At 44.3% G+C, this 72,089-nt stretch overlaps 3 protein-coding genes and 1 long non-coding RNA gene across 10 annotated transcripts in view; 2 read left to right on the top strand and 2 right to left on the bottom strand.

The window, feature by feature from the left end:
• The first annotated feature begins 4,412 nt into the window (after positions 1-4,412).
• Positions 4,413-6,109, top strand: LOC124309403 (mitochondrial intermembrane space import and assembly protein 40-B). Of its 3 annotated transcripts, none has more exons than XM_046773054.1 (2): positions 4,413-4,451; positions 4,812-6,109. In XM_046773054.1, the coding sequence occupies exon 2, from the start codon at positions 5,179-5,181 to the stop codon at positions 5,650-5,652; it is 474 nt and encodes a 157-aa protein (XP_046629010.1). In that variant the 5' UTR covers positions 4,413-4,451; positions 4,812-5,178; the 3' UTR covers positions 5,653-6,109. The 3 variants fall into 3 exon arrangements, with proteins under 3 accessions (XP_046629010.1, XP_046629009.1, XP_046629008.1); XM_046773053.1 differs by having other exon boundaries at positions 4,417-4,610; XM_046773052.1 differs by having other exon boundaries at positions 4,417-4,550.
• Positions 5,639-6,630, bottom strand: LOC124309410 (uncharacterized). The gene is made up of 2 exons (XR_006909239.1): positions 6,491-6,630; positions 5,639-6,410 (listed from the first exon to the last, which is right to left on the bottom strand). It is a non-coding gene; the product is annotated as an uncharacterized LOC124309410 (long non-coding RNA).
• LOC124309382 (hypoxia-inducible factor 1-alpha) lies at positions 6,507-58,019 on the top strand. Of its 5 annotated transcripts, none has more exons than XM_046773013.1 (14): positions 6,507-6,640; positions 19,220-19,407; positions 19,547-19,695; positions 19,995-20,183; positions 20,308-20,573; positions 20,658-20,764; positions 24,581-24,728; positions 47,666-48,182; positions 48,434-48,761; positions 49,346-49,668; positions 49,749-49,975; positions 50,073-50,218; positions 50,324-50,787; positions 54,775-58,019. In XM_046773013.1, the coding sequence occupies exons 1-14, from the start codon at positions 6,579-6,581 to the stop codon at positions 55,069-55,071; spliced, it is 3,411 nt and encodes a 1,136-aa protein (XP_046628969.1). In that variant the 5' UTR covers positions 6,507-6,578; the 3' UTR covers positions 55,072-58,019. The 5 variants fall into 5 exon arrangements, with proteins under 5 accessions (XP_046628969.1, XP_046628965.1, XP_046628966.1 ...); XM_046773009.1 differs by lacking the exon at positions 6,507-6,640 and adding an exon at positions 15,526-16,725; XM_046773010.1 differs by lacking the exon at positions 6,507-6,640 and adding an exon at positions 15,527-16,725 and having other exon boundaries at positions 48,434-48,698.
• A 6,243-nt stretch (positions 58,020-64,262) lies between these two features.
• LOC124308818 (ubiquitin carboxyl-terminal hydrolase 34) overlaps positions 64,263-72,089 on the bottom strand; it is a 13,189-nt gene continuing 5,362 nt past the window's right edge. Inside the window, exons 6-12 of the mRNA XM_046771937.1 lie at positions 68,485-72,089; positions 67,409-68,126; positions 67,083-67,273; positions 66,775-66,952; positions 66,502-66,668; positions 65,711-66,381; positions 64,263-65,538 (exon numbers count right to left, since the gene is read on the bottom strand). The exon at positions 68,485-72,089 is cut by the window's right edge and continues 2,417 nt beyond it. Coding sequence (XP_046627893.1) covers positions 64,670-65,538; positions 65,711-66,381; positions 66,502-66,668; positions 66,775-66,952; positions 67,083-67,273; positions 67,409-68,126; positions 68,485-72,089 — 6,399 coding nt within the window. The 3' untranslated portion in view covers positions 64,263-64,669. The remainder of the gene's footprint in view (positions 65,539-65,710; positions 66,382-66,501; positions 66,669-66,774; positions 66,953-67,082; positions 67,274-67,408; positions 68,127-68,484) is intronic.

Genomic DNA, 72,089 nt, shown 5'->3' on the forward strand with positions numbered 1-72,089 from the left:
GGTGAAATCTGAAAGGTTCTACGCGTCACCGCTGTTTGCAAATTCCGTGGCGGAATGGGTATTTCTTAAAAATTGGCCATAGTTGCAGCCGCGGTGATCATTTCCCGCTATCCGTCCCCTTCTGCCGTCCTTGAGCTGCGGGAAATAAAGAATTAAGATTGCCGAAAAATTCACCGTACCATGCGGCGTCGTTAGGCCGCACGCAGACCGAAGAGTTAGTACGGACCCTTATCTCCTCACCGGGTTGTTTAATCGTCGCGATGTCGTTTCTCGTTTCCCCTCCCGAGATTTCGGCGGGAGGTGGAGGGGCTGCAGAATTCTCTTCAAGTCTTCAGCGCCGCGCCGCTCGCAGGGGGGCGCGGATCACGTTACCCTGAGGCATAAGAAGATCCTTACTTTTTCCTCGCTGCAGCATCCGAGTCAATGCCGCAGTGCACCGCGATACACTAACCCGCATAAGCATGACGTGAATGCATCGCATCGTAACAGCTGATATCCATGCTCCTCGTCAGTCCGCATTTCTTTCGAGCTCATTGTCAGAGGAGATTAGGGCCGATCGTCCAACCTGCTGGTTCGGCACTGCCACGCACGCACGGTACGAGGCAGCCAGAGTCGGCGTCTATCGGCCGGTGGATTAGCCGAGGGCAGTCGAGGCCGTGCACTTACGAGGGCTCACCGCATGTAGGTATACGTACGTGCCTCTCGGCCGTCAAGTCTGGATGTCGTTGCAGCCCCGGGAAACGCACTTTATACAATATCGTCTTTGGGGTCTCGTTTCGCTGGCCGCATTCCCACGCGCCTTCTCGGCTCGCCCGGGAGAGATTACACGGATCCAGGCGTGCAACACGCGTGCGTCGCCAACTCAAAAATCACGGCTTACCACGGCCGGCGTGGATGCACCGCTCGTTCGCTACGGGACGATTCCAACGCGTAGGGCTTAAAGCGGCAGAAGTTCGTCGCAGGAGATTCCCGGCGAGCCGAGAGAGAGAGGGAGGGAGGGAGGGGGAGAGAGAGAGAGAGAGAGAGAGAGAGAGAGAGAGAGAGAGAGAGAGAGAGAGAGAGAGAGAGAGAGAGAGAGAGAGAGAGAGAGGAGCATAAGTAGGCACGGCACTGATCCTAAACCGGACACCGACCGTCACCGGCGGCTGCTCGCCTTATCTCCGTTCTCTGCAACCCGTATCCGCTTAACTCGGGTTCTCCGGGTCCTCCGGGTACTACGAGTCCTGCGGTGTAATTATGCAGGAATTCTTTCGATGCCGGGGACAGGGGAATGGGAGAATCGGGCTTACTACGTGATTCCCTGCATATGCATGCGGCGGAAGACCCGGGCTTTATATTTTACCATTAACAGCTGCGTCTGATGATACAACCGCGTGCCGAGCTGGCGTACGCGCATGAGCCTTGAGTATAGTACGCTCGACGGTCCTAGTCGCAGGACTCTGACAGTCCAATCGGGAACTTGAAGTACATCCGATATTCACGAGCCGCGTCGAGGAGATTTTTGCAGTCTCGTCTGTCGAGGTGTTGAAGAGCGACGAGTATTAGCGGAGAACCTTTCGGTTGCCGAATTGGAAACTGATTTTAATTCTCGACGTCACGTTGTACGAAAGAACCGTGCAGTCCATTATGCGTTGTATAATAGCGAGAACGAGGTCTGTGCCCCTTTCATGACTGAAAATCGAACGGCTTTTGGCACGTTCCGAAATTGGCAACTACATCTGTCACGGCTAGACGAGCTAGTACGGAGCGATTTTCCTGCGACGGCGATATCGGGCCAACTACCGTCGCTCGTATCCCTCCGTAATTGCACAAGCGATCGCGTACGCGCATATTAGGCAATCGCTTATTGAGCTCCGACTCCAGACGCAGCCCGCGGCGTTGACCACCGACTGATTTCTCTCTTCGCCACGCAGACTTGATGCACGCTGCAACGCTGACGGACGACTGACAGCCGGTGAGCCGCGCCGATGGCCTCCGACTTCCCCCTCCTCGGACCCTGACGAGTGGCAACAACGGCGAAGCGAGCTGAGAGACGGATGAAGGGAGGTGGTGAGTGTCTTTGGCGTAATTTAAATAACCCAGGTATTGCTCAGCTTTGAACTTTGTGATCCCCTGGTAAAGAACTGTCGCGTCGCCTACTCCGAGGAAGTTTCGCAGTCCTCGGTATGGACAATTGTTCCCCGATCCTCTCGAGGACGGCTATCTCCAGAGCTCGGCCGGGCACCCTCGAGTTGCGACGGTTAAAATAAATAAAATTAACTACCTTTTAGAAATGTTAAATGAAAATTAGTTGCGCCCAGGAATGAGATAAGCGGGCAGAGCGGCGCGGCGGACGGCCGGGTGTACGGGCACAGCCTCGGTTCATCCTGCATTTAAAATGCGATCCGTAGATCTCTCGGATATCTCGATCCCGCTCTCGCCCCGGGAGTAGAGACGACGGGATGCTGCGTCAGAGGAGAGTTCTCGGTATTACTCGACAGAAGATTACACTTTGTAACTCTGCCCTCGGCTGACGCCTGCTCTCCTGGCGCAAACTCACTCTCATCCTAGGAGCGCGCGGTGCACAACGCCAATGCCAGTCAAGTTCACCTAGTTATAACTGTCTACGCACCTAAATGGTACACGGGCAGGGTACGGGCCACCATTGTTGGCGACAAACACAAACGCGAAGTCGAGGAACGTGACTGCGGGGAATCGTTCTTATCATTTTAGTTGTTTCGTTTTTAGTGTCGAACCGTACAAAGACGACTGCGCGCAGCACCGGGGTATAACAACGCTCCATTCTTCTCGTAGCAGGTAGCCAAACGTGCGTGTTCCGCCGCCGCATTGTGACGTCACTCCCGTACGGACTTAGGTATATACTCACCCACCCACCCCACCTACTCAGCTTATCCGTTCCTCCGCCCGTCCGTCCGTCTGTCCGTTCGTTTCTCCTTGCGTTAATAAATCAGCCCGTCTCCCGTACGCCGCAGATAACTCGGCGGTATTTCCTCCATGCATGCAGAGATCCGCGTAGGCGGGAGCTTCGCCAAAACATAAAACGTGACCCCTTCTCTCTCTCTCTCTCTCCCTTTCTGTATCCCGCTAATACCAGTGCATTGGTCGAATTATTTTCGGGGGTCCTCTTGACCCAACCATCTACATCGGTTGGAGTAACCTCGTCAATTGTTGCGCGGACACATTTATCACAGATCCATTTACCACAAATACATGTATTTTAACGTTCTACGTATCCGGTAATTTCTGTCTAACCAAAGACTAAACTTATTCTAGACTGACTCGGAGATAATACAAGAAGGTAGAACTTACGCGAAACCGATGTGCGTTTTTTCCCCCATGGTCGGCTCCCTGGCTGTTCCGGGGCCCTTTCGAAAGTTCGGCAACTGTCACGGATATGAAAAGTGAAAAAAGTACAAAAGGAAAAAAATAAAAAATAACGGATGCCCAATGCGTATCTATCAACGTTGCCCTCCGATTTCACCCGGGCATGCAGGCGGACGCGGAGGCTGGCCGGCGTCGCCCCTCGAGACCGCTTTGTGGATCTGCTCATAATTTATTGGGAGCTGCCTGCCAGACCAAACCGTAACAACGCTGCGCTACGTTGCGTCGCGTTACGTCGCGTCGCGTTGCGCTGCGTCACCGAGCCGGCCCAACCTTCCTACCAGCTTCCTACCTACCTACCTACCGACCAAGTCGAGGGATTGTTCTGCAAACTTGTTCACCGATAAGCGCCGAGATATATGGACCTCGTTATGTCGCTCCGTCCGTTCTATTACTTACACTCATCCTTTCGCGGACCCTCAATCAGAGCGGCTTAAACTTACTATGCTTCAGCCCGCCCCGCCGTGTATACCACACACGTTATACATACCTATATAATCATACGCACCGTGCTAGTGTGTTAGTTACCACGTATCGTACGCGTACGTGCAATCGGTTCATTCTTGCGATGACCGTGTACGATCCTGCAGCAAAGATAACCATTGGAAATTCAGTCGCTAAAGGGCATTATTGCTATAACGAGTCTCCCAAATATAACGATATCGCATAGATAGGGTACCCGAAGTAGGCGTTATGCATGCACGGATGGATGACGTGGTTTGCATCTATTTATTTCAGGCTGACGATGACGCACACGATCCTTGCTTCTTGCGAGCAATTTCACTCGCGCATCTGGAATACAGTACCTATTCTCTACCATTAAAATCTAATATTTCCATTTCCATCGAGCCTGATCCGGCAGATTATGAAGTGAAATTCGTAGGTCGCTTTGCGCCTGTACGACCGCGCGATGCAACCGGGCATACACGAGGTCGTTTCATTTTCTGCCGGGTTGAAACGGCATCTGTAGGTGGCGAGTTGAACCACGCGGCGTTGTTATGCAACACCGAAGTTCTAGAATTCCAGCCTGCAGGCCATACCGGCGTGGCGAATGGTCGACGGTGATACGGGTGCGTCCGTAACTATTGCTAACTTCTCGTTCTGCCGTTTATTATCAAGGAATAGTAAATTTCCCTCGAAATCGTTGTACGATTTACGCTGCCGTCAATGTGAGTGAATTGTGGCCAACGATTATTACTGTGTATCATGCGTTACTTAGACGTCTCTTTGTTAGTATACCATTGATTTCTCGCACGTTATCGTAGTACTAACCTAACCCGGATCGGGATCTAACCTTGAATTAAGAAAAAAAAAAAAAAAGAAAGAAAGACACGGAATGCAGCTCCTCGGTCGCGAGGAGAAACTCCGTTCACCTCACTAGGGATCGTAAACGTTTTAACATCTATTTTTTTTATTCTCTTCGTTTACAGAGAACTTCCCAACGACTCGAACCGTGAGATAAGTGCGGTATTTTTGAAGAAGCATGTTATGCAGGCTGTGAAAAAATTATTCGGAACTGTTGGGGCCAAGTCGCAAGTAGATATACTCAAGTACAACGTCACCGACCGCAGATTCGTCCTTCGCTGTCAATCCGACAGCTACGTTAGACTGAGAGCCGCTTTAACGTTGGCCAGTGACTACGAAGGGGAGCCTTGCGTTTATACCGTTCATAAAGCGTCTGCGAATCTTCTGTCTCTAGCTGCCGATAGCAGGACTTTTATTCATTAAGTAAATTTGGTAGTATTGTTGGGTTTTTTCAAGTCATAGATTTAAGGTTAAATCAATCGTCGTTTAGTCATGTCGATTGTTAGAAAAGAGGGTAAGGACACAATAATATTTGCCTCCAAAGAGGATCACGCCTCTCCCAGTAAAGTGAATCTTCCCGAACCCGAGCCAAGTCCCGGTTTGATACTGGCCAACGGAGAAATAAACTGGAACTGTCCGTGCCTCGGTGGAATGGCGACCGGCCCTTGTGGTCTTGAATTCAGAGAAGCATTCTCTTGCTTTCACTACTCCGCCGCAGAGCCAAAGGGCTCGGATTGCTACGACGCTTTCAAAACCATGCAGACTTGCATGTCCGAGTATCCTGCGCTGTACGGAAACAAGGAAGCCGACCTCGACGATCTTGGTCAGGCTGAGAGTCAGGCGGTCGTTAGCAAAGACTCTGAAGATCCGATAAAGGACAGTAGAGAAAGCACGAGCGATGAGAATGGGATCGAAGCGAGCAGTGGTAGTAAAAACGAAATGCAACACTCGGTAGGGTCCAAATGAGAGATGTATTTACATATTATTGACAACGTTAGATATTTGTTACTTTATGTACTGCCAATTTAGTAATCCCTTCGTTAAACAATCGGCTGTTGGTCGATATATCTTCGAGGCATGTGGATCAAACAGCTGTACAAAATTTCATCTTGCCGTCGATAGATATCGAAGCTTAACCAATAGATTAGAATATCGGCAATGTTTTGTATCCCTGGTGTAGAAAGAGGTAGAATATTATCGTAGAGGAACAGTAAACTCTTTTCACTTACTACCAGTTGTAATCGTTCGAAAGCATATGATGTGCCGAATTTCAATAGTTGTATTTATCATTCTTACGTGCATTTTTGTAACACGCACAGTTGTCTGTTGCGTGAAATTGCGATCATTTCTTTTCTTCTATGGTACTGCTATGTCACGAATAAACGAAAAATGGAGCGCTGCATCTGTTACATTTCCCAACGAACGCTGCTATTCATGTGTAATTGTGTGATTCCTGTTTATGCATATACGAGTAAACCGCGAGAGTAACATTTTGTTTCAAATGTAGAATAAACGAAGAGCAGGGGGGCCGATTCGTTACGACGCTCCAAGTCCCGTCAACGCCGTTTGAATTTGGCGCCGGATTCGGTTAGGTAGAAAGTAGTTGACGGTTCTGCCGTCGTTGGCGTTGACGCAGCGTGTGGCGGCCATGTGACGTCAAATTATCCCCCTAACAAGTTTACCGAGCACGTCGGAATCAACGAAGTTCCCCGTCCCGTATTTTCCTACCAGGATCGTTGGTTAGTGAGAGCCGAAACAGTGACGTGGTTAAAGCGTGTTATTTATACCGCATCGGTGTGATTACCTGAGCACGTTGAGTAGGATACGCGTGTGCATTCCTTGGCAGTGTCTAAGAGTGTCGGGTATTCTACGTGGGCGCTCAGTTTTTTGGCATGCGCCAGGTCGATGAAATGGAGTCTAACAATAAGCGAACCAAGCCGAAGGAAAAGCGACGGTGAGTCCTTGCACAAGTTTCTGTTCAATCAATGCCCGTTTTTTCGACGAGTCGATCTTTTTCCATCTCACGGTTCTTCGCACCTGCGACACATGATGCAACAATGCGAACACCGTGTGCGTGGAGCAAGCACACACCTCACTCTCCATCCATCCATCCATCCATCTCTCTCTCTCTTTATCTCTCTATCTCTCTCTTGTTTCCCTTCTGTTGATCGTAATTCTTCGCGAGTGCGTACTGCGTGTAACCGAGAATTTCTCGGGCACGATTACACGTATAAACGTGATTGTGTACTATCCAACTCGCGTGATATCCCCGTCCCTTTAATTTTTTACGACTTTGGCCTGGGCACGGCGACCGTTGCGCGGGGCGATGTTTTCCGTCCGATTCGTACCCACCTTCGGTAACCTAAATAATAATTTCCCAGAAACTTTCATTTTAAAATCACGCATACGCGTTATCGTGACAGCACACCCGCGCCTGCCGCTCGACCGTGTAACGTTGACCTCCGCTCTGACTCTGCGAATTTTTGCAGTGGGTTTCGATTCTGAAAACTCATAAAAAATCCTATCTGTAAGGAGAAAAAATACGGATTCCATTGTTACCGATGCCGTCGGGCAGTGTGAAGGGAGGGCCGAGTTGTAATTTTATCTGTCCAACAAATCTAAGCCACTCGTTGGGTACTCGCGTATAATTTTATTGTTTTTTTTTTTTTTTTTGTTTTTTTCTAATCCGTAAATACATCCCTATTGTCACCTCCGTATAGTTGAGAAGTCCGAGAACAGAGATACTCGAGGCTAAAAATATCTGTCGTCCTTACCTCTTGCAGCTCAGACATAGAGATCGGTACGTAGAAAGTGCTTGTTGATTCTTAATAATATACCTGTATAACGGGGGATTCGTTGTTTGTCGAAATGGCGCTCACCGACGATCATCCAACATCGAGCACGTATGCATGTACGTATCTACCTGGGCGAAATTCTTTCGAAATCTCACGCTCACACATGCATCGCCGATGTTCCTGCGGGAAAGCGTGTAGATTAAGATAATGAAGCAAGTGAGCGAGCGAGCAGCTTGGTAACGATGACTCGATAATTACGTACCGCACGTGCAACGCGTGTACCTTGTGCGACGTATTAAAGAGGAGGGCGCTATCCGTTTCTCTACAATCGCTTTCGTCAATTAGTCGAACGAATTAACTATTTACCAGGGATCAACAACAGCGCATGGAAGTCGTTAAACAACGATTGCGGTCGGTCAACTATCGTCGCTATAAGTCAGGGAGCGCACTTTGTCACCGAAAGCGGCGGAGGCGCAGATCGACGTTCTTTCATACGCTAACGATCGGGATCGATTATTTTGGGTAATTCCTCGAACAACCACACCCTCCTTGACATCCTCAATGCCACGTTATTGAAATTAAATTATCCATTATCACCGAACTCCGTTTTCTTTTTTTTCTTCATTTCGTTACCTTTTCGATTATAATGCGGTAACGCGGTTGCGTTCGATTACGTTGCGTTGCGTCGCGTCGCCTTGCCTTTGCCTTGCCTTGCGGTTGCCGTTGCTTCCCCGGCGACTACTCGCCGATGTGGAATATTTCCACTGCCGTAGGTCGAGCAGCCGTTAGCTGCTGTTAGATTTGAGGAGGCCTCGAGTATTACGACTCGGTTATGCACGCCAAGCGACCAACCACCCTGCGTCACAAATACCTCCGCGTTGCGTTGCCCTTACTCGCTCGAGATACACGCCTCGGGAATAATAATCCCATATCGACGGCCCGAATCATTATCTATTTTCACCTGCATCACAAAATTCTCGCCTGTTTACTTCGAATACGTCTCAACGATGCGCGGGGTGCATGATTTAATGACCGGCTATTATTTAAACATTAGTCTGGCCGCATACTAGAACGACAAATTTTCCGCATTCCACTTCGATTTGAAAAATCACTGTCGTCCGCGGATCCTGAAACTCGTCATTTTCTTATTCCGCGCTAACAAAGCTTGGCGTCGCATTCGTATCCGCCTCTCGCGCTGCGTCCGCTTTTGCATAAAAATAATCCCAAATACATAATCCTGCAAATCGCCATTATTAATACCATGGTAATTCGATGCTCCGGCGGTATAAGCTGCGTTGTAAAGCATCCAGGTCACGTCGCTACCGCGGGATTTACGTCAGAGTTTGGACACAGACGCTGGCCGTTGTTTTGCGAAAGGAAACGCACATGCCGCGAGTACAACAGACGGATCTTTAGACTGTGTTTTCTTCCATCCGGAAAGGAAGGAACGAAACTTTCGGCTGTTGACTAACCAATCCGTTATGTATTCACAAACGTCCGAATCACCTTTGCTTCTGATGAGTTTCATCGAGCCTCGAAATTTGGAAACTCCAATGAGTTTGCTCAAAATCGTACACCCTGACAATAGTTCGCTCTGACGAAACTGGCCCTTTGCCCGAAAAGCCTCTTGGTTTTTTTTTTTTTTTTCTCCAGTTTCCCCCGTTTGTTTATTCTCTACTTGTTCCTCGCCCTCGTGACATCAATGAAGCCGAGTGCTGAACCTTATCTTCCCCTCCCGCTTCGTATCTTCTTCCTTTTCTTCATACACGAGATGGAATTGAGGGGCTGGACTACTCCTCACCGCCGGGTTTCGAAGAAAAACCGCGTTCGCTCTCCGCATGTACTTTACACTTTATCGCCTCCCTTTGTCTTCCATTTGCTAATAACGTGCCCCGATGCCGTGGAGCTGTAAAAGCGCAATAACGCGTTCGCCTGGTCTTTTCGGTATCGGTTTCTCGCATAGTCTTCGATCCGATTGAATTCTGCCGGTCAGCTCCCTAATTTCGACAGAGTGGCGATACGGCGCAGCGCTTCGCTGTAATGGAAAAGGATGTGTTGCGTGTGTTCGCTTGATTTACCTAACGGTAATTACCGTATTGGGTATGCAATAAAAATATTTTCAAAATTTCGACCGTACTACGAGAATAGCTTTCGCTTCATTGCCGAGCGATTAGGGTGCGTGTGTATTTTCGGTCGAGACGTCATGACGAAATCGCGTCTTACCGTATTTAACACCCTTGACCTAGGGCAATGTATTCTTTATTTCTCATATAATCGGCAGGACAAAGTTCGCCTTCGTTTCGTTCTGGCGTCCTTAAGTATAGCTGATGCGTTCTAAGCAAACCCTGATAACAATGAATACGTGTAATAAAACCATCCACGGCAACTGTACTCTTCACCGCGTGACTAGCTAGCAATAAGTCGTTTTTGCCCGTAGGCCGAAGCGTGAATATGCACTTATTTGCACCAGGGTCTCTGATAAATGCATGTTGTTGTTTCCCTCGCTGGTGCTGATTGGAGTTTAGTTTCTACTGCGATATATGTATACTTCTTTGTTGTTTACCGCTTGTTGCCTACGTCATGTATCCATGTTTCTATTACCTTTTCTTCCCCGTACCTGCTTGAATCTTGTTTACGTGTATAAAATCGTTTTCATTTTATTCCAAGTACGATGCCATTGTTGTATGAGGATCAAGTTAGTAAGGTTACCGTAACGACGCGTGTTTGGGAAGAATCGTTACTCCGCACCCTCAGAATTGTCGGAAATTTAGTAAATCGCGACGGATATCGCGTTTTCATATTTTGCAAAACCAGCTCCTCGAAAGTCATTCTAATGTTACGGAATGATAATTTGTTTCCCTGATGTTTCGAACGTCAACGTTACACCAACTTCAGTTTCATGCCACTGTCGCGCTTGTTTATTGCCATGTGAAATAAGAACGTGTATAAACGTGCTTCAGAGGAGCGGTGTGGAAGGAAGAGGAGGGCAATAATATTTTGCGATTATTTGGATTACGTGACTTCTGTGGTGCAGTTTATCGTACACGCGATTGTCATCGTTTTTTGCTTCTCTACGGCACTGTAATTATTAGAGCAACCAGAGACTCGACCTGTTACATCATCTTATCCACCGCAAGATATGCGAACGTACCGTATATATCTCTAGTTTTTTCGAGAATCTGAAAAATGATAATATCATTTGTATTACAGTGCACTCTCAATAGTGCCGCTGCGGCACTAGAGGGGGAAACCTTACTATTGAGAACTATGGAGAGAGTGATTCTATTGAGAGCATTGTATTTCACGATAATATGTGAAATTTTTCTTACGATCATTCGAGGCGTCGCGAGTTGAAATTATCTTGTTCATTTCATTAGCCTCTCCTATCGTCGTGCAGGACAGTTGACAAAAAAGGCGCCGATGATGAAGTTCGCGTGATTCGATTCGTTCCCCTTTTCCGACACACGGCGCTTAGGTACAGCGACAAAGAGACTCGAAAAGTTCGATCTGACATACGCGTTGCTGTTTTCAATGCGGTGAGCGCGGTGATATGGATGCATGCAACGCGTGTACCAGCACATCCTGACGTCGCCGAGAGAAGAACAAGTCCAAGGCCACGAGACCATCGCGAAATAAATAATTCACCGGAATTTCGGAGAAGGTTTACTGCACGGCTGTTCGCGGATAATTATTACTCCTTTTCTCTCTCTACTTATACTCCTCTCTCTGTCTCTCTTTCGCTCTCCTCGTAGTACACAGTCAAAAAAATCTGACTGAAATTTAATACACCTTCGTTGGAGGCATTTTCGCAGATGAAGTCTATGAAAATTCAAACACAATGTTGACAATTAAAGGAGTATGTTTTAATAATAAATCCAACGTACGGTAATTGAATATTATTATGCAAGCGTACTTTGCCAAAACCTCGCAGTTACAAATTTTTTTGAACATCATTACTCTTACAATAAAACATATGCTAAGAATCTGTCCGAGACACGTGTATTTTAAGTGGGGTAATCCACCCTCTTTGGGGCACTTCCAAGAGTTGAGATAAAAATTTGAAAAAAATCTCTCTCGTTGAAGTTTTTACTATAGGTATGCAACAATATCCGCGATTTATTTTGCTTGCAGAGTATAAACGGCATGCGGATCTTGCCAAGACACAAGTCGTATGGCCACGAGTACAATATGGCGATTGATTTATGTACACTTAGATCATCAATTAAGCCTTGGATTATCGTTACCTCGAATAGATGTAACGAGGAACTGGTATGGCCGATACAAGATATATTATGCACGATTCGTTCCCGCAATGTACGAACGTACGCGTTACGAGTCAGGGGCAGAAGAGAAGAAGGGAAAGAATAATATCGCAATTTGCGAAGACACACTTTATTTTTCGACATTCGGTACGCTACGTGACTTATTTATTGGGCTTGTTCGTATTCGCTGTATAATTACAAGATTGACATTGGACAGGACTTTTCGTCGCAAACCGAATTTTCATGTACGCGCTTAAGTATAAAATACACCGATAATTTACAACATTTTCACGTAAGTATAATATGCTGAATAACCGGCAATGCAAGCAGACGGGTGACTTTTTGTTTTTATCCTGTTCCGTTTCACTCCAGTGCCATTGGGTATAAAACCGGAATTTTAATGCCATTCAGTGTTGTAGTTATAAACACTTTCGATCTGATAATCAAACATCACGGTAAACGATTTTTAAAAGTATTGCAAGTGGCGGAGAAAATATACCTGCCACTCATTGATAACGTCCAATCGTACCTGGCACGTGTTAAAAACGTCGGAGGTGCAGGGCGCATGTATAAATTAATTATTATCGAAAAATCACGCCGAGGTTGACGACGTACATGTTTTTGTTTTTAATTGTGTTTAATTATCATTATTTTTATTTATTAATTTTTGCCCCGCCCGTGTCGTGAAGCAGTCGCGGTACGTGTGTGAAATAAGTTGACCCAGTTCCTAAACGAGCCCGATGCTGTTTGCTGCGTAGCCGCAGCGCCGATAGTAGCAACGCGTCAAGCGTATTCCGCCTACTCCTCCTGTGTCCTCGTAACGTCTCTCGTATAATCGTGAGTGAATTATGCGCGGACGGCGGTAACTTAGTTTTCCCCACATTTTTACGGCGAGAAAATACCACCTCGCCACCCCCGGCATCCTGTTGCAGTCGCGCGTATCGTATCGCATCGCCGCATGAGCCGAAAGAATTATATGTCACACACCACGCTCGCCTTCGTCGCGGGGTCGTTGACTCGTTTGGCGAGATGACATGAGAAAATCTGCTCTCGGCTGACTGATTCGGTGTTACTATTTATATCTATAGTGCTATGATGATACAATTTACACGTACGTGCATCGGTGGTCTCTTATTGTCAGCGGCGTTGCACTGTTTGAAAAGAGTATCTTTTTAAAACTTCCCGATACTCTCTAGTGGCGGCATCTCTCGTCTGCTCCTCGCGGCGTTTCGTACGTTTAAACTTATACCTCCTACCCAATCATAATGCCGGAATCTGCACTATGCCCAACTATCGATGCGAGATCATTTCCGCCGCGTCGCGGTTCCTCGTCAGCTTACACCTACGGGAAACAATTTTACCCCTTCATCCTCTCAAGATAGCGAAAATACACGCGTAATGTAATAAAGGACGGCAGCCGAATACTGAAAACTTATCTTGCAGCACCGAAATCACATTTAATCCACGCAGTTACAGAACGATGATTGAAGCCTATCATCGTATTACGCACAAATTGTGAAACGTATGATCGTGTACTAAAGTTCACGCCACCGTGCGAGAGCGATCAGATTACATTAGATTAGATCGCGAGGCGATACAGTGTGTTGTTTGTTATACTTATTAACCATTTAATCGAAAATTGATTGCCCACCTAATTGTGCATATCGGTGTAGCCGGGGGAATAAAAATGTTATATCATATAGACGTACACGAGCGGCGAAGATTTTACCGTTCACTGCATTTTGCCGTGAAATTTTTTCGCTATTCAAACTAGGATAGCTGTAGATGATTTGTTGATAAATAATCGGTGCACGTTAAATACGTGACGTGATGCCGGAGTTGGACGAATAAGCCAAGAATGAAGGTCGGGTAATGAGAAGGAGAGGAGCATCGCTGATATACTTTATAAATCGGTATACCTAATTGATTGATGCCGCACTGCACTGCAAGCGTTCGTACTTGATCGTCGCTACGTTAATTCGGGTCAATTTCGTCTCGTTTAAAGTTCGCTGTGCCGCTCGTCGTGCGGCTCGCAAAATATTACACCGCGAATTGCGGACACACGATGTAGTCATGTACGGTACGAATAGTACCTATTGACACGTCGGAGGTCATAAGTCCGCGGTATGCCGAGCCTGCGACGTTTTACGATCGGGACAAGCAGCTTCGTCTGTGCTGATCTCATTGGACTTGTGCCAAAATTAATAAACCGCCTTTACCGCGCGCCACTGCTCCAGACGTGAGGCAACAATTTTACAAAAAAACGAAAAAACAAAAAAAAAGAATGAACTGGTTGTTAACTTGAAGCGGTCCTCTTTTTCTTACGCGGGAAGAAATATTGCCCTGAAATTCACTCCGCGGCAAAGAAAGAAAGGTTATCGATGCATAGGGAGCAAGAGAGAGAACAGAACTAAAAGTGTGATCACGGGCGGTGAAGTAAGTATAATTTATTTGTGTCAATTCAAGACCCGTTGGTTTAACAAAATGCTTGGTTGATTTCAACTGAATTTTGTTTGATGAACAGATCTACAATTGATAGAAATGAATTTATAAGTACTTCGCCGCTCGTCACCGAACATTTGGTTGATTCAATGACTTTTTTCTCGCAGTCTACACGCTTGATATGCGCAATTACAGTTTATCATCCCGCGCCACGTGTATTTCATTGAGACTTATTTGGTCTAGTCTTCTTCGGCCAATGAATGTAAAAAAATGTGTGTGTCAGCTCCGACGCACGACTGGAGTTTACTCCTTACGAACGATAATTATGATATATATCGAATAGAAAAAGAGGGTAAATGAACGCATTTTCCAAAATGATAAGAGAAACAAGCATATATCTGTAATTATTCGGATTATTTATATTACACTTGATTTTCACTCCTCATATAATTTCCATACCGGGCCCTATAACTCAAATCGTTTCTTAAGGAGTAAACTCGAAAAATGTACAAATCCTACCACGCTACCTAATCTGAAATTCCTCCATGTGTGTGCGTTTTTTTTTTTTTTTTTGTCTTATCTAATCACGTACGCTGCAATTGTATACCTGTAATCAAACTCAGCGCTGTTTCGTTGTAAAACAAGTTCTGTTCCAATTCCTTCATATTGTACATACAAGGCACATCTCACAATTTCCATCGAAAGATTAAAAATTAATTTTGTAATTGCTTTGTTGTGTAGATAATGTTCTTTTTCTCGACTTCCTCTTTTATCATAGATAATTAAAAAGTAGAAGCCTCTGCGGCCATTTTTTTTCCTTCTCTCTCATTCCGAGACTCGCGTCTCGTAATTGAGTTTTCTAATCGCCAGTCTCACGAATCGCGGTGAGAGAGGAGAGGGTTTATAAATACAATTTTGATCAAGACTCTCGACAGCGTTATCTATCGGCTAACGGCTATCGAAGTTGGAAAAGATAGCGGCGCAACTAGGCAACCGCCGTTTTGCCACCCGCCCCTTGAGCATACCCAAATCATCGAGTGGGTACGTTTTCGAATTCAGATTTAGTTATCGTTAGACGACCGACGGGTAGAAGAGGTACTTGTATCTCCGAGTGTCAGTGAATCTGGACAAACAGCCGGGGTGACGGTGGTGATATTATTTTATCACATATACCTATGTAATACGAGAAGGAAAGAAAACTGAGAAGAATTTTGTCGCAGAAGAAGAAGCAAATTATTGCGCATTTGAAGGCGTCGCAAAAACGATAATAATAGCAACAATAGTAGTAGTAGCAGTAGGAGTAACAATAATAATAATAATAATAATAACAACAACAACAACAATAATGATAAAAAATTTTTTTTAAATCGCGCTTACGAAACTATGCAGAAACCGACATCGCCAGGCCATCTTTTGTGGCGCTAATTAAACGATGTTTATTCCCTTTTTTTAAACGATTTACACGTTATACCTCCTCATATAGACATTAGTTAGCTTTGTAAGTCGGGGTAAGAAACCCCACTGGATCTGACTAGTAAGACTGAGGCGGTGTCGGTATATATAAATAATTTAAATAATATATACGGCGATTCTACCGTAATATTATACGCGCGAAGAAAATTTGAAATTATAATAGAGACGACGACGACGACGACGACGACGTCGGTAGAACGAAGCAGGGAGAAGCTGTTGCGTAATCGCGTTGATCATCCTCTCCGCATTGCGAAAGAATATCGAAAGAAGGCAACAATTAGCGCAATGAACTGGAGATCGGTAATGTCGTCGAACGCGGGGGAGGCGATCGGCAGATCGGTCGTCTATCCCTCCTGCAGTCCGACGATGCAGCATCGAGACTCCGAATGCGCCATGAACGTGAATTATTCGCAAGGAGTTGGACACTGCGGTCTGAAGCAGACTCTCGACGTCGAGGATTTGGGACGTTACTTCGAAGGTGACTATAACAGAAGCAACGAGAGGATCAGATACACCTGCGGCAGCGAGAAGAGACATTCGGTCGCCAACGCGGGGATTTCCGGGCACGCGAAGATCGCTGGCCCTTCGGAGTTACGGATGTGGGCCGAAATGAGGAACGGCTTAGGGGGCTCCGAGAACGACGGCTTCTTATCGACGAACGAGACCAAAATGGCGACGGCCGGCCTCGAGCCACGAGGAGAAAACGCGGACTTCCCTCGCGGCTCAACGAAATGGAACCGTCCGCCGTCTCGGACCCGCTTCGATCAGCCCGTCTCGTGGTTCGAGCTGCAGCCGAACCTAAATCCCGAGATAAAGACACCGTTTCCCGAGTTTAATGCGAGAAGTGACAACTTCTGCACCGAGTATCAGTGGCTCCGGTGCCCGGCCACCCAGTGTCCGATGCTCCTCGCCGACGGGTACGAGGGCTTCGGACGCTCCGGCGAGCCGCCGACGTACCCCTGCCTGCAGGACCCCTTCAACGAATCGGGATTCTATTACGGGGAAAATACCTCCCACCTCACCCTGGCTGATTGTGAATACAGCCAACGATACGACGAGGATTCACTGTAAGTTCCATACTGCGAGACGAGACGTTTCGCGGATAGCAAATTTTTATATATAATTCACCGACCGCCTCGAGGGCTTTCGTTATTGTGTTTTGTAATTTATAAGGACGGGGAGGGGGAGAGCCGATACGCTTGTCTCATCGAATCGAAACCGAAGACGACCGAGTGGCTCCTTCGTAGCTCTTATCTCGAACAGTAAACTCTCGGGTAAAATGGTTCAAGATCGCCGTCTTTGTGTCGTTGCAGCGTTCCAAGGGTCTCGTCGATACATCGAGGTTTCGTTGTTATTTCTACACCGAAACTGTTGTGTATTAGGTGTTATTCTACTATCGCATTTTGTTTATAGTCATTATTGTTGGCGATTACGCCGTTCCCCCTCGCCTCATACATACATTGTTTATTACACATATATACGGATGACGCATCGTAAGCGCCTGTCTTTTCATTTCTCTTCCAAATTAGTCCAGTTTTTACCGCGGCATTAGTTACGCGGTTCGACCAAATCCGTAGTTACGACGGCAAAAATTGTCGTCAAAATCCGTCTTGACTGTACGATAGTTTCTTATAATGCGGTTCGCACGGGGCAGGTGCGCAACCAAATCAACCAGAGGAAAAAGACACAATTCTATTCACCCAGACGATCAAATGCCCCCCTGTATGTAATGTGTTGTGGACAAAATTATTCGTGTCATGCTAGCTGCGTTACGGTGCGGAATTCGATCGGCTCGTGACGCACGATCATTATAAATTTGGATCGTCGAGACCGTCTTAACGCGTTTTTCCACTAATGGCAAATTTGTCTGAAACAAAAATAACAATATTATGACAGTAATGCTTCTTTTTCCTTCACAGCCGTTTTACGTTATTCGTCTTATCGTTTATTATCGCGTCTCTGCGAGGCAGCATAGAAATCTGGGCGCGGTAGCCGTTGGACTGGTTATATAAGGCAGACTTCGGTGTTTCCGTACAGGGAATAGAAATAATTGGCTCGTACATTATGACTGCGCAAGCAGCGCAAGGAAAAAAATAACTACCGGAAGAGGAAGTCTACGAATATGGGTTCAGGCTGTTGAAAAATGCAGCTACCTTACACTTGGTGTATATGTACTGAAACTTGGTCAAAGTATACAAGGCGGTGAGTGCGACGACTTGCAAGGATAATAGAATATAAATAACTTGGCGTAATCAGTTCAACTGACAGGATCCTGCGGTGTTTTCTTATCTGGGTCGCGTTATATGCTAAAGTCTGGTCGAGTGTGACGAGCAATAAAACAACGTTCGCGTATAAGATAGATCCGTGGATAAGCTAAGAATCGATACGCGATAATAATGTCTTAAAACGGAGCTACGACAACCTTCGGTTCGATTCGGGTCCCCATTAAATGCGGTAATGACTATACACAATACCCATTAGGTATACGACAATCGCAGTAGCAAATTATTATAAACTGCTGGGTTATAAGAAATAATCAGTGCTCGGCGATATGACTCATATCGTTGTACATGCATGTGTGCAGTAGGTATGCAAACTTGGCAACATACCCACGGAACGTGTCTTGAAGCGTTCCCCGAAACTGTGCAACACGCAGAAATTAATCCTTACATGTGCGTATGAGTAATGTTGCGTCATGCTGAATATGGTGAATGACATGCTTTTTCGATTCAAAGAGATTTTATTTATCCAACGCGAGCACGTTTCACGCGTTTTTCCATGCGAGTTTTCCGTACACAATGTACCCATTTCCATGGCGGTCGAGTGAGTAAGCGAATGCGCACGCGCGGACTAAAATTGAAAATACCACTTTTAAGTCCTAGGACTTGGAGTGCGAGTGAGAGTCGAGTTGCGAATTCGTTACAATGGCAACCGCTTGTACGTGTGCGCCTATATATTATCCTATCTCGTGTACGGATCTAATTATTGTCCCTACTATTATACACCCTGTGCAGAGATAAATAAGCGGTATTTTGAATATCAGAGGCCGGGACTTGAATAATGATCTAATACACCTTATACGCAACTCGAAACCCTGGTCACGATGCTCAGTGACCTCTGACCCAGAATCGGCCTTACTTTGGTCTGATTTGCCGCTTCTCTGCGCCGCTATCCGCTATCCGAGTGTCCACTCTGATAATTGAAAGCAAGAGGCAGGGGCAGCAGCGACGCGTGATTGCAGTCGATTTGATCGACGTACCTGAACCGTAAGAGACAGAGGGACTAAATCAAGTTTTATTATCAGCCGGTGCGCGTGATTTCTCACTGTTTGGAAAATATAATGGTCTCGCGTCCGACTAAATTTGAAAATTCAAGCTAATCTCACTACGGTCTAAATTACTTGACCTCTGTCGAATTATAATTTTCTTTCATAGTCTGAGCTGAATTTGTTGCCTGTATGCAACTTTCGTACCGATATAAGTATAGTGTAACTCTGCGTAGGTATAATTCACCGTATCTGGGTGCCTATTGAAAGACTTGGTATTTTCCTTTCAATTCCAGAAGCAATGAAAAACGGAAGGAGAAATCTCGGGACGCCGCACGATGTCGGCGAACCAAAGAAACAAACATATTTACCGCATTGGCGAATGCGCTTCCGGTACCGATCGAGCAGGCTGCCCACCTCGACAAGGCCAGCGTGATGCGGCTCGCCATCGCTTACCTCAAAGTTCGAACGGTCGTTGATGCCAGTGAGTATAAATACGAAACGATACCCACGTATGATTGAGGTATCTGTGACGTATTGACGTTGTTTTGATATTTTGGCTGCATTTTTTATTATACATGTATGACATTCTAATGAAACTATTGCAAAATTCTACCCACCAGTACCGGACACGTCTCCAACGTCGGAAACATCCATAGAGACGGACGCGGCGTTCCTGAAAGCACTCGACGGATTTATGTTCGTCCTATCCAGCGACGGCGATATGATCTACCTGTCCGAAAACGTCAGCGATTACCTCGGAGTTTCACAGGTATAATAATCGTAATCATACGTAGTCGCAAAAACCGGCGATGGTAATGTCAAGAAAAAAACACGAGTAACCCCTGCATTGTACTTTTAATTCGTCGCCAATTAAAAATTTTCACATCGGTTTTATTCGATAATAAAAAAACTGAATCTACGGTCGCACAGCAATGTCATTGTTCGTATTATAAATATACGATGAATTGATTTTGGGAAAGTTGTAATAATAATTTCGGCTGCGCCTCGGAGTTGATAAAGACAATTGTATCTTAATGAAATTGCCAACGTCTTCTCGTTCTCTTTCAGATGGACATGATGGGTCAGAACGTCTACGACTACAGCCATCCGTGCGATCACGAGGAGCTTCGCGAATGCTTGTCGATGAAGCCCTCCGGGGTTAACGACGCGAAACAAATGTGCAATCTGTTCCTCAGACTGAAGTGCACTCTGACCACCAAAGGGAGGAAAGTCAACCTGAAGAGCGCCTCGTACAAGGTATGCGTTATCGCCTTGGTCCTAACGCAATGATAATTAATACATATATCTTGTACGAAACAACATTGAACGTTGACTTTTGTATTTCGAATGCAACCTATTTACGGAAGAAATTTTCGAGCAGGTGATACACTGCACGGGTCACGTCGTGGCGACGCCTCGGGACCTTTCGACGCCTCAGAATCAGCTCGATGAGAATGGCGACAGCGTCGATTCCTTTGAAGGGGCTCACGTGAAGATCGAGAAGCAGGAAAAGGAGAGCAGCTCCGGCTGCCTCGTTGTCGTCGGCTGTCCGATTCCCCATCCGAGCAACATCGAGGTGCCCCTCGGCCGGCACACCTTCTTATCGAAGCACAGCCTGAACATGAAGTTCACCTACGCCGACGAGAAGTGAGTACGCGCCTCTGTTGGACGCCAGGGCGAAGCTCCGTTCGGATCTATATCCCTCTTTAATTCATCGATATTACCTTGCAGATTGGCCGAGTATCTCGGCTGGGATATCAGCGAGCTCGTTGGCCAGTCGGTTTTTGACTTTCATCACGCCCTCGACAATCCTCTACTCGACAAATCGTTCAAGTCGCGTGAGTATTTTTTAACCAATGGACTATCATGTTTCTCTTTGTGTCGTTCATCGGTAGTTTTTTATTTCATTCTATTCATTTTCAATTCAATCGATCAATCAATCAATCAATCAATCAATCAATCAATCAATCGATCAAAAGATCCATCTATCTCTCATATTCTGCGCGATCACATATTACATTAATAAACCGAAACTTTTTTCTTCTCCTTTCTTTTATAGAACACTTTTCTTGTTATAGTTTTCGAACGCCCCCGCTCGGTTCAAAGAACTCGTAAAAATTTAATAGAAAAATGAAATTTGAATCGCGATGTGAGATATTCTTATATAAAAACACGTGACCGTGTTTCGCGCCGTAAAAAACCGTTGAGTCGGAAAAAGAGCGCGGGAACAGAAAATATGTCGAAAACATCTCGCGCCTGGTGTATAATGTTTAGTAAGAACAATAAAAGTACCGAAGGATGCCATCGGAAGATCCTCGTCGGTGGTCAGATATAACTGGCAAATTGCCGAGCGACGCAATAATCGCGGCTCTGCGCGCACGTTTATTCGTAAAAGTCGGGATAACTAACACCTTGGGACGTTTCAGAACGTGTTGTCGTATTTGTTCGATCGATTCGTTTCGATTCCCGTTGTTAATTGCTCTTTATTTAATCATGGATTGTTGTTGCAAAGATACTTATGTAATTCAGACTCTGAGACGTAGCCGAGTCATGCGTGCCATAAATTTACCTACCGAGCGACACACGCGATGTTTCAACGTTACTTTATTATACGCATCCCTTCGTCAGAGACGGTTAATTGAAATTGGTGATTCTCGTTTATATATCATCACAGCAGGGCGAAAGTCGTCGCGGTGACGGGAGTCTTCGGTTAAAAATAGTCGAATTTTTGGCAACCGTTGGTTCGATGACATTGTGTGTTGTCTCGTGTTGTTATGTGTTGTGTTACGTTGCTACCCAGATTCCCTTTCCTCTGCCACCCTTCAGCCTTGGTCAAGCCAATTTTAGCTGTACTTTGTTGACATCCGTTGCGTCATTTCGTACGAATCTTCTCTCCGTCTGTTTTCACGCGTGTTTCTCATTCTCGCGTTTAATAAAGTTCCTTACGTTTCTGCTTTCTTCTATTGAACACATGATGGCTCCGAATATCACATTCCAGTTGCGTATTTATAACTACGGCACAATCGTTAATCGTTAATGACACGCCATACCGGGGTGTTGGTGCGATTTCGTTACGAATCTCGAGAGTCTGCTGCCGTCTACTAATATTACGCTCACAAGTGCGAGCAGCTGGATATTTTTTTTTAATGTACAACAATGCTCACGAGAGATAATCAAAGGACAAGGTGTGGTGATATCGAATAAACCTTCGTTTCGCAAATTGAAGACCGGAGTTTATTTCATTGTTGTTTTCCCCCCCCTCGTTTTGTTAGTAGCTATTACACACGACTTGCGCGGAAGTAAAACCTTTTCATTCGGATCCGTCCGTGAACTTTTCTTTTTTCCCCCTATTTCCCTTAACCCCTCGTGCGACGTTCTGCTATCTTAATCCTTTCCTCATCCCTGCACAGGGGGCATTTTTTTGCTGCGATTTATCGTCGAAATAATCCTTCTTTACTACTAGAAGCCTAGCCTCTGGTCTTACCTCGCTGCTTTTGAAGTGTATGAGGAAAGAGAGAATGATAAAAGCAGGATCCGAACAATCAAACATGTTCAGTTAATTTGAACAGTGTACACGGTAAAAAGTCTGTGAGAGCGAACAACGATGATAACGATAAATTGATTAATTACGATGAAAATAAAAACATCGAATACGTCAAATTATAGGCTTCCTGTTATACGTAAATAGTGAAGTCTGTTTTCAACTTGATCCCTTCCTGCAGATCGATAACATCGCTCATTCCGCGGGTTCTGTCCCCAGCAGTTCTTTATCTCCCTCGCAGTCCCTCTACTCATCCCTCGGATGACGTCACGTTAAATTTTCGCTCGTCCGTCCGCGGTCGTGAAATCCGCGAGGAGAGAATCCCGCGGGAAGCATGGACACTCGGCCCTCATCATCTTCTTTACTGCGTGGCCCGGCTTCACCCCGAGCGAATCTCTCGTTTTCGCCGGCCCCAAGCCCAAGTAACAAAAGTGCGTAAAATCGAACCCCTCGACCTTCGACGCGCCGTCTCTCTTTCTCTCTAGTTTCACCAGCTGCGCGAAATTGGCTCGATTAAGTGGGACCACTGCCTCGACCACTCCCCGCCCTCTTTTATTACTAGGTACCTATCCGCAGTTTCTATTCTCCTCTCTCTGTCGCAGATTCGAATCACGGTCAGGTCAAACGTATTTAGTCTCACCTTAGGGATTTTTCACATGCATAGCAGATTGTAACTTGAAAATCAAATGGGTCACATGATACGCGAACGTTGCGGATGCATGAATTGCCGACTCTATCTCTCTCCCTCTGGCTTGGAAGTGAGAGAAAATTTTCATCTCCGGAAGGTATCTGAAAAATTGAGTTTTGATTTCCGCGCGGGATGTCCCAAAAGGTCAGCATGGGATTCCGAGCGAGGAATCAAGATTTCATCTCTCCCTCCGTTCTATATCTTCCGCTTTTTCTCCCCAAAGTGTCTGCGGTGGCGATGAGGTCGAGTAATGAAATTCACTTTGCGTGTATGTATATACGTGTATAAACCGCGTGTAACAGCGGCGAAGCTCAAGATTTGTTAGAAGGCGAAGGAAAAACGATGAATAAAACCTTGCATGCCTTTTTTCCTGCGAATCTGTATCTACGTATCCACGCACACACACACACAATACGTATATATATATATAAATATATACACGAGACGGGTTTAACGCCCTCGAAAGCTGCCGGTGCTATGTCGCATGATCCGATTGTACGTATGAGGGTGGGTGGGTGGGTATTAAAATAAAGAGAGTAGAAGAAAAAAAAACAGTGCGAAGAGGGAAAGAAACCGCGAGATAAAACGGAAATCGCGTCGCGGCGCCATCTGAAGAATAGGTAGGTCCGTGTACCGTCGTAAAAAATTTCTCATCTCGCGAACGACCGCGCCTGAGAGATCTTTGCAGTGATCGACAGAGAAACAAACCAGCCGACCAACCGCGCAGGCTGACTGGATTATTCTAATTTTACGCGTCTGTATACAAGGGTCGATATGCTCATAAAAAAAAACGAAAAAATTATTTATTTTCGAAACCCCTTGATCTATTTCAAGATGAATAAAAAAAATTAGGAAATAAACTGCGAAACGAAATTCACAACATGATTTATTATGGCGGAGTTATAAAAAAAAGCGACATCTTCTTACTTTTCAAAATTGCGCAATATGTGGTGCAGTATGCACAGATTTATGTGTATATCTAGATATACCTATGTACTCGTATAATCGTGAATGATTATATGTAAGAAAGAAAAAAAAAGGGGAATGAAAAAAAAATGTAAACCGGATACCATAGAAATTCATGCCCGGAGAGCTTGTCGCTATTTTCAAGGGTCTATAAGGGGGCGGAGCCACGGTGAGATTTCCTGGTTGTTTATTCGACATTTCGGGTCGTGAAACTGAGTCGAATAATAAAAATGTATAAAAACAACAACTTAAGGAAAGGTGTCATCGTGACAAATCGAGAAGCGAGCGATTTGCAGGTGTGAAATGGTGAAATGGATCGATTGACGCGATTATTGGCTTCGTTGGGATTGACTTGGCGAAATTTCGGCGAGAGTATAAAATATCAGCGTCGTTACGTTTGCATACCGTATTCCACGTGAACCTATAGATTTCTCATTAATTATTTCTCTTCGTTTCCAGTGTTCAGCAAAGGACAGTGCGAAACTGCGGCCTATCGCTTCCTGGGTAAAAAGGGAGGCTACGCCTGGGTCGTGACGCAAGCAACCCTGATCCACTGCGCCAAACAGCACAAGCCGCTCTCCGTAGTCTGCGTGAATTACATCCTAAGGTAAGAGACGACGACAAACAATTTCTCTGCATGTTTACGCCCGTGATGCAATCGCTGTGCCAATTTCAACGCCGATTTGCGTGCCTCGACGGTTCTCCGCTGGGGAATCCACCCTTCCCTGAGTTGATCAAATTTCGATCGAGTGTTTCTTCCCAAAAAACGGTCGTTGAACCTCGTAAGTTTTATTCCCCAACATGTTATCAGGGATCCCGAGGCACGTGCGATTATCGATCCCGGGCTTTCACCGCATGATACTTGTTATTGCTGAGTCTGTTTTTCGGGGCTTGTTTCTTTCTCTGTTACTTTCGATTTTGTTTCTTTCTGTGTTTCAAAGATAATAGCTTTAAGAATCTTCTCGACGACGCTTTGAAGGAGCTGCAGTTCCCTCCCTTTGCCAACTCCCGCTTCTCAATCTTCGGAATTTACGAAATATCTCAATGGTAGATTTTTACAACGCATAGTATACGAAAATAATTGATTTTTCCTTAAAATCTGACGAAGGGATTCGAATTTGTTTGAGTTCATATAATTTTTTCGCGTTTGTTCCCGTTTATCTCGTTCTCGAGTCAAATTTTGCCGGCTAAGAATCCCGCACCTCTTCAAATATACCGATAGTTCGGCTTTTTACCTTCTCGCTTTTTTTTTCTCTTCGATCATCCTTCGGAGTGATAAATCTTCACAGCTTCTCTCTCTTTTTCCGTCACGCAAGGGTTAAAAACACACGGTATTCTTGATTTTGGTCAGAAAGATCCAAGTCCGTCCACGTATTGTAGATAGAATGAAACAACCGGTTCGGTTCTCCCCATTTTTCCCCGCGCAGTTTTCTTCCCGAAAGGTAGGTGGCAATTATATGTTTGGATTTATTACCACAGCACTTTTCTATGTGGTATCGTGTGACGAAAGAGGATTGTTCAGTGTTTTGGAAATTTTCGTTACCGTATGCACATGTATGCATAAAACGCGCACGCGTATTATATGTATGAAATATAGTACGCAGGCACATGTGTATTACGAAATCTGAAAAAATCTTTCGACGACAGTCAACGCGACTGTTCGTATCTACATAATTACATACGGTAAGAGAGCATACACTTATACCTATATCCTAGTCTATGTGTATATATACGACATTCACACTATACCTATGCGCATTATACCTGTACATTTTTATTACTGTTCTGTACTACGCTCCCCCCCCCTGATACTTTGGTATCACTCAACGAAACAAATTGTATCATGGGACACGAGCCGCGCATGCATACATTGTACGGCTGCGTAACACGTAACTGTGAGATAGTTATTAATCTACCCAGTTTACATTTTTATTATACAAGGTACCTCACAAAAATGTATGTACAAAGCGTCCGGTGACTTACAATTAACGATGACGACGGTATAATAAATACGCGCAGCAAGCCTCCACATGATATTCCAAACAGTTTATCCGTACGCATTGGAAATCATCTTTTCACGCCTTTCTGCGGCAAGGCCGGGTAGAGTTTTGCGAGTTCGCAGGTCTAAAAAGGCGTTGCATACGGAATATGAATTGGTTGCCCCGTTTGCCGTTCCTCTTTCATTTGTTGAACGTGTTATTTATTTATTTATTTTTTTTTTTCAATTTTACGACCCTCCGACCGGTCCTGCATGTATAAATTCGCAACGCGTATGTAACCTGCTCGTTTAATGATCCTAATTACCACGCGCTATGCTACCTGCCTTGTGTCCTCTTTTCGTTTTACGAGTACCTCAACGCTCGACTCTGTAATACAGGTGTATACCTACTTATGTACAATACGCGAGGTGTGCGAACTTTCGCGAAAGGCAATGCAGAAACCGAACCTGCGGCCACGAAACATTTCTGTTGCACGTATTACGATACACAATGGATAATAAATTGCCCCGATCCAGATCTTCGTGATCGATCGAAGCGAGGTGTAACAATTTTATACGAGAAGGTGAAATAATTGGAAAATGGAAAAGAGAAACCGTTGCTGTGTGCCGGCCGAAAGTTGATATAATAATGAATTCTGTACGTGTGTGAGGATAATAGTCGTAACTGAACCGATAATGAATAAGAAAGGAGAGAGAGAGGGAGAGGGAAAAAAACGTCGAGGTGTCTTGCGGTGAATTTTGACAGGTTCCGATGCCTCTTTTAATTCCGTCCTCTCGGTTGCAAATAAGGCTTCGCATTAAGTTTTAAATACTTGTCACCTGCCTCGTCTATATAACTATGCTGATTACTCTATCTGATTAGAATTTTAATACACAGACTTTCAGGTGCGCCGGCATCTAGGACTCGGTGTACAAATGTGAAAGAACGGTAACTTTCGGGTTGACTCGAGCAAAAGTCGACGAGTAAAAATTCGTTACTCCCCCGGAGATGAAAGAGAAATGGTGCATCATCCCGTACATTCGTAACGTCGTAACTTACAAATCGGCGAAATATTTTTGCGTCAAATGACGACACCGGCGTAACGTGGACCTTGCTCAAGGATCTCGATCCGTTGCGTCATGCCGGCAGAGGTGTGCGCCTGCCTCTCGACCAATCGGGCACGAGGATTTACGTTATATAGTCAATGCCCGCCGACGGACTAGCTGCAGTTCAAATTCCGGTGTCGCCGAGGTACGCGTGAGGCCTCAGCTGTGACATATCGCATACCAGGATTAATTGTCGTACATGCAAGCCGAGTACCTGTATTCCTTATCTGCTCGCATCAACGTCTCATTTTAATACGCGGTACGCACGTGCCTCCGCATCAAACGAACGCCACGTTAGCCCGCGCCGGGCGTTGATTCCGTCTTCGTTATTATCGTAATTCTGGGAAGGAACGGAACGCGGATTCAATTACATAACAAATCACCGACTGAATTTAATTCGCAATCTCGACGTAAGTTATTTCCAGCATTTCTCTCATTCTTGTTCTAATCTTAACGCTGTCCTATGTTACGGTCTGTGGGTACACATGACAATTTAACGAACGAATGATGAACGGACGAGTGAACGACATATCTCGTCGTTGGTGTCTTCGTGCAAGTCAGAGGCGTATCTTGGATGAATGTTTCCGCGTGGCGAGAAGTCGTCCAAAGTTGATTGAAGTCATTTTACGTACATGCCTGAGAAACCGTCGTGACGTATCGTTGAAGCGACGCGCGATGATTCGTGTGCGCTGGCTTCCGCGTAGAGTTTTCCTTTTTCTTCTCATTCAACCGACTATGAGGCAGCTTGGCTTTCCAAAGCGAGGTGTGCCCGCCCTACCCTATCGGATAACGGTCGGCTGGCTCCTCGGTGCGTTGTGTGAAAATGAATCGGGGGTGGAATACAGGGTAGAACGAGTGAGGAATGCCGCGGACGTTGGAAAAGGCCGAGAGAAAAAGGGTGCAGGGATAAATATATATTTGGGACGAGGAAAGATTTCGTTAGAGCTGTGATGAGAGGGGGGGGGGGCGATAAATTCTACTTTAGACGAGGGCGTCACGAGGTGAAAAAATTAATACAGCCGGCGAGGATGGCGACGATTCCGAGGTACAGGAGTCACGGTACCGAAATGTCAGCTCGTAAATTCTCCAATAATCGGAAGATGGTGGAAAAAACAAGAACTGTTCCTCGCCAATAGCTTTGATAGTTCTATTTCTTATAATACCCTACTCCCTGTTATAGGTAGGTACAGAAGTTTTTCTCTTGCAAAAGAGATCTTGCCGCGCGACGGAGAAACTTGGCGAATCCTCGTCGACTCTATGCTCTATCCTCCCGTTATCGATCCTGCTACCTCCGGTTATACGATCTTCCTCCCGGTTCCCGCGCGTTCTTGCCTTCAAAGCTCCTAAATGTGCCCGAATTTATTCACCATAAAAGCGGAAGCCGCCCATAGGGAGAGGGAGAGAGATAATGGTTTTTTTTCTTTCTTCTTTATCGTTTAGAACCCAGTCTCGGAGTTGAGACGAATAAGAAGATGGATACAGTAACGGGATAGTTGTCTCCGAAAGTTGTTTGTACCGCCGCCCTGCAGGGGTTTCTCAAATCGTCCTTGGGCGAGATCCTTGAACTCGTAAAACTCCGCGTCCACCTTTCCACCCCCTCCGCAGCGTCTTCGCTAGATGAAATGCCTCCCCCCCCCCCCAGCTCCCTTCCCTCATTGCGTTTCTCTCCTTTTCCCCCGACCGCGTCGCAAGACGGCGTTAGCCTCAAGGATCTCAACCACCCCTATCTCGCAATCTCAAAATCAGCCTCTATCCGGCCGGCAGTTTCGTTCGGATCTTCCCTTCCTCGTGCGCCGAGTCCAAGATACGCCAGACGCGTTTTAACTTTCCGCTATCCCGGGCTACTCCGGGAAGTTAGTCCGCAAGAAGTTGCAAAGCACACTACCGATCTTCCTGGCCTAAATAACTCCCCCCCTCTTCCTCGCGTCACCCTCTGCCCTGGTTTCCCTCTCTCTTTTACTCCCTCTCTCGGTCGCAGCTTCCCCTCCACGACTCCGCCCCACCTCGATGTTTTTCCCCTTGACCCCGCCGCGCATCCCGGAGAGTTCCGTTCGTTCGTTCGCGACTACGGAACCACTCTCCCTCTCAGTCAGGGGGCACGGCTACTCCGGTTCGAACACACCTCGCACTGCACCGGATCACTCTTCGCCACGTCTCTCCGACGACACCACCTCGATATTCCCTTTGCCGGAAACGAAACAAGAAACATAACGAGGAGAAGGAAAAAGGCCTAGATTCGCGGTCTCGGCCTCTATAACTCGTCTATCTCACACTGACTCTGTTTTTTCATATTCAGCTCTTGCATTCTTATTACCCCGTTGTTTACTTATTTATTATCGCTACCGTCTACGCTTTACATATATACATAAACTCCTAATGTCGCTGTGTTGATGATGCAGTCTTCATGTTAATATGGTTCTTGAAAGTGTTTTTTTTCCTTTCCTCTCTCTCTTTCTCTCTCTCTTTCTCTTTTTTTTCTATCTTCCGACACTTCTCCGTCGAAGTGAGTTCGGCCTTTGGTTACCCGAATGAATGTAGTCTTGTTTGTTATCACGCTTGTTTGTTGAGACGAGGAGAAGGGAGTTACGTAGAAAAGCCGAGACGTACGTAGTGTCAAATGCAGGGACGAATTACACTCGCTACTGTTTCACAATCCCTGCCCTCATGTTATGACATACATATGTGACGTGCGTGCGTGTGTAATAGAAATTGGCATAAAAATCGGCGCGTACGGGGTTGTGAACATTTTCAAAACTGAAGCAACGTACAACTTGTCGTCAAAGAGAATGAAAACGATGAAATGCCGAACCTGTACCCTATCATAAATATTTATGACATAATATCGCAATGCAAAGGTGTGAGGAAGGAAATTTTGAGATCGCCGGCAAGAAATCCAACGCCATGCGAGGGTGCGAATCGAAGGTGATCGAAGTTCGCGGAGAAGAAAAAAGTTAGTATATCGCACTCTCGTATGAAATGATGGGAAACAAAGTGTTTCGCTTATAATCGTAAGTTTTTTACAAGTTTCTTCATTATCTCGTGAAATTTTCGGCATTCCGAAAGAGCGGTGAAACGAGCTGTTTGTTTTTCCGTCGTGGTATCGCGGTGATTCGACGTAATCCTCGTGAAACTGACCGCCCTTCGTTCCTTGAACTCCCCTTGACTATTTCCGTCCTCCACTGTTTTCCCAGCATTATCTACCATCCCTCGCTATTCGTCTCGGCTTCATTCATCCATCGGATTGTCAGAGTGCACAGCTGTGTTGTAAGTATACCGCAACGTACCTACCTACATTCGCAATCGATATCAATTCTGTGACATCTCGTTTGCGCGTAAGGATACCCCGACATTTTACCTACACGCGTATAATAATACATGCTTAAAATTCAACCTATCAGTCCTTAGGCACGTAGCGTGAAATTTAATTACATCCCTGGACTCGGGGTTTAACCATAAACTCTTGGGAATGATAACGCAATTGAAAATACGAGATCGCTCGCTATTTTCACTCAAAAGTAGGTGATAGAGGTATGTTTCGATTCAATCTGTAACTCGAGACGAAGGCTGTGATCCGAGTCATGCCACGGCGTTGTTACACGCTGATTCACCCTTGTGAAGAAGGGTGCGCAACACGCCATAACTCTAATTAACGATTGACGCTGATCCACCGTATAAACGACAACACCGACTCAAATTACCGGAAAATTTGGAGTAGGTAATCGCATGTTGCACGGGTGATCTTCATCATCGATTTCCCGCTTTACCCCTTGTTTTTGTCGCAATCGATTACCCGCCCGAAAAGACACGTCTCTTGCCCACTCGCGATAGCTGTTTCTACGTAAGACGGAAGTGCGCGCTAGGCGAAAATGAAAATGAAAATGAAAATGAAATTGAATATGAAATCCCGCCCCTGCTCACAATCAGCATCGATACGTGACACTTGGGTGCCTGTAAGAAATTCCCCTCCCGAATTGATCGTTGGCGTAGGTTAGTGTTTCTCTTGCGTACCGTAGTCCGTATAATGTATACAATATACGTGCATGCGCGTGTATACATTCGTTTCCGGGAGAAAACCCCTCTCTAGGCATTTTCCTAATATATCCCAGGGCGTATATATTCCTATACGTATCGTACGCGCGTTCACATATAGGTGTGTGTATATATATATATTTGTGTGTGTGTATATATATACACATATACATATACACGTACGAGTACCTACATCCGACCCAAGATGATCTCTCATTAATCACGCCCGCAGTGCGGCTCTCTCTCTCCCTCTTTCGGGTCTTTATCCCTCATTCAGCTTTCTTGGTGCTTCGAACTTCGGAGAATTTGAATTCGCGCCTCTCAACGATCCCCGCGTCATTGTCTCTTCAGCGGTTCGATCGTGCACGATATTCGTCAATTTTCTCGCAAACCTTTTTCCTTCATCTTCTTCTCTACAACGTATCATCATCGTGAACGTTATTACTCGTGCGGATGCGGGTGCTAAATGATCCGCGAAATTTGGCAGATTTTTGAAAATTCTATGCCGCTCGCGTGATTCTGAAGATGATAGAGTGAAGCTCGAAGTGTAACTAGAAGTAGGAGGAGGATCAGATGCAGCTGACGGTGCAGATGATGACAAAGACGCTCGATCATGCGGAATAAATTGTATGACCGTAGTATTCGTCTCACGGAGGCCAAGGTTATTTGCCGTCTCTCTTTCGACTCTCATCAGCTGACGACGATGACGACGTTTACAACACATCGCGTTCCATTCAACCGGGTCCCCTCCCCCCTTCCCCCCTCTCTATCTTTCTCTCGCTCTCTCTTTCCTTCTTTACCGTAGTTTCCTTTCGTAAGTCGGGTTCAAGGATGATACAGACACCGGAAAGGGTGTTTGTGGCGCAGGCGCTTTTACCTTCGCTGAACTGCGATAACTCGGCGAGGCGGGAGAGCGAGAAAGAGAGAGAGACGGGGGAATCGTGACTCTGGTCGATAGCCCCTAGCCGAGGTGGGGATGATAGCCGGGGGTCGAGCGGGGGTGGAATCGAAACTGAAAGCGAAAGCGAAAGCCGGCTAGGAAAGCGAAAGCTTCAAGCGTCCATGGGAATCCGGTGGAACGACGGTATGATAAAAATTTACAACCCGTTCAGTGATTAATTCAGAACCGCGATTATATACTCCGACTAAAGCAGAAAAGAAATAACGCCAATCCCATTTCTTCCTACCCGTTCTCATTATACCCTTTACGCGTTTTGTTCTCATCTTTCGTTTTCGTCTCTCATTGCACGGAAAATTTTCAACTTTTCTCTCGCTTGAAGATTCGGCTAAAAAAAAAAAAAAGAAAAAAAAAACAGCGAACGACGAGTGCTAGGGGTTAGAAATGAATGGTGCTCTTGCTAATTTTTTTTTTAATTTTATTTATTGCTACGCACAATTTAATTTTCTTTGAGTATCTTGTACCTGTAATACAATCGTTTGACCTCTGACCCATATCTGTAGCAGCCATACCTGCACTTTGTAATATATCGGGGAAACCAGAAGTACCGTGTAACCAAATAACCTGACCTGACCTAACCTAAGCGGACGGTGATAACACAGGTATCGGGTATCGTTATTGTTTTAATTATCTTTTTTTATTCCATCTCGGATCGTCATAAACATTGTTTACCACCCATCATACAATATAATACAACGTCTGTTGTTGGCTGAGTAGAATGTAGAAAAGCGATAATAAAGAAGCAGGAAAAGTAGAAAGTTTTTTCTTTTATTATTAGTATTTTCCTCTATCCCCGAGATTCAACGTGTTGTTCCCGTTAAGGCAATTCGCGAAAGAAAGAAGAAACAAGAAAGAAAGAATACTCACAATCCTGACTTTTGTCAGCTGTCGTGATGAAAAACTAACTCACATCTTACACCCAGATAGGTTCAATCGTTGTCACATATATGTTAGCCGAATATTACGTATTACAGATATTTTGAATTTTTTACCGTCTAAAACGTTAATGCACAAATAACGTTTCCCTGTCAAATGCGTTTTACGATAAAGTATCGCATGTTGCATGTGCTAAATAACTATAATCCCGTAAGAAAAATACACTCGCGACATTGAACCGTGGCTCTTTAATTACGTCATTGTCATACACTACATGCGATTTTTTATGTTCTTTCGCTTCTGATCTTGAGACGTAATCGCTAATGCTTTCTTCCTTTTTTTTTCACCACCCCGCATACTGAAATAACAGACATTGATAACGATAAATATTATCACGGCTTTTCTTGCATGATACAGAGATGTGACAACATATTATACGATCACGCTTACACTTGTGGGAAAAAAATTTACTTATTTATTCTCTTTTTATTTTATTTTTTATTTTTATACAGATATGAGAACTTGCGGATGATTCTGCGTGGCTCCCTCTCACGTGTTTCATAATCACGCCACTAAATAAATGCGTCATAAAGCGCAAGTGGTGTTGTTCGGTAAAATATACATGCATGCGTACAACTTGCAGCCATTTAACTCGAATTACGTGACTCCTTGTTAAACTTTACGGATAAGATCTTGTGTTATACCCATACCCATTCGAACACACCTACGTATTCACACTTCGCAAAATTAAATTCGCATTTTCGATTAGTTTTGCGAATGATTTTCTCGCGTCTTATCTGCAAAACGAAAATCATAACAGAAAAGAGATCCTCGTCTTACAGAAACTAAAGTTCTCGGAGAGATAGAGTATTCAACGCGTTCCCACAGGTACACACGCCGCAACAACGAGCAGCGTAACAATGAAAATAACTGGTTGAATTGTGTTCATAGATTCCTACGTTTAACCCGTAATATGTCAAGTGGCATTAAAGTTTATACAAAACATTTTTCTCAACTGAGTTTGATTAGAAAATCGTGCCACTCGTTGAGCATTACACAAGCTCGACGGAGATACGGTGGTACGTACATACGCTGCGTGACTCGGGAGATGATCGCAAATCGTACACGTCGCTACTTCATTTTTAACCCCATAGTTTGATCCGTTCTTATCTTGATTTTTATTTTTTTCACGCTTTTCCTATCACGGTACAGTTTCGTCAATTTCTTGCGCATTATTTGTACTCGCGTGAATGTACTTGAAGCCAATCCAAGAGGAACGCAGAAAATACGGGAAAATTCGTCTCCCGGTACGTTATGTCCGATCGTTTCCATTATCGTATGCTTGAAAAATCTCGCTGTCATGTCGCACGAAAGAACCGTGGAGCCTGAGAAATGCCAGTGTCGTTATCAGCTTCGTTTACGAGCAGGGCTCGAACTTTCCTCGTTCCATATACCGGGTTCATACCATTTCGAAATCAGATAAATTCCATCGCGACTAGAGTATCACGCGGGGTTCGGCCTCCCCACCGACAAGTAACGCAACGGAGTAGCGTAACTCCTAAGGATAGATTTGTTATTTTTCTGCTCCATCCTTCGTTTTCTGTGCATTTCCGGTGACGGCCGAGTGAAGTCGATAATAAAACCGTATACCTAATACGTATAAAGTGCGGTATCTTTTATCACCCGCGGCGACGGATTTTCGTATTAGCAAGCCGTAAATGCTGCGGCAAACGAATGTATTATATAGGTATATACATGACTGAATGTGTGAAAATGTAAGAAGAATATCGAAAGAAATTTGAAAGTAAATGCCAGAATAAAAACGACAGCCGCGATAAACTCGACGATGTGGCCAACATCTAATCCCTGATCCCTATCGTAAACCGCATTATTATATTTGTAGATGCAATCCTGGAACGTTTTCTACAAGCGCGGCGATACGTAATATCACAATTCAGATTATTACACTCATCGTACCATGCAGCAGCGTTCTACGCGTGTTTCTCGCTTATCCGTCCGTGATGCGAGTGTAACAATTTCACTATCCGCTACGGACGAGTGAATCAGTCCACGATTTTAACATCGGGAATCGCCCGATATGCAGTCTCCGGCGCGCTGATATTGCCGACAAGCATTCCGCGTACTGTGTAATGCGCAATGTCTCTGTACGGATCGTTGTATTTCCGAACAGCGATCCGCGAATTCTCTTTATTCCCGCTTACCTATGCGGTGGCAGCAGCTGCATCGTAATTCGAGTACAGGTTTCGAAGAGCGGGATCCGGAAGATGGCCACATTTGAACAGCCACACCGGAATCTCGCTCACTTACTTGCGTTTCTTCTCGTATTCGTTCCCCCCACTCTCTCTCTGAATTCGTTCGTTTAATTTTTACCTTCCACTTTTGCTGCTTCACTTATTTCAACTTGTTCCCCGGGCAATTTTTAGATCAAGAAAGCCCGAATCGCGCGCATCAAACGTTATTCGCACACTTGCCAGGCCGTAATTCAACGGTACTTCGTCGGTGTGTTGTTGCAGGCATACGCGTATTTATATATTGCTGATCGCTCTAGATCACGTCTGATCATTCTCGTCGTATCTCGATCTCACGTCGAATGTTACAAAATTGTATTTCAGCGTTACGCGTACATTGCACCCATACCGCGGTCACGATCATTTGCGTGTTTGGCCGAAAGTTTTGCTGATAATCGATACCCCCGTGAGTAATTTGCACAAATTTCATTGACGTGATAATTGAGGGGACCTAGGTGAGAAAACATTACGCTGCACGCGGGGTAAAACTTGAACTTGAACGTAAACGCAAACGTACGTCGCGCTACGTGTAAAACGTGCAGCGCCGCAGCGTGCGTAATAGTAATAATACATTACGTGACATATTTTAGTCCCAAACAAAGCAATTGAGGGCAAACGGTTGGGTCGGGTTAGTTGAGGGCATTGGCGGTGCGAATTGCTTGACTCTTATATTTGTATTTATTACGTACCCACTGCGTGGTACAGCCGAGCATCTGCCACTTGCCATTTCATTAATCGTGACGACGAGTCCGTTATTCCCACTCGCTCGACGAACGTGCGTACAATTGTCAAGAATACCGTACGATGCAGCGATATAACACCGTAATTAGAGAAATCGTATAATATCCAGAATCCGTCTCGGTTTTTAGATCAGGGCTTACAACAGTAACCGCAGGTACGGTGGGTCGGCATGACCGCTGCGTACCTACGTATTGTACACGTACGAGGTGTTGGAGCAAGCGAAATCTTACGTCTATGCAGAGACGAAAGGAGGAGACCAGAGGAGGTTGGGATCTGACGGGATGAGAGATAAAAAAGCTCCCTCTTCGCTTTGTAGACCAGAGCAAAGATTTTTCATGCCTGATGCCGTAGGTTATACGGGAGGGCTCGATGAACGCGTTGAGTGTATTTTTAACCAAGTTATTTCGGTGTCTTTTAAAAGAGACGCACCGTGTGCTGCATGTATGGAGACGGGCAGGTCGGTAGTTACCAACGGCACGCATCCGTTTCTACTCCACCGTCCTTTCCGTACATCGCGACACTCGCGGCTGCTCGTCTGCCACATCGTCACGTTATTACAGATAATCAGGTCTGTGTGATTTGCTCGCAGAATTGATCAGGTTCCCCTGCCACGATGTTGCCGTTTGAACGAATTCGATCGATTCGCTAGCACCCTCCGTCAAATTCAACGTATCGCAATCCTTTATATCGTCCAATTGTAAATGACGCGCAAATCGCTTGCCGAACATGTTTCGGTCTCGGACGCGACCGAGCCTTGCATCTTTCGCATCGTCTCGAAAAGCTGAGACCACTTTCGGTGCAACTTTCAATACCACTTGATAGCGATTAAATCAATATTTTCTCTCTCTTCCCGCGTATTTTACTCCACTCGTGCATCTTGACGCACAATCTATCTGTAATGCGTATTTGAATAAACGAGGAAGCCGAGGCGATCGGCACGGGTGATCAATAACGCGCACGTAGCGATGGGTTGAGAAAAAATGTTTCATCAATCGCGGTGTTCCTTTAAATTTGTTTGTTTATTCGTTTAGTACACGTGTACCAAATATGCATGTGTTGAATGTGCGAACGTCGCGTTATACCCACTCGTATATGTGCAGGGCGAATGAAACATCGCGAATTATTCCATTCCCGCTCATACTTAAGCCCGACGTTACGCAACGTTGTGTCGGACCACAGCAGCGGCGGTAACTTGGACTCGGTGTACTCGAAACATCGGCTATCTTCACCAGTCGCACGCCTCGGGCACGTGTCGCGATTCGTCGATCAGTCAAATTCGAGTCAGCGTTTTAACAAGAATCGGCGATATTCGTTCGGTCGCCCTTGGTTGCAACGATCGCGTTCGTCGTTTCGGTACACGGTCGGAAAGGATCATTTGACTCGACTAAACGCGGCGAAGACAATATACTTTTGTTGGTCTGACAAAATCTAGTCGAAATCAACCGAACATTTTGTTGAACCGATGGATCTTGAGTCGAGACAAGTATATATTTAAGTACTCCACGCATTTAGCTGTTTCAATACGAAATGCGGCTTGACGATAGCCAAAAACTGATGAATTTGTGTTTTCCGGAAGGGAGCGAACAGATGTATCGGCGATCGTTTCGCACGTACGGAAGATCCCGAATTACAGCTTACCTTCGCTTTCGATATTCAGAGAATCGCGTCGCGATTCGCGGCGTGAAAAGGCCTCGTAGCGCGGCGCGGTACGCGACTCGTCACACGTAGACACGAACGGTTTCGCTATTCCGTGAGAATAACTCTCCGATAGCCGGCGCAGAGTTCGCGATACCCAGCACGTGGTTTCCCTACGGTACGATCCGAACTTGCGAGAAATTCGTATCCATTTGGCACGCGGCGCCGATTTACGCGTACCTGTCCCCTCTATCCCAAGCAAGACGCCTCTTGATTATACCGACGCGTATTCTCGTACTTTCCTATTATACGTACATTACAGCGTCGAAACGTATTTTGCAATCTTCTTAACATTATCCTACCGCGTGCACGCACGCCTAGGTACGCACGCGTGCGATTACGGTTCTTTCATCGGACGCGGAGGAGCGTTGAGGGGCGAAAAGTTTGAGCTCGGTTCGGGAGATCGAAAACCTGTTATGCCTGCTCCGAATTTGGCGATCCTTCTTTTTTTCACCTCTTTTCCCTTTTCTTTCTTCTTTTACATTCTATTTCGTACGTTCCGCGCTCGTAGCCGCCGCTCCCTTACGCTGTCTCGCCCGGTTTCTCTTCCTTTTCGTCTTCCTCTTGGTTGACGGTCTCTTGTAACGCCCGTCCCTCGACTTCCTTTACCTTCGGCCTACGGTCCAGTTTCCCCACTACCGTAGAAACTCGGCTACTTTGTACGACGCAACACGCATCTGAATTACGTCGGGTGCCGCTTGGGGTTGGTCGTATAGTCCGGTCTAGCGATAGGGTTACTCCGCTCCGTCCGGGAGTCCTCAATTGTTCCTGCGCCCGGTATTTCAACGACGGAAATTCGATGTTGTTCACCTCCCGTATCGAGTCCCGCCACTTCCCGTGTACCAAGTACTTTCCTTCTCTTATTTCTGCGAGAGTCGCGTGAGAAAGGCAATAAGAGAAAAACGGAATCTGGAGTTAAATAATTCTCTGACCTGACGAGTGAGCGTAGGTGGGTAAGTACCGTGCCGTTGATTATACCTCTACGGCGATTCTGAGAAACTGGTAGGATCGGCGCCAAATATTTGACCGTTCAATATTATTTTGTGGAATATAGTCGTCTCGGTGTTTCCACGGAAAAAAATTCGGAACGAAATGCTTTCGTCGTCTGCGATACACGTTTGGCTCGGTTGATCGTACCCTGATTTATTGCTTTAAATTGCGGACTGAGACTAGGTTGGACTATTTCCCGCAACCTTTGTCCATTTTTCGGGTAACAAATGAATACCCCGCGGCGATAGAAGCTTTCGTCTTTGGGGGCAATAAAATCAATCGCTACTTTTCTTACTTCTTCGAAGTTTCTAAATTTTTGTCCAGATAAAAAATGCCGCATTGATCGAAACAAATGGTAGTCAGTCGGAGCGATATCTAGACTGTACGCCGGATGTGGTAGGACTTCCCAGTATAGCTGCAATATGGTATTCTTAGTGGTTGAAGCGACATGCGGCCGAGCGTTATCTTGGCCAGAAAATGGTCGTTTCTCACCGATTGCTTTATTTACTTCATTCGATTGTGCACTGTCGTAATAAAGTACTCCTCTTTCATCCCACCATACATCAGATTAGAGCTTTTTGAACATGGGTATCGCGCTTTGCCGTTGACGTTGAAGGCTGACCAGGATCAGACCATGACTTGCAGTAGACTTATCAACGCCAAGCTTGGCAGAAAGTTCCGCAGTTGTCTGAGCTGGGTCTTCGTTCGGCAACGCCTGCGATTCGTCAGTTTCTAGGGTTCGAGGCCTACCGGAACGAGGTTTGTTGCCTAAATCAAAATCGCCATTTTTAAATCGCTGAAACCACTTTTGGCACGCACGTTCGGATACAACGGATTCGCCATAAGTTTCGCGAAGTATTCTTGTAGCTAGTAGGAGACTAGTAGGACACTGCGATATCAATGACTCGTAAATCGATCAGATTACTCAATATTACACCATATTATTCAATTTACAGACGAATATTTTTTTTTTACTTTAGATGCTGTCTCCTTTTAGATACGTGCCCTTACGAACTTTTGCAACGACCTGATATAATATTAATTTCGTACACCGCGCGCGGAGAAGAGAGCGATATAATTTAACGCGTAGGTGGACATAGGAATTTCGCAACGGCGAGGGAGGAAGAAACGAAAGAAACCCAAGGGGGTGGTATTATTTTTAATACCGTACGCACACGTACTGTTTCCTTTTTCATTCCTGTATGTTGTATACAGGCACTGTCACGGGTCCCGTGCGCGAGGAGTCGTAATCCAAGCGCGGCTTGATCGAACACATTGCAAGTGTATTTCGTTTACACTTGCTTTTTTTTTCTCGTGCCTGATGTTGAAACGCAATGAATTCCTCATCCATAACGTGTCAAGCTCACTGCCCAGACCGAAATACTTTCATGCGATTTGAAACTTATTGTTAGAAAAAGAAACCAGAGATTCTCTCATCTGTCATTGTCAGCATCATATCGTAGAATGTGTTTGTTGGTTGTGCTCGTGGCCGATGCAATGTCAACATCGTTAATTTGTGATCGACGATTGCGAAATCTCGTATGCCAATAGTATCTTGCGCTGATTGTGAGACAATTGAAACCCAAGCTAAATTTATTAACAGGTACTTATTCATTTTTATCGAAGAGGCCAATATCAATTAGTTGAAGAACGTTGCGGAGAGTGCGGCCAGTAGACGACCGTCGACGGTGCGTGTTTTTGACTTTGGTGAATGATTCTGTTCCACTTTTGCCCCCCTGTCCCTGTCTTTGACACAGGCGACGCAAATACATATCGGCCAATTGTCCCCGCGCGCTCGTGTGTGCGTGTGCGAGCAAACGGAGTTGAAAAAAGAGAGTGGGCTGCTGCTGCTGACGCTGCTGCATGACAGGCTCTGATTGCGAGCAACGTGAATTTATCCGTTCGAGATGCAGGCGTGGGTATTACCAGTAAAATACGCCAGGAGCCGGCCGACGTTGTGATGTACGATACAGCCGGTTCGCGGGAGGAATTTTTTGATTCCTTATACCCCCGTCTTCTTCGCTTCCGTTTCTTATCTTTTAATCGATCCCCGCGCATACCAGCCGATGGGCGGTATAACGTAGATGAGAATGAAGTTAAGAGCAGAGCAGAGTCTGACTGTACGTTCGTGTTCGACTTGGCGTCGTACCACCTTGTTCCACATATCAACCGTGCCGCGTACGTTGTACGTATCTATTCTGTTTTGCGTCCTATGGTCTATTTACATTATTCACGTCTGGCCAGCGACGAATTATGCACGATTCCTTCCACATATGCTCCTTATTCAGCGACGTGTTACACACGCCTCCGGCACTCCGCCCCACCTTTCCGTCCACGAATCGTGCAGATCGAATCTCTACGTCCGTTCGATCACACCCGCGGAAGATCCGCGTGATCACCGACCAAATCGTTGCTAGGTACGCGCGTCGCGTATCACCTGACCGGTGTAACGAACAACAACCGATATTGCCTCTACCGACGCGCGGCTATTATTTCCCTCAAATTAAGCTTGAAACCCGCGTCTGTACATACCACGGAATAAATGCTCGTACAGAACCACCGATTGCCGTTACGTAAAGTATTGTAATATGTATGTGCATACGAGTATTCAAGTGTCCGCTCGTCGTACGTGGGTATAAGGTACACCTGACGAAGTTTGTTCAAAAATCGACGAATATATTGATGGTAATGATGTTTTCACAGAGCGCGGAAGTGTAGACGTATGTTTAAACATGTGCAACGTGTAGGTACCTCTGCGTAAGCACACACACACACTCCGAGACTGTCTAATTCAGAGATATTCAAGATAGGTACGCGTACTCGGTCAGCCAACTATCCGCGATTGCCGCGCAATGAGTATAATCTCGATTGGGTACGTATGCAAACGCATTATCCAAACTTATTCATACGTCAGTGGTGTCCCTGGCCAAGAAACGCTCGTTGAGAATTTTATTTTAAAGCTGCTCAGTTGCGCGCGTATAGGCACGTTTTATACGTGTGTGCATATATGTCACGCATGACCACCTCATAGTCGAGTGATTGCTGCCGCAGGGGGAAAGAAATCGCCGGTCCTGTTTATGAAAAAACGCGATCTAGACGAGAATTCCGGCATCCGTACGATCCGCAGTGGTATAAAAATAAACCGGGTGATAAAAAATGTGATTCCGAAGGGTTTGCAAGAGAGTTTCAAACAATTCGGATTGTCACCGAGTCCTGTACCCTGTTTTTTCCACGCTTATTCACCGATAGGGTTACCTATTTTCTTCGGTCAGTCGCGATTGATTTTCTCGATTTTTTGTTTTTCGCCGAACGAGGATCGCCATCCTCCTACCTCGACACCTACAACATAACCTGCAACGTCGGTCGACCGTCGAGAGTCTCGTGATTCTAGGCACCGTGCATCAGCGACGATGTTGGCTGGCAACGTAACAGCGCGGCGGCCAACACGCCCGAGTTTTATCGCACCCGTCGCGGCGGGGCGAGGAAAGGGAACGGAGGAAAAAAAATGGATAGATCACGTGACGTATTCCGGGCTCCCCTCGGCACCCCGCGACTCTATGCGACGGCCGGTTCCCTCATCTCGGTTTCTGGCCGGTCGGTCTTGGTGCCGCGGCTGCATGCGCGTATCGCCGCCGCTTCGCTCGCTTTACTCGCTTGGCTCGCCTGGGTCCGGCGTGGAGAGCGAGTTCGCCTCGGGTAGTGATCGCAAAAAATTCCATCGCGGCTCGTTTAGTCGTCGTCGTCGCGTGGTTGTGGCCAACGCCAAGCAACGCCGGGATTCGCGCTCTACGCGTATCGTAACGCAACGCGCAACGTTTCGCCTCCTCGCCGTTTCTACGTCCGCAGTGTCGCGGTGCTTGATCGGTATATATCGCAAGTGCCTAGCCCGCATCATATTCTCTGCACGATTCCAATGGTGCGCTTCAGCTTCGGTTTTTATTACGAAAGAAACGGTGCAGATTTACCAAGCCTTCGGAAGATGCATCGTTTTTAGGAAAAACTCGTGGTACCTGGAAGTGACGGGAATATAATTTCGGCCATTTCTCTCCATCTGTCTACCGATGCACCGAGTATAAACGATAAGGAAATAGGTAAAGAAAGATCCAAAACGATATGCGGATGATGTAGAGAGAAGAAAAGTTAGTTCCTATTTATCATTACGTATATACCTGTAATATAGAAGTGACATCTGTGATGTAACTGCTGCATAGGCGATAATTCTGAGCCGTGGGAAGGTAACGGAAAGAATAATCGACAAAATGGAAAATTGTATCACACGCGTTGCAAGTATATTCGATCGTTGGGTCCTGTAAACCTGTTGCTACAGTGATTGGAAAAAGAAGACTGAATAATAGATATTGTGTTACCGAACAACGCTTATATTACAATACGTACGGTTGAAAGTTTCCTTTTCCTTCTTATTGTGACGTCTTAGTCACCTGCGATTCCGGGTTGCTTGATTATCGTGTTGAACGGAAGTAACAGTGGAAAGTAAATGAATTGAAAAAACAATTGAAAAAAAAAATAAAATAAAGAAAAAACAAACTTGAAATCTTTATGATAAATTAATTGATCAAAATAACGACACTGAAATGAAAAAAACGCGGATCGCTGAGTGTGATTTCACCGATATACTCGAGGGCGAGATTGTCACCTGAGAAGAAGAATAAGCGAACACGCAAAGATCGTCTAGTTTTCATTGCTGCTGCTACTGTTGCTGTTGCTGGTGGTGGTGGTGGTGGTGGTGGTGGTGGTGGTGGTGGTGGTGGTGGTAGTAGTGTTAGTGGTGCTGTTGTTATTGCTGCTGCTGCTGCTGCTGCTGCCGGTTGTGATCCTATAATCCAAGGATACATTTAATATCGTGTACATTAGTACCGTGTCACGAACTACTTCGCACTTAGCGACAGGCAGTAAAATTATTATACCTATATTACGTGTGTTTGTGTCGGTGACGAGAAATTGTACTCGTTTTTGTGACAGATATACAGATAAGGTACGATAATGTGTGATATACAACGTGCCTGAAAGGCCGCTTCGGTAAATGAATTATTAAATCACGTGTCGAATCTTATATCAAAACGAATACGCAGCAAGAAACGAAATAAGAGGAAAAGAACTCTCGCGGCTCGTTATCGGAACATAGATTTGAAATCATCGAGTGTCACCGAGTGTAGTGTAGGATAAAGGAGTTGATCGACAACTTTTCCCGATACGTCGTTCAACAAATTGTTAATTTAATGAAAATCTTGTGCCACCTGCTGGTACCGTATTACCATTACATTCTCCTCTACCACTGAGGAAGCGAACAATATCGTTGACGAGTATCCATCCGATGTTTGAAGACGTGAGTTAGTTTCTTCATCATAATTAAGCTATCAAGTTCTTTTCCCTCTCTTAACTTTATCCATTGGTATCCTTATCATTGCGGATTCTTCTTTTTCAATGAAGCGTATAAATAATTACGATCAGGGAATCGATATTGAAACGCTGACGTTGCGGCACGCAGGAAATCTTATCGAATAACCTGCGTAAAGAGCGATTTAGATACAGAGACAGCTGGTAATTTGTATACTTTTTCCGTTTTCTCTCTATCTTTAGTTTTTTTTTTTCTCATCTTTTTTTTTTCCCTTCTCCGAATAGGCAGAGTTTCGCGGATGTAGCGAAGGTAGAAATTTTCTGCACTCGAGATCTGCAAATTCACGGTCGTTCGAGTGCAACGGTAGATGGAAAGTGAAGTGAAAAAATAAAAATTGAAATCACTGCGCCTGTTGTCATATCCGCGGTACGTTCGACGTACAGTAATTCATCCCGATTGAATGCCTCGCAACATCGCAATCGTCTCGCGATAAAACTATACCTGATGATTTATTGTCGGTTGTTCGCGCGGTCGGTACGTGTATCTACCTACAATTATCATCTTTAAGCCACCTTGAATACCTCCAACACATGCCGCACCTGCTCGTTGAAGTGATAGCGCGACGAAGAGATGTCGGCAAGTCTCGTTGAATCGTATTACATAATGTTGGCAAAAAAAAAAAAAAAATAGGGGCTCGAGGCAAATAGAAATCAAGGGCGACGTGCGTCTATTGAGAATGAAGGGAAAAATAGATCCTTGCAAGCTGTGCTACGAGTTTCAATTTGACGGTTGCGTGCAGCAATGCGAACGAATTTCGGTGCGTTGAACCTGGCCTCCGTGCAGATGTGTAATACATTGTATAATAATACGCCGGGCGTTCGAGTGGCCTCCGTATGAAAAGGTCTGGCAGCTCTCGAGAGCTTTTCAGACTCTACCTACTATTTTTATTCGATGTATTCCACCCGTTCGCGCGTCTGTTCATTAATAATTTAACGGCCTTATAGCGAAACTGGCCGTACGCGCATCCCTGTAACGGATCGGAATCTCTAAGAATGGTCTCGACCCGACTGGGAACCAAAACTTCACTGTACTTGGCGGTATTTCGGTATCTCGTTTACATTTCACCTGCGCGTGCAACAGGTTCTGTCCGTTCTGACCAATGCCGACATGACAGGTCTGCTTGTGCCCGACGAGACAGGCGGTGACACCGTTCGTACTCTCGAGTTTGTTGCACGCAGAGGCCGGCGCGGATCAGCACACCACGTGCTTTCGGTTCTCTTGACTCTTGCCAGTTGCGTAACAAGGGGCAAACTCGTCGACGCGCGAGCCACGGCCATCGGTTTATTTATAGCGATACCCGTTACATATTTAACCTGCCCTAACTTCTTCTTCTACTTCTTTCATCCAACTGTCACACCGCAGGCTCGACTGCTTCGCACACGGAAAGTCTAACCGACTGACTTGCTCCCTTATGCCGTGGCCGATAAGAATCGACCCTTGTCATTTTCTGTTAGACTAGTTCCGCGGTTCCGGTGGTCATCCTTCTATAATTTTCGACCATCGATTCGAAATCTGTAGTCAAGTTTTAAGTGCAGGCATCCCTTCGTATGATTGGTATTTGCCGTTGAGAATAAGAAAAATTTCACCACGAGCGCCTGATCATCGTACGGAAGAAATAAATAAGAAATAAACAAATTGTAGGAATGATTGTGTTTGTATGATGTTAGTGTACATGATGCATTGTAACGGATAAATTGTTAGATAAATACGATAGGGTGACGATCGACGAGCACATCGTCGTCGTGTTGAGATAACCCCGTCAAACGTGATAATTAAAATTCAACTAGTTTATAGAAGCTCGGCAATACTCAAGCTGCATCATCCTCGTGTAATGTGCATCACTGAAGAGATGCGAGTATCTTTACCTGCGTTAAACGCGCCTCGCTCCCCCATTTCTCTTTCATTTTCACTCGCTGCACCGTCCGCGAAGAATAATTACTATACGTGCGGTTGTTTTCATAATAACCGTGCCGTTGAAAACCGAAATAAACATAAACACGTTAGCGTGCAATCGATAGACTATATTCGTTCATTGCTTGGTTGCACGTAAGTTTATTCCGTGCACAGAGCTACGTTGAAATTGCACTAAGAGGTGTGAGTATATTTTTTTTTCTCTCACCTCCTATAATTAATTATTGGTGTTCTTGTAACACGATTTACGTAATAATTTTTGACGCGTCGGTGCTACTACGCTCACATACTGATGTTTACGTACGCGGATATTTGATTAGCCGCCAGCTCGTCGAGAGGATTCATAACTGGCTAATACCTACTGTACTGCACGAAAATACGCAAAGCCCGATCGAAACCTGAAACGCGAAGCGGGAATTAACGATAAAACGATAATTCACTAGGGGGTGTAGCACCTACAACGCTCTGTGCGTGTAGGCTATGTTTGCTTCTAATTCTCGCCCGTGTTTGTTTTCTCAAGATCTCTTCATTTTCTTTTCCTTTTACCTCCTGACCTAGTCGACGTTTATAAACTTTGCTCCGTTTCTCGTTTTCCATTTACATCCTATTTCAAGTTTATTTTTTCTTCGAGCCGTAGGCAGCCGCAACGAGGATGATTGATAGGAAGTTGATTCACGCTTTCATGAAAGGCTTGCCTGCGACATCGCGTTTAGGAGAATCTATTTGTGCACCCCCCCCCCCCCCCCCCCTCCTCTCTCTCTCTCTATCTATGAATCTACCTATCTATCTATCTATCTATCTATCTATCTATCTATCTATCTATCTATCTATCTATCTATCTCTTCCTCTTTTAAATAAACCGATGACACTATTGCCAAATCGTGCTACCTGGTTGTGGTCAACGCAACAGGTAGTTACGGACTTTGATCTTTCAATATGACATCACGTCGAGCCGACGTACTGCACTCTCTCTCTCTCCCAAACGAAGAAATACTCAAATGGTAATTATAATTGAAGAATAGAAAGAAAATAGAAATCGTGAAATTTCGCAGCCGCAATTCGCGTAGAATGTACCCACGCGAACTTCTGCATATCCTCGCCTCAAGTGCCATGCGAAAACGGTTCGGTTCATTGAAAGTGAATCCGCGCGACACGCCGCGCAACAAGTTGTGCTCTTTGGCACGATTCATGAATGCTGCAGCGGAAAACTACCGAGCAGCATCGCAGCAGGCGAGGGGGTGAATGAAGTTCATTAATCAACCGCGCAATCGCTTCCCATTCGAAATCCTGCGTGATTATGAAATTGACAATCCATGAGAGGGGAGAGCGGGCACAGTGGATAATCGGTGGTAATAGTTCGATTCTCGTGATTTCGCAGGCTGTAGATCTATAATAATGTCATTCGATCATTATTCAGCATTGAAAAATGAGCGTGGAGACGAAAAATTCACATTCAAAGTCCCCGAATGTTGCGAACGCCGCAAGAGGCAAGGTGAGGGTCCTTTTCCAAGTTTTCTCCCCTTCTCTGTTGCAGTGAAATCGAGTGCGAAAATGAAGTGTACAGCACCCGCCAGCTGGAGGCTCGCTCCGTAGATGTGGCAGCCTCCTCAGATTGCAAGCAACCTCTGTCGCCGGTAGCTGTCGCCGGTTGCCCAGCAGCGATAACCGTACCGACAACCATCAACCCCAACAACAACAACAACAACAACAACAACAACAACAACAACGTTGAAAAGTCAGACGCCGGCTGCCCCGGCGAACTGATCACCGGGGATTTGCCGATCGAACACCCGAGACCCTTCTCCGTCACCGCGGCCTTGTTCCAACACGAGGAAAAACCGATCGACGAAACACCTCAGGTGTCCGAGAACAAGCCATTTGATACCGAGAAGGACTTATTCTCGAAGCCCGTGTCGGCCACGGACCAGATATTTGGTGTTGCTAAGATACCCGAGTCGCAAACCGATAATAATCTGCAGTTGCCTACGCTTCGCCAGCAGAGAAGTCAAAACGTTCCTCTGCTCCCGAGACCGTCGGAGAATTTATTCCAGGTGAGAGGAGGCACGCGTACGCTTATAATAAACTTGCAGGGTCTGAACACGGTTCTCCGTATAATTGTGATATTTTAGCTTTAAAATACTTTTCGGAATGTAACTTACGTACACAATCGAACATTGCCGGGTTGAAACGGAATACAAAGGTGAATAAGGATCGTCCTGCACAGCATCCCGTGACTACTTTTTCCAGCTGTCGATAAATCGATCTTGATGATGATGACTTGATTTTTCATTTTCATTCTCAGGGAAAACGCGTACTGCAGTACTCGGCAATCAAACAGCAGCAGCAGCAGCAGCAGCAACAGCAGCAGCCGCTGCGTGCCAAACCGCAGACAGTGACGAGGGACCTGATCGTACCGATTCCTCAAATCCAGGAGCCGCCCAGCAGGGTTCCACCTCAGACAGCGACCGCGAGCATATTCGCACCTCGCACGAAGGACATGAACAAGGGCTTCCTAACCTTCAGCGAAGACCAGCCTGGCCTTACGAGTGAATATAATATATGTGCATGTGCGGATATGTCGTTGGATGTATGCAGTAAGCGAGAAAACGATGCTGCGGATCATTGCTGGGGTCAGTTGGTCGGATCGCGAATCTCTTTCATTCGCTTGAAGTAAATCTGGTACGCGTGTCGGGCCTACTTTGCAAGGTGATCTTGATCCCGTTCAAGGCTGCCAAATCCGCATATTTCCGGTGTACGTCCGCGTAACGAACACGTATTCCATTGTCACCGACGCCGTGTGTTGTGAAAGCCTGATTATTTTACACAACCGTCAAGTGTGAAGAAAATCGCACGTAACGTTTATAATTTTGATCGGTTTTACTCGACACCCTGACGGCAACAACGCCTCGAGGAAGTCAAGGGTGCGTCGGCAACGAGGACACGTTACGCCCGGCCTGGCCCAGTCTTGAGAAGAATCCGTTTCGAAATAAGTATCTGGCGTCGGTCTAATTTCATTCGCGGTTGTCCTCGTGCGGCGCGGCAGCTAGCCGTTGCGAAACTCGGAAGGACGATCATTGTTACACTCGGCTCAATCGTTTCTCATCTCATATCCAGCATCATATCCCAATTCATTGATTTTATATGTGAACTTTGTTGAGTGCGAAGTGCCCGTCTGATTGGGTATATCAAACGTCGTTCTTTTATCTCTTTGCAGTGTTGAAGGATGAACCGGAGGACCTTACCCATCTCGCCCCGACGCCAGGCGACGTCTGCGTGCCCCTCGAGGACAACACACCCTTCTTCCCCGACATGCTCGTCGACCAGTTTATACTCGAAGACAACTACTGCCCTCTCCTCAGCCCCGGACTGCCAAACGAGCTCGGTGAATCCCTCTGCAAAGATTCCGACCTCGCGGATCCGCTCAGGAGCAGCGAACTGGGCGAATCGCTTGCCGACAGCGATCCCTTCATGTACAGGGAGACACCGCCCAGTCCCGGCAGCGGCAGCCCCCATCTTCTTTCACCGGCTCTAAGCAAGGTGAGCCTACGAAAGTAATTGCGTACAACTTTCGATCTCGCCGTTTTCTCGTACATGTCGTTACTGGTATGTCGTTTCAGAGCCCGGGAAGCATAGACTCACTTTACAGCCCAAGCGGCAGCGGAGGCGGACTTTCCGAGGATGAAATGCTGATGCTAAGCATCGGTGACGTTCTCGTCGACGAGGATCTCGCCCTCAGGGCCCCCTATATTCCAATGTCCGACCAGGACGAGGCCCTTCAGCTTTTCATCAGCGATGACATGGTCATGTGGGGACCGTCACAACCGCCCGATAAAAAGTCCAAGTGGTCAGTTTACTGGATAATCTCGCCGAGATTAAGGCATGAAAATAATGCTGCAAGTCGAGTGAAATAGTAGAATGACTCCGTTCTCGTTGTTCAACAGGTCGAACGTAGAGGGCGCGGAGACGAACGTCAGCTCGAGCCTGGAACAGCTGCTTAGAACGAATTCGTCCAACGTCAAAAAGTCCAACGACCACGGGGGTGGATTAGTAGATCCGATCGAAACGTTTGGTAACGTTTACAAGAAAAGTGAGTCCCCCTCCTGTCGCTAGACGTTGAAGGATGATAGAAATTGTCGGAGAATCCTGAACGTGGAATTAATTAACTATATAATCTCTATCTTGGTCATCGCAGGTATAAAAGAAGAGAGCAACGGCTGGACGGCGTCCAGGGCCGAGCGTAATTCGCACAAGCGTGTTTACTGCAACGCAACCTCGACGTCCGCTAGTTTCGACAACAACGATAACTGCAAGAGGATCAAGTGTGAGGAGAGAAGGTCGAGCTGCGCGAACGAATCATCAGGGTTTGATGGGGGCCGAGGTGCCGGAAGCGCACTGACGATCCGGCAGGGAAGCCAACTGCTTCACCAGCTTATGTCTCAACAGTCGGTCGTCGGGAGCAACGCAAGGAGCGAATCGACGAATAACGGAGGCCGAGGAACCGAGGGTGGCGGCGGAGGCGGAGGAGGAAGAGGCGGTGAGAGCGAGGACTCTTCTTCCTTGTCGACGACGACAGCGAGTACGACGGTCTTTCCCCCCCAGCTGCATCAGCAGCAGTCCAACAGCGTGTTGATGAACCTTTTAGTATCGGGATGCGACGTAAGGGCCGGTTATATTTGTTTAACTAAACAAAAACAGAAACAGAAACAACAACAAGAAACTTCCAAGAGCATAACGACAGCGCGAAGTCAGTGATGTTGATCTCTCATTCTTTCCTCAGCGCTATTTCAGACGTATAATATTAAGTTTTGCGTATACACATTTTAGTAGTGTATACCGCGAGGCGCAGTCATTCCATGGGAATATTTTTTGTTTTGATTTCTAAATTATTGTCTCCACTTCATGTCCGCCATCGGTTTTGTCCTATGCGTAGAGATAGTCGTATGTGAAATTTGGAGTGAATATTTAATTGATGATGAGAAACGAAAATTCGGATGCGCTAAAAGCTACCGTCATTCGAAATAATATGCGACGATCGCGGAGGACTTGCAACAAAAAAGAGTAGTAGAATGGCCTGGTACAGCAACGCTTGGGGTATGTTTTCTACGGGTAGACGAGTCTCACGGCTAGCAAAGAATTTTCAGATATGTCCATACGTGTCGCGAAACCGTCAGTTTAAATTAAATTTAATCTGGCCAAGATATATTCTAAGAAAAACCCAGTTGTGTGCGACTGAAAATTTTGAAGAAAGAATTCAAACAAGTAATAAAACACTATTATTCATAATTATACGTATTTGTGTATAGCTAGTGTGCGCAACTGTGCATTTATATTTACGATCTATATCTATTTTATTTCCATTTTCTTTTCTTTCCTTTGTAGGTTATTCGTCTTATTCGAGGATAAGAAATAGAGAGTGAGAAAAAAATGAATTACGAACGATGTCTAAGTTGGTGTTGCAAATAAATAGATTATATATATATATATATATATATATATATAAGAGACAACGACGGTTTTACAAAGAACTTTATTCCACGAGGCCCAATTGGTATATTGTACAACAATGTATAGTGATGTTTGACACGGTTTGTGTTATGTGTAACTTACGTGATACCGATTTTAATGTTTTCAATCTACGGCCTTAAGCTTCTCATAAATGAGCGTGGTTATCATTGCGTTAGTGAATGTATGTTGTTTATTGTAGTATTATACGTACGTACCTACATCGTAGTACCAGAGTTTATTTTGCACGATATATTTTGAAAACAAGGCTGAAGCAATCAAAGTCCCGACGCGATCGATAAGTTGTATTTTTTCCGTTTTGCAACTAGTTTTTCCTTACGTCTCGCGAGAATGAAAGAATAGAAAGTGAAGAAAAGCTAAGCAAAGGAAAGAAAATTGAAATATTGACAGTTCAGTGACCTACATTCGCTTGTAAATATCATTTCGTAATATAGTGGGCACCGTTGCCCCCCCCCACCCGCGCCGCCGCTTATTAAAGGGTTAAATGAATTTTATAGCAGGATTGAATTTAAGAAATATAATTTAAAAAAATACACAGTCAAGCTTAAAATCATCGAAATGACGTAAATGAATGGTTACCGAGTTACTTTAACGCCAATTAAAGTCTGTGTGGTTAGTAAGCCTCGATCGTAAATATTATTAGATTAGGGATAGTTGTGAAATTGCAAATAAATTATATATATATATATAGGAATACAGTAATTATATTATGTTCACCGTTATTGTTATAATTATATATGAGACATTAATGAAGTAACCGTAGCGTGGCATAGGCTAGAATGACTGCTAGTGTTTAGAACACGATCTGAATGTACATACGTAAATAAGATATCGGTTTTTTTTTTTTTTTTTTTTTTTTTTATTCTCCATTATCTTAGTTTTCTTTTCTTGGGAAGCCGCGAGTCTCTCGGTTTCGGTCGCTGTTCATTATTTAGGTGCAAGTTTTCTCGAGTCGAGAACTGAGGAAATACAAAAATCATACTCACATCGGCATAGAGACTCATCAATTAATCTCGCGAGTGAATACTATTCGAAACGTTGTTGAAAAACACAAAGTAATAATAATGTTTATTTATTTTCTCCGTTTTCATTCGCGGTCGACGTTAGACGACGATGAAGAACGTAATAACAATTATGATAAAAGTATCGAAGAAGACAGGGGTGTATGCGTAATGGTCGTAACACGAAAAAAAAGAATTTAAATATATCTTCGACGCAAAGAGAAGAATATGTCCGAAAAACCTTTGAAAGTGAAATTTGAAACGTTGAACCGCGTCGAAAATATAAGTGAATGTACGAAAACGCAAAACGACGGTGTAAGAAACTAGGCACGTTATAAAATTAGTTGCTATATTATAGGTGTATATATAAATATGTTGTATAAAACAAACACACACGCGCGCGCGCTCGCACAGTACATGTGATAGGTGCGGCAATTTATAGAAAATGAATAATACGTTATTGTTATATGGGTGATATCAAAAAAGGTGATGTAGAACCACCAGGATTGTTAATTTATTTTCGGAAAATCATTTATAATGAATCTTGACAAGGATAAAGATGCAAGGGGAAAATAGAGAGGAAGAGTTGAAAAAACATAGGAATTCTAAAGTATAATAAACTAATCGAATATGTACGTATGTGTGTGTATAAATTTTATTCGGCCGGCAGATCAACACACCATCCGCTCTCTAACGTTATGTGCTGTGTAAATATATTTAAAAAAAACGAGTATATTTAAAATTGTTGTTAAATATATAAATTTAAAGAAAAAAACGAAATATATATTAAAAATTATTAACAGTCAATCGTTTCATTCCAATTGACGCCCGGCGTGTCTTTCATTACTTCCGTTTGTCTGTTCCTCCTTGGCCCTGTTTCTCCCAACCTCGTTCACAAACCCTGATTTTGTATCACTTTTTCAATATGTATTTATGCTATTCCTACAGGCTTTTCACACATAGTGCAATTCTAATTTCAAGCATCAATTATCTCGTACGTATGTTCAATAGAAATATTTTACTCCGTATTAATACATGTAGCTACTTAAATTAAGCGCAGATGTAAAAGCATAAAATATCTCCCAAAAATAGTGATTCTTTAAAGGTGACAAAAAATCATAATGCAAAGCAAGGAAGCCGGAAAGCTAATGACAAATTTTTTCCCTCTGAAAGCTTTACTTGGGTGAATCATATTTTTTCCACTATCTTGTTCCGGTTTATATAAGTTGATATATCAACGGAAAAAGCTTTTAGCAGCACGTTGAAAAAAAGTTTAGCAAACGAGACAAAGAGAAATGGGGGGACGACAGGTTGATGAAAGATTGACGACGGCGTATTATAAATATCGACATTCGTTACGATTGCGATTATAGAATCACTAGCTCGAATTTGTTAATTTGCCACACACTGCTTACACGTATGTGTAAGCTTATGAGTATATGGACACAGATAAATCTGCTGAATTATTTCATTGGATATTAATCGAAAACAAGAACTGCGTAAATTCTGCGCAGATGTTTAATCGCAGTAAAAACGCTCTGCAGTGTTGGCTAAACTTGGTATTCTAATTTTACAAACTTGATGTTCTAATTGAATATTTGTTTTGCAAGACGAGGGGTCTCATCTTCTTGTATATCCCGCGCGAGATCGTTTTTAATCCCCTCAGCTAGGACCTCGAGCATCTGTGTAATTCACGTATTAGCACCTACTCGGTAAAACGAAGCAAGAATCCGGATCCAAGATGCCAGGGCGTTCATTCTCATTTTTATTGCACTAGTGCGAAACCTACAGACAAGTTAGGCGTCTTAAAGATGATACTGTTGCAATTTTTTTCACATCTGAACATAGTTCTTTTATGCCATCCATGTCGTTCATGATTTTATTTGTACCCACATCATTCTATCCCGATGATCCCTCTCCACTTCCCGTATGAAAGACACCACCAGTCGTTTGTTAACGGACTATAAAATTATCTTCACAGTTGTAAATATGTATATTATAGTTTGATTCAATAATTGGAACGAAACTGGTCGCAAGCTCTTGGACGGTGTTTCTGTCGTATGTGCGATATAGCGAAAACCAATGATTACGGTGTAACTAAATTCTGTGTGCTTTCCAGGGACTGATAGACCCTCGCAATATAACACCTCTCCTCGAAAGGAAGATATCCCCACTGAGTCTGAACCTCGAGAATCACATCGTGCCGCGGATGCCCCTCAGCATGGCGCTGAACCATCTCAGTCCAGATACGCGAAAGGAGCTCGTGAGCGCCGTGCCCAGGAACAAATCCTGCGCCGCACTTCATGAGGTCGTGCCGATGGAGTTGGACAATTTCGACTTCGACGTAAATTCGCTGAGCCCCGAGCTAATGCACGGCCCGGACCTCCTCAAGATCTTAACGAATAATCTTGCGTAGAGATCCTTGGAAAGTCGAGTTTTTATTTTTTACGTTAACACACATGTATCTATATCATCTATACATTGTAACATATATGTAGACATAACTGTTATATGGGAGGTGAGAAAGAAATAGCGTAGAAAATGTGATTAACCAATTGACTAATTAATTAATAATTGCTGAGGGAAATCGAAAGTTTTTCTACTTAGATTGTAATATTAATTATTGTCGAAGTTATCTGCACATGACGCAAGAATTGTCGCGAATAACCGCGGGCAAAAGCACATATATGCTCAAAATATCGTTTTTGTACCTTTTGTTTTTAACTAATACATACGTTGTTCGATAAGGTCGCGAATGTGTTTCTTGTAAATTGCGTTTCAACTATAATAGGTGTAATAATAATACTGCCAAAAGTAAATTATGTTACGCTAAAACTTCGAGACCTAAATGTTGTTTGACCTTTTCTGATTAATTTGTCATTTTATTCTTCTTTGCTTCACAATTATATTCTTTGGTATTTGAATTTAGCCTATTTGTCTACTACTTGATATACATGTAACATACTGTCATTACTATTATTATTAGTAGTGTATTAGTAGGAGTAGGAGTAGGAGTAGTATTCTTATTACACATACGTATAACGTAATGCAGAACTATTTTCGATTCAATTTATCGCAGATTGTGCGACTCGAGGTAAACTCGAGGTGGACTACCCTTCTCATTGGGATGGGATTATTGTTATTTTCTTTCTCTGTTATTCTAATGAATCAATTCGACATAAGAGAGAGATAAAGTAGGCTTGCTCGTGTCAACTTATTGAAATATATACCTATATATTTTACATATTATTATACGTATAATAATACATATATATTTTAATACCAGCGAACATACATGAAGCATAGGAACACAGGAAGCATAGTTCTTACTTTTACCATTTACATTATAAAGATCCGTGTAAAAGAGTAAAGAACCATGTTTAGTACATGTAGGGTTCTATATTAAAGATGTCATATACTAGTGCGTATATATAATTGCCTACGTGACAAGAGGGTTTCTGACTATACATACACAACGATGAGTTTGGGTTTGAAAATGAAGTTGAACAAAAAAAAAATGAGTTGGCAAGAAAGATATACGCCACATGTGCTTACGGCAGTCGAGTGCCAACTGTAAGAGTTTGACTTCAAGTCCAATATTTGATTTTTCTCAAGGCAACACAGACTAACCTGAATAATCGTTTTCCCTTCGCACAGACTAAAGATGGAGATGGAGGGATCCAAATTTCAGAGTTCAAAAATTACGTTGAAACGCGCGGGGAGGAAAAAAAGTAAATGAGTTGATCGGTAGTATAATAATTTGTAAAGCAAAGAAAAGGAATACATAATTATGCATCTATATACATATACCGTGCATAGTTGAGGAAATGGAAGAGTCCGCAGTCAGGCACTAACAGTCCCATGATCGCGCGCTCTCTCGTCCGTGAGATCGGATACGTTCGCTCAGAGAGCGTTCGCTACATTGGCCGATCGTGCCCGACTTCGAACTGTTTCATTTCCTCAACTACGCACGGTATGCATTATTTCCATATTATGATTGTTTTTACTAGCTGACACATTTTTATTGACAATGTCTCTACAGAATTATTAAAAATTTTATTTTCCTGTTTTATTGTACGATTGAATTAACATTTTTGGCCTTATGGCACTTTAATGAAACAAACCAAGAGATACTTGAACATGTAGTCCGAATTTTTGCCCTCTTTCTAATTACCTCTGCCATTTGTCCATTTTTTATATTTTTTTTGTTACATATTATAATTTCTATCCTAAATTTAATTTATTCTACCACGATTGAATACACGATAAATGATCACCTGTGCACTGTTATTTGACACAATGTACAAAAACGAAAACAACAACTCAGAATTGAAATACGAATCATAGGAAAAATGTGAATTATGTTTAAGTGACAAGATAATGTGACTTTAAACAATGCTATACTATAACAAAAGTAATTGAATATTATTTTATAAGGCAGATCTGTATATCTTATTGTGTAATTATTATTAGTATTGTTATAATTACGAATATATCATAATTATTCTGATTATGATCGTAATTGTTGATCGACATTTGATACTAGATATATACGTATATGTATACGAGGCACGTACTGACATTAAGAAACGTGAATCCTGCAGGTGATTAGAGCTCTAAAACTCAGTAACGCAATGCTCATTGTCGTAAACTTGCTCGTGAAACGCATGAATCATTGTAATTGCATCGCCAATCCCAAACGCAACGAGGGAACTGCTTAAAACAGAAAACTTCAAAAAAGAAAACTTTTAAAAAATTAACCCACCAGACACTTCTTATTTGCGACGTGATAAGAGAGTGATGGCAGCATTTTTATTAAACTTTGTTGGCACCGTTTCAGCTTCACAGACGATTGCGTCTTACATGCTTATCGTTAAAACACATGTAAATGTTTCGTAAAATTGTCGACGTAATACTTGCTTTTGTATGGCGGATACAATACACAATTAATTGAGTACAATGCGCCTGCCTCTTTGCTTTGCTATATGGCATCGACAATACAAATTTTGGAAATTTATTATTGTACTTAATGTTCCATTTTGATATGCCATATGTCTGATGCTGGTTATCAATTTGATAATATTTAGAATCTAGGCGAAGTGAATGAAATTAAAGTGGTCCTATTTATGCCCCGTGTCCGAAAGCGGGTATATACGAAAGTCACTCGCCGAATAAAGGTGTTATTTGTAACGAATGAAATTCAGATACAGTATACACCTGTTATGTAGTAAATTCCACTTAGCTTATAAGTGAAGAAATTATAAGTATCAATATAACTAGCATAAGCATTCCGTAGCTAAATACTAAATATATCTATATCTTTATAACCTTATGAGTATACAAATAAATACCAGATTTATTGGGTATCGTTTCACTCTAAAAATGAAATCCACAATACACATGGTCTAAACCCATGATCGTTGGAAAATAAATACATGTTTACGCAAGCGTCTACCCTGACATAACAGGCTTAGGCTTGCCTCTGAGCTTTATTGTGTGCTTTCAGCGTATTCGGCAATTTAAAAATACACATAGTCATAGTATTAATATAACAATATTTCACATGTGCATTTTTGCGATTTTTGAAGCCAACATTTTTTCGATTCGAAATTTATTTGTATAACTCTTTTCCTTCTAATTGAACCTTTGATTTTAATTGGCCTGTGCTGAGTTAACTGTTGCTGTCGGCTATCTGATAATCGTTAGCGGATTAGAGCCAACGAATAAAATCCTTACTGGATTTGCCAGTAAGTGCATTGGCGGAATTTGTATTGCTCGAACCATAGACTCGAACGATGTGCGGACAATTAAAGCCTATAGTGTCATAGATGATTCACTACAGGTGCTAATCCAATTAAAGGAACCAATTTGAGCAGGTACACTTATAGGTGTGGTGCGTAGGCGCATGCGCTGGGGCTTTCAGGCTATCCGACATGCCGTTATGTATGTTGGGTAGCCTCTTGAAAGGCGTCAGGCGTAGGGTAAATAATATGTGAAACAGCTTGTACATGAGCGTACTGATAACTGAGAAATACTGACTTTCGCTGTGCTGTAACTCATATTCGTACAATATAACATGCTAATAAGTTAAGGATAACATGCAAGAAATGTCGAAACTTGACGATTGGTGAATTTTCCACATGACTGCCTGACTATTATACGAGTAAATATTTTCCAGAAAATGTTATTCTACACGTAATTATGGAAACAGAAAAATTAGACCACACATGAATATAAAACCTAAAATTACGCTGTACATAATTATACTACACGAAATTATTCTACACATGATCATACCATATCAAATCATACTGAACGTAATTAAACGACATAGAATTATACCACATAGTTATATTACTCAAAATCACAGTACACATAAATATGCCACGCACAATCATTCAACTCATATTCTACCTGTAAATATATGATTGAACTTATGTGTATTGAACTATCTACTACGCAACTACAATTTATAAGTATAACCAACTGAACTGTGAAAATAAGTTACTCTAGGTAAAATATTGATGCAAAATCGATTGTACGAGTAGGAAAGTGACTATTCTGTGATTTGACATGTATGCAACCATCGTAACTAACTCGTCTTTTTTTATCATTAATACATTAAGTTGTGGGTTTTGATATAAATGTAAGTTAAGACGGGCTGCAGATAGGTGCATTATATAACACTACAGATTATGACCTAATGTTTAAGGATACTGATTTGTTCTTGTCTAACCTATTATATGAATAAAATAAAAAGTATTATACCACACGATTTATGCTTCTCATTGACATATAAGATTATGCTTATAGTTACGAATTAAGCGAATCGGAGAAATTTCAGCACAAAATTACTCCTGGTATCAGGAGCGCATATGATCCGAGGAAGTCTTCTAAAAACAGGAACACATTGATTGACTGCACGTGATGTCGACGCTGTGTGACTGAAGGCATGCCTGCTTGCTTGAGAGGGAACGTGATCTCTAATTTTCGTGCCACTTCTTATTAGAATTAAGCAAATCGGAGAAATTTCAGCGAAAATTACTCCTGATATCAGGAGCACAGGAGAACCGAGGAGCTCTTCTAAAAACAGTGACACGTTGATTGATTGATTGATTGACTGCATGTGATGTCGACGCTGTGTGACTGAAGGCATGCATGCTTGCTTGAAAGGGCATGAGATCTCAAATTTTCGCGCCGCTTCCTATTAGAACTAAGCAAATCGGAGAAATTTCAGCAAAAATTACTCCTGGTATCAGGAGCACAGGAGAACCGAGGAGCTCTTCTAAAAACAAAGACACATTGATTAATTGATTGATTGACTGCATGTGATGTCGACGCTGTGTGACTGAAGGCATGCATGCTTGCTTGAAAGGGCATGAGATCTCAAATTGTCGCGCCGCTTCCTATTAGAACTAAGCAAATCGGAGAAATTTCAGCAAAAATTACTCCTGGTATCAGGAGCACAGGAGAACCGAGGAGCTCTTCTAAAAACAAGGACACATTGATTGATTGATTGATTGACTGCATGTGATGTCGACGCTGTATGATTGAAGGCATGCATGCTCCGAGTATCAGGAGCGCAGAAAAACCGAGGAGCTCTTCTAAACACAGGGACACATTGATTGACTGCATGTGATGTGGACGCTGTGTGACTAAGGGCATGCCTGCTTGATTGAGAGTGCATGTGATCGCTAATTTTCCCGCCATTTTCTGTTAGACCTAAGGGAATCAGAGAAATTTCAGCGAAAATGACTTCTGGTATCAGGAGCACAGGAGAACCGAGGAGCTCTTCTAAACACAGGGACACATTGATTGATTGACTGCATGTGATGTCGACGCTGTATGATTGAAGGCATGCATGCTCCGAGTATCAGGAGCGCAGAAAAACCGAGGAGCTCTTCTAAACACAGGGACACATTGATTGACTGCATGTGATGTGGACGCTGTGTGACTAAGGGCATGCCTGCTTGATTGAGAGTGCATGTTATTGATGATTTTCCCGCCATTTTCTGTTAGACCTAAGAGAATCGGAGAAATTTCGTCGAAAATGACTCCTGGTATCAGGAGCACAGGAGAACCGAGGAGCTCTTCTAAACACAGGGACACATTGATTGATTGACTGCATGTGATGTCGACGCTGTATGATTGAAGGCATGCATGCTCCGAGTATCAGGAGCGCAGAAAAACCGAGGAGCTCTTCTAAACACAGGGACACATTGATTGACTGCATGTGATGTGGACGCTGTGTGACTAAGGGCATGCCTGCTTGATTGAGAGTGCATGTTATTGATGATTTTCCCGCCATTTTCTGTTAGACCTAAGAGAATCGGAGAAATTTCGTCGAAAATGACTCCTGGTATCAGGAGCACAGGAGAACCGAGGAGCTCTTCTAAACACAGGGACACATTGATTGATTGACTGCATGTGATGTCGACGCTGTATGATTGAAGGCATGCATGCTCCGAGTATCAGGAGCGCAGAAAAACCGAGGAGCTCTTCTAAACACAGGGACACATTGATTGACTGCATGTGATGTGGACGCTGTGTGACTAAGGGCATGCCTGCTTGATTGAGAGTGCATGTGATCGCTAATTTTCCCGCCATTTTCTGTTAGACCTAAGGGAATCAGAGAAATTTCAGCGAAAATGACTCCTAGTATCAGGAGCACAGGAGAACCGAGGAGCTCTTCTAAAAACAGGGACACATTGATTGATTGATTGAATGCATGTGATGTCGACGCTGTATGATTGAAGGCATGCATGCTCCGAGTATCAGGAGCACAGAAAAACCGAGGAGCTCTTCTAAACACAGGGACACATTGATTGACTGCATGTGATGTGGACGCTGTGTGACTAAGGGCATGCCTGCTTGATTCAGAGTGCATGTGATAGCTAATTTTCCCGCCATTTTCTGTTAGACCTAAAGGAATCAGAGAAATTTCAGCGAAAATGACTCCTGGTATCAGGAGCACAGGAGAACCGAGGAGCTCTTCTAAAAACAGGGACACATTGATTGATTGATTGACTGCATGTGATGTCGACGCTTTGTGTATAAATTAAGGCATGCCTGCTTACTTGAGAAGGCATGTGATCGTTTGCTTACATGCTACTGCCACTTGAAACTATGCAAATCGAAAAAATCACCACGAAAAATTACTTCCGGTATCACCAGAACATCTGAGCCGAGGAGCTAGATCAAAGACACGCCTTATTCCTGAAAGCCAGTGTCGCATACGTATAAACGTGGTTGCCTATGATTAGGCGCTACCACTTAGCTAAGCAACTCGGAGAAATTGCAGCGAAAAATTACTCCTGGTATTAGGAGAACATCTGAGCCGAGGAGCTTGATCAAAGGCACGCCTTATTCCTGAAAGCCAGTGTCGCATAAGTATAAGCGTGGTTGCCTATGATTAGGCTCTACCACTTGGCTAAGCAACTCGGAGAAATTGCAGCGAAAAATTACTCCTGGTATTAGGAGAACATCTCAGCCGAGGAGCTTGATCGAAGGCACGCCTTATTCCTGAAAGCCCGTGTCGCATAAGTATAAGCGTGGTTGCCTATGATTAGGCGCTACCACTTAGCTAAGCAACTCGGAGAAATTGCAGCGAAAAATTACTCCTGGTATTAGGAGAACATCTCAGCCGAGGAGCTTGATCGAAGGCACGCCTTATTCCTGAAAGCCCGTGTCGCATAAGTATAAGCGTGGTTGCCTATGATTAGGCGCTACCACTTGGCTAAGCAACTCGGAGAAATTGCAGCGAAAAATTACTCCTGGTATTAGGAGAACATCTGAGCCGAGGAGCTAGATCAAAGACACGCCTTACTCCTGAAAGCCAGTGTCGCATACGTATAAACGTGGTTGCCTATGATTAGGCGCTACCACTTAGCTAAGCAACTCGGAGAAATTGCAGCGAAAAATTACTCCTGGTATCAGGAGAACATCTGAGCCGAGGAGCTTGATCAAAGGCACGCCTTATTCCTGAAAGCCCGTGTCGCATAAGTATAAACGTGGTTGCCTATGATTAGGCGCTACCACTTAGCTAAGCAACTCGGAGAAATTGCAGCGAAAAATTACTCCTGGTATCAGGAGAACATCTGAGCTGAGGAGCTTGATCGAAGGCACGCCTTACGCCTGATGGCCATGTCGCGTACATGTAAGTTTGGTTGCCTATAATTAGGCGCTTCCATTTAGACCAAGCAAATACGCTAGAAGGCTATTATTTTCCTTTTTTATTTTCATCATTATTCTTATGATTGTATAATACATAGAGATCTAAGGACCATTGAGCTATAACATAATATATAAATATAAACTTTAAAATCAAAACCTTATTTTGAATTTATGTACCTCACAACTATACATTATGCATAATAATGAATACATTTATTAGCATATATGTAGATATATAAAGAGAACATGACTTTAGCAGAAAAATTGAGTTATTAAATCATTTCTTTTATGAAAATGCTTTTCGGTCGGCGTTTCAGTTGTCGATATAGGTAGATAGATACAAATAGGGAGAGCAAGAGCAGATATCCGCCAGTACGGCAAGAAAAATTCATCAACGGCGAACAACCAAAGTGCTAAAAACAACAATCAATGAACCAGTCAAAACTTTATTAGAGAATGTTTCAGAGAAACTTTTCACGATTGATGGTGTAATTGGAGCAATCCATACTAGGTTTTATTTCAGTATTGAAATTGTAAAATGGTATTAATAAACTAAGCACGTTGCATTCAACAACGCTATTTTTAAGAATGAATTATAAATGTCTGAAATGTTAGACATCTGAAATTTTGTGTACTATTATATTATATATTAATTATTAAGCTAGCGCAATTGGCTAATGCTAAATTGTCATCGTGTTAACGAATCTTGTGCTCAGTTTTTAGCAGTCCACATCATATGCTGTTATACGGTAAAATAATAAACAAAATGTAAACAGGAAAAAAAACAGTACTCTCAATCTCTAGTTACAATTGGAAACTCATACACATATCATCATATGCCTCCATACAATATCGGCAATAAAGTATGAAATAACGGCGAGAAAGAAGAAAACCCTATTTGTAGACAATTCAGTAAAAACCTCATACACAAATTTATCAAGCGGTGACAAAATCATGAATTGGCAATAAGACCATAGTAATATTGACCATTGAAACAACTACGGCCTTTATTAAATCAGCCGTCTGCCGTATAGTACGAATCCATAAATGACGAATAAAAAGTGAGAATACATCCGATTGTAATATACTCTCTCTCGACTATTGTTTCTTTCAAATAGTATGTACGCAAAACAGGTTTTATTTGGAGGCTAATCCTTCACATCCGTTCTAGAACGCGCCAGCAAGTTCGTGGGTTATCTTCTAGTCGACGTTGACTGAATGCCGAAATATGTATTTTCTGGTGTTAAAACTGTTGCTTAAATAGTTTTACATTGAGCAATATAGGTATAATTATGTCTCTACTTTGGACGCGGACACGTACGGTTTTGTACGGCTCGTTGCTCAGCTGAATATAAGATTCTAATGCTACAATTTGTATAATTCCAAAATTTCACGCCATTATACGTAGCGATGATAATGTAAAATTAATTTGCGTTGAGTGATGGCATGACAATTTATTATTCATTTTATTTTTTCATTTATTTATTCACAAGCGTGTGATACTATGATTGTACTCACATTTTCGTCTTTACGACTCTTTCTGTATGTTATTGCTTTTCGAAGATTCCCGTTCCATATAATAGCAACCGATGCTTGTTATAATAGTAAAGTTGATAATAATTTGAACAGAATGGATATTATGCCAAGAAGAAAAAGAAAAAATATATGATTTCTGTTTGGAAAAATGACTGCAGAATTCTATACACAGTGGAAAACCAACAATTCATGAAATATGAAAACCCCAGATTAAATGCATGACGCGTATTTTTTCAACAACCAGACCGCCGGCCAGAGCATCTGCACAAAAACCAGTCTTTTTTAAATATAATTATTACTGTTAATTAATTGTTCTTAATTTGCAATTGCACAATCATTTGTAGGTCAACGATTGTTTTCTCAAGCATTTCAAGCCACGATACATTGGTCAGCGAACAGCGTATCTGACTAAAACAGCTGCTTGCGGTTGTCGTGGTTGTCGTAGTTGTTGTCGTCGTGCCGCAAACAGCGGTGGAAGATACGGTCGTAATATTAGTTGCTACAGTCTTTGATTTAACCGAATCACCCGGCTTGTCCTCTTCGTCTATTCGCGACACGTTAGGACAATCTTCTTTGTCACCGCACTGAATTTTATCATCCACGTTAAGAACGAAGCCGGCTTTTTCTTCCTTCGTCGTCGCATCGTCGACCAACAAAAGAGTGGGTTTGTCATCTTGCTCCTCTTCCTCACTCGAGCTCAACTTCCGCTTCTTAGACGGCGCTTCGAGCTCCGTCTGTCCGGCCTCTTTCGCCTTAGCCGCCCTCGTCCTAGCTAGAAGCGTGTCCAAGGCCGGCTGAAGACCGCCGGGAGGTTTGAGCCTTGTGCCACTGCTGTAAACGAGAGCCAGAGCCCTCAGATCTCCGGTTAATCTGTGCGCAGCAACTTGAACGTCCACCGCCTCCACCATCGCGGTCAGCGAGCTGACGAGATTGTCGATCAGGGAACAAGTCTGCTCGGTCAAAACGTGGCTGGCTAATTTTGGAAAAAAAGTCTTCAGGAAGGCGTGTATAGCCGGCACACCGAGTGACGATCTCTCGTCAAGGAGCACCGCGTCCACGTAATCCACCGTGTATGATGAACAGAGTAACGCGGCTATGTGCTTTCTATCAATATGCGTTGCCGCGTGCACGTCCAGCCATAATCGTGGAAACAGCGCCAGATGAAGAGGAACCCCTGAAACGCAAATAATTCGAGAGATTATAAATAAGAGAACTGGTTTCGTTTCCACTATTTTATAATAAATGAACAAACATTCGGGTGAATGAATTTTCCCTGTATCGACCCCAACGTCAACTTTAATTAAAATAAAGGCGATAAAACCAGTAATCACACTCAGTTTACACACCTTCGAAACCAAGCATCGCACTGAGATTAACCAATGTGTCGGTCATGCAGTCATTGTTTATAGCCAATCTGCACATGACATCGATCAGCTCGTGATACGGTAAGTAAAACTCAAGCAGAGCACCGTCGTACTCGAGGTCAACGCCTTTGGACGCTTCTAGTTGAGAATGGGGAACTGCCATCTGCACCATGGGTCGAGCGGGTCTAGAGGCCATTTTTCCAGGTGGATTGGACCGCCGGGGTAGATAAGGGCCGGGAGGAACGGCTGCGTGGGACTCCTGGAGGGCTGCGTGACAATGAGAGAGCAATGGGGCCAGGATGGAAATAGCTTCGCCGGGCACGAGCATCACCAACTCTTTGAGAAGGTCGATAGCCAGTGTTCTCATATCAGGCGGATTGTATGTGTTAAGCAGAGTGGCTAGTTTTCTCAGTACGTCCGGCCATTCCTTGCTGTTTGCTAGTATATTTCTTGCGTCTGGACCGTCGCGAGCTGTTCTGACGCAGCGTATCAACTCGACTATGATCGCTATCAACTCTGCCAGGTCTCCGGCTACATGGCAAGCCGTCGCTTCATGGTACATTATGTGAAGCATATGAAATGCCTCCAGCGCCATACTCAGCCCGCCATTGTAGACGACGTACAGACGATCATCGTCGGATTCGATAAGGATTCTGACAAAATATGAAGAAGCTGATTATTGAGGATTGTTTTACTTTGATATTTTCGGTTCAAATTTCGCCTAGTTGTTCATTGTTGCCCCTGTGTTCCAAGGTAGTGTCGGTCATATTTACCTAAACGCAGAGATGAGCGTCGCCCAGCACGAGCGCCCGTCCAAGCCTTGCAGGTAAGAGGACAGGGTGCCTCGTCGAAAAGAAGCAATTTCGGCTTCTTCTTGTTCCGTTTGATCCTGATGTCTAGCTACCAAAAGCTGCATTAGTTTGAACAGTTCATCGACAGCCTGGAACAGGAGTACGGAAATAGCGGATGTCAAGGTTCATGTAAATAGGTCAAGTGCAAAAGTCGGCATTCTTTCATTAATTATTCCCATACTTTGGTACACTTACAGTAGAATATTGAGTAGGGTGTGGAGTAATGTTCTTGAACGCCCATTGGATATTTTGATGAGCTGCCAATTGTCGCGTAAAGGCACGAGACTGTTGACAACAGAGTCTGAGCAAACCGTAGTACGCAGGAAGCATAACACGATTAAATAAAACAACATCTTGGTCTTCGTGATCGGCTCTGCGAAAAAATAGGGAGACAAAATAAATAGTTTACGATCTTAATAGCAAATAAATCATTTGGATTGACAAACAGTTTTGCCGAGAGATTTTAATCTCGACTATTAAGTTCTTATGTAACAATAACTTACAATATATAATTAAATGCAATATTCTTTGTGATGTGTGGATTGTGCAGTATCATTGCGACATTCTCAGGACAGTCGGAACATACATGATACCAGAATAATAATACGGCTTGTTTATTGTGATGTACGGGTATACTTGGCTCCGATAATTTTGGATGAAACAATGTCCACAAATCATTCAAGTATTGTCCAAACTGAAACACAATAGACGAATTATATAACTCACCTTTTATCTAGAATATACTGTAATAATATTAAATAAAAGAAACACAAGTCTTTATGCTGCTTCAGCGTAACAACACAAATGAGAAACCAAAATAAAAATTCACCATCAGTTTTTCAGTCTTAGAAACAACGCAGTAAGTAAGTAATGCGAAATAGGCAGTGAGTTTCATCGTTCCGTGTGTTTGGATGTCGATGTAATGTCTGGCTGGTTGTAAGAGTCTCAACAGCGCTGTATAAATCTGGTGAAGAACCAGGGTTGCTTCCGACGAGAGTTGCAATTCCCTTGCAGAATTACATCCCAGGCCGAGTCTATGCGCCGTTCTGTATCCTTGCCTGAAGTGGGTGGAGGGAACCAGAGATACGAGCAAAAATGCAGCTGCGGATCTGACCCTCTGATTCGAGTGTTCCAGAAGGAAATGCTGCAGCCAGGTATCGAGGCCCTGCAAGACCCAGGCATGGGCCAATTTGCTTCTAGCAACGGCAAGGGCCAGCCACTCGAGTGCTCCGTGAGGGGCAACTCTTGCAGCTTCCCAAACTCGTCCGAGAACCAACTGGGTCATGCAGGGTAAGCCACTGGGGCCAGATCCTTCGGTGAGAAAAGTCAACAGCTTGAAAAATGGCTGGCAAACATCCGTGTGCTTGGTTATAGCCTGGAATATCATCGTAACTATATGGACGGCGAGTCTGTCGTTCCAGCGACACAAGGATTGAATCAAGTTCCGTGTCTGATTCAAGTTTATGACGTCTCGCGTTTGCTGGTACAAAAATGGAAACCCTTTTCCGCCAGCGACTGCATTCAGATCAGCGGGGGACAGCGTCAGCCTGTAAAATTATTTGTTAAGAATAATTTGTCGTTTGTCGTTTCATTGCAAAACTTAAGTTGAAGAATGCAAAAAATAGTCTAGAAAGTATACTTTTTTTCAGTGGCTTTGAGTCCGAGCTCAACATGTTAATCACTCATCAATTGTAGTATGTACCAGATTCCAAAATTTCAAAGATTTCAAATAATTTCCAATCAGTTGAAATTATTTCATATATTTCCAGAGATTTCCAGAATTTGAAATGATTTCATGGGATTTCATGAATTTCAAAGAATCTCAAGGAGTAAACCAGATTTCACAAGTGATTGCATGAAGCAAACCCCTCGTTTGCGTTGAATCGAGGAAAAAGTGCTACGAACCTGTGATCTGCTCCTCTGCTTCGTTCCACCAGAGCTGCGATGAGTGTGATCATTTTGTCGAGAGATGCCGGCCTAAGTTTGTCAGTGGGAACGGCTACGACCTCCTCTTCCTCCTCCTCCTCACTGACAGTGTCTACAAACTCGTGGGTCTTATGACCGAGATAGAAATTGACCATGGTTGAAATGGCTTGTACTTGAATTAAAAACAAAGTCTCTTCCTCTCCCATTTTGCTAAATTCGTACAAGAAGCTGAAATACTCAGTGAGGTGTTTCAAGTGCTGCTTAGCATGTTCCATGAGGGAAAGCAGCATCCTCACAAACCTTGTGACACAGGACTGGGTGCCGACGGTGCTTAGATCGCCCTCGGGATCACAAGCAAGGTAGAGGGGAGCCTGAGTGGCTCGCAATCGTTGAATAACATGTATGCAGAGTCGCTGAAACATCTGGCGCACCATCTGGTTTGGGCATTTGACAAGGATCTGAATTGGCCACCAGGAATCCCCAGCCATTCTTTCCAAAAATCTGGCGCAAGCTCCTACCGAACCGTTGAACTGCTTTGTGAGCAGTTCAACCCACTGAACCATAGTCGGTTTTTCCTTAGCGTGAATGAAAGTCTCCATGAAAAATGAAGTTGAGAGCTCTGCCGACATCTCGGTGATGTCGGGTTGCATAGACAGTAGAGTTTGTGGTATGTAGCCACATATCTGCCACATAAAGCTGAAGTACGTGTGCTCAAAAATGTTTTTGTCCTGCAGAAAGTGCATGTTGTCTTGCCATATCCAATCTTCCAATTCTTTATTGAGCTCCAGAGGTGGAAGATTGTTGATCTGCTGCAGTGACTGTAGAGACTGAGGCGTGTCCATCAGACTAGAAACTGTGGCCTCGTCGTCTTTGTGCTGATCACCTGGATTGGCACACCACTCATAGAAAAGCATGTATGCGGAGTTGGTTTTCTCGAAACTGAAGTCCATAAACTTGTCCGTGACAGAGTCGTACGTTTTACTGGTCATTTCGCCACCAAAACACTCGGCGGCGATCTGGTTTGGGTCAAACGGCTTCACTTCGGCGTCATTGAACAGAAACCACTTGTTTTTATTCGGCGATGTTCGATCTCTGATGAAACTATAATAATGCCCTCCATCTGCTGTGCCAGTGTGAACGGTAACACCGATCAAATCGTATTGATGATGCTCTGTGGCTTCTTTGTCGTCAGCAACGCCCGAGCTCCCCTCGCTCTCAGACTTCCTTTTTTCAGAGGCAATTTTCTCCTCCTGATAATGCTGGGGCATGAGTTTCTTCTCGACATATCCGGACATGTCCAGTCGTAGTGGAAAACTGAAATGCGTATTTACCTTCTCCTTGAGCATTGTGACCATATTGAATGTGTAACGCATTGTGTTAAAGCATAAAATGTGGGGCAGTTTCTTAAAGCAAGCCCTCTTCTCAGCCCTGACTTTTTTTCCGCACTGTGAACATGTGTACATATTATCTCCCTCCAGTGTATCTTTCACCGTAACTTCATCGAGGCTTTCGTATAGATTCCTCATATCGGCCACTTGGCATCTGACCGTATAAAATTCTTCCAGCGTTCTGCTGACATGCTCGCAATCGAGCGACACGACGTTGTTGGAAATAACGCCGCAGAATAAAGTCTTGACAAGATTTTTCAGGTCCATTGTCATTTCTTCAAGCTTTGAGACCAGGTCTATAAAAAATTCTGCCATGTCTTTCTGCTCGCCGGTATTCAGAGGTGCGTGATCCATCGTATACACTCTGCAAAAACTGCGAGGATTGTAAGCCTTTCTTTCAGATTCTTGAAGATATGCAAACATTCTTTGTAACTCCCTGAGCGTCAACTGATGCTTGTTAGCTTCCGCGCAGTCAGCACCCAGAATGGAAATGCGAGCCTGCGGCATCATGTAAAGATGCTGCATGCAGCTGGCCATATAACATGTGGCACCTAAGTTTGTCAATCCCACATAGCCGCAGTCCGATCTCCCATCTTCGTGCGGCCAGTAATCCCAAGGATACGGAGAATGGGGTCCTGGTCTGTGCTGAGCGAGTAACTTCTCGTGAAGTATCCTGTAATTACCAGGTGCAGATTTAACCAGTTCAACGAGCAAGTCAAAAGCAGCTGATCTCGAGACTTGACTTTTGCATTTGGGCACGTGTTTTGTTCTCGGATTGGGCAGTGCGAATAGAAAGTCGAAAACTTCGTGCAGAAGTTTTTGTCCGAGTTTACCTTGCTTACAAGGGGGATTGTGTATCATTATATTACAGGCCAAGTTCAGGAGACCGACAAGTCCATCGTCTTCGACGGTGTTGTGACGAGTTTCAAGATGCTCCCTGGTCAAAACAGAATCGATAACTCTGACGGCTAGGGCCTCTATGTCTATTGTCGAAACGCACGACTGTTCCAAATTCTCTTTTATAATTTCCTCGGGCAGAGAATCGACCAGTCTGCATACCAGCCAGAAATAATCCCTGCACGCTGGGCCATATGGTTCCTTCCCGTCGTCAAGAGCTGAATGTAAGTGAAGAGGCAAATCGGGCTTATGATGGAAAGGCCTCATGGCCTCGGCAACGACTAGATGCTCTAATAACGTGGAAAGCATGGGTCCGATCAGACTGGTAGTGTCTGTTCCTCCGTCATCGGAGCCTGTGCTTCCCAGACACAGCCTATACAAGGCGGTGCATACTTCTCTCCTAACCGCAGGCTCGGGATCTTCTAGAACAAGCCGCCTTAACCAGGATTTGCCAAAAGGTTCCAATGACGAGAAAAGCGACTGTCGAGCAGCGGGATCGCTGTGTACCCAGCAAACGAGTAGCGCCGTCGTGTAATGAATGACCTGGGCCCATCCAAACAGTCCAGTTTTGTAATGGTTCGGATCCCTGGGGAGAGAGGCTTCGTGAAGAATGCTAGTTATCCTCGGCATTACCGTATCTACATCCATCATTGCTAGCATAGCATCGCTGAGACGAGGGACGACAAGTTTGTCGGCCTTACTTCGTTTCCGCTCTTCTTTGACGACTCCGAGGTGGCAGAGCTGCTTTAAAAGGCTAGCAAGACAGTCCTGCTGCCATTCGCTACCGTCTCCTCGCTCCAAACAGCCGGACATAAAGATATCAAAGAGATGTCGAAGTCCACCGTGTTGAACGAAGGCTGCTGCCCATGAGATCTCCTTGTCCTTATCCTCCTGGTTGTCCTCGGCGTCACCTCCGCCCTCGTGAACAGGCGTGATAGTTACGCTGCTTGTTGAGGTTGGTTGATTAGACGTATTCCTTCTGCTGAGCGACTCGACGATGTAAAGGGAATACATAAGCTTCTGAGGACTGGCAGGATCAAGTAATTCCGGGAAGGAGGCCTCCCCTAATTTTTGAAATCCGAGGAGAAGGGTCGGGCTGGTTGGCAAAAGTGTCAGGGTATCCCAAACTCGCCTGGAAAGTACCTGTGCTTTTGTGTGCGGTATGGTTTGGCCCCCTTTGACGATTGTCTTCATGGCGCTCAACGTCCTCATTAAAGTAAAAAGTTGCTCGAAGTATTGCGGTCTAAGCAGAAGCAGAGTGGGCAACGATTCTCTCGGTGGAGGTGGTAGCAAAGACGG

Source organism: Neodiprion virginianus, chromosome 7 (assembly GCF_021901495.1).
Source record: "Neodiprion virginianus isolate iyNeoVirg1 chromosome 7, iyNeoVirg1.1, whole genome shotgun sequence".
NCBI lineage: Eukaryota > Metazoa > Arthropoda > Insecta > Hymenoptera > Diprionidae > Neodiprion > Neodiprion virginianus.

Bases quoted from the DNA above. Each gene is read 5' to 3' on its own strand.
- LOC124309403 (XM_046773054.1), top strand. From the start codon at position 5,179: ATGTCGATTGTTAGAAAAGAGGGTAAGGACACAATAATATTTGCCTCC.
- LOC124309382 (XM_046773009.1), top strand. From the start codon at position 15,944: ATGAACTGGAGATCGGTAATGTCGTCGAACGCGGGGGAGGCGATCGGC. The intron at 20,765-24,580 runs GTGAGTATTTTT...CTTCGTTTCCAG, and splicing joins CGACAAATCGTTCAAGTCGC to TGTTCAGCAAAGGACAGTGC. The intron at 49,669-49,748 runs GTGAGCCTACGA...ATGTCGTTTCAG, and splicing joins TTTCACCGGCTCTAAGCAAG to AGCCCGGGAAGCATAGACTC.